At 34.6% G+C, this 72,089-nt stretch overlaps 1 protein-coding gene across 3 annotated transcripts; it reads right to left on the reverse strand.

The window, feature by feature from the left end:
• Positions 1–17,228: 17,228 nt before the first annotated feature.
• Positions 17,229–20,175, reverse strand: LOC149538980 (uncharacterized). 3 transcript variants are annotated; one of them, XM_089800369.1, is made up of 2 exons: positions 19,989–20,175; positions 17,229–19,870 (listed from the first exon to the last, which is right to left on the reverse strand). In XM_089800369.1, the coding sequence occupies exon 2, from the start codon at positions 19,463–19,465 to the stop codon at positions 17,780–17,782; it is 1,686 nt and encodes a 561-aa protein (XP_089656495.1). In that variant the 5' UTR covers positions 19,466–19,870; positions 19,989–20,175; the 3' UTR covers positions 17,229–17,779. The 3 variants fall into 3 exon arrangements, with proteins under 3 accessions (XP_089656495.1, XP_089656494.1, XP_089656493.1); XM_089800368.1 differs by having other exon boundaries at positions 20,014–20,174; XM_089800367.1 differs by having other exon boundaries at positions 17,229–19,913; positions 20,014–20,174.
• Positions 20,176–72,089: the final 51,914 nt, after the last annotated feature.

A 72,089-nucleotide genomic window follows, 5' to 3' on the forward strand; every position in this document is an offset into this window, starting at 1 on the left:
GCATACATGTGTGTGTGTGTGTGTGTGTGTGTGTGTGTGTGTGTGTGTGTGTGTGTGTGTGTGTGTGTGTGTGTGTGTGTGTGTGTGTGTGTGTGTGTGTGTGATTCTAGGCTTGTATGTAAGAGCAATAGATGCGATAGCCACATATTTAATAATAGGCTTTTTCTTTTTCTTTTCACTTCCCCTTTACAAATTATCTCCCTTTTCAAGCTTGGAAGATATGGAAGGCATGTGATAAGAATAATATTTTAGCACCTTGAAGGACAGTACTTTCAACTCTTTTTTTTTTTGCCCAAACACATAAATACCTAAAATGAGGTACAATTGTTAAAATAAAAATCATTATCAATTGGTGACAACACTCCCTTGATGAAAAAAAACATTATACTTATCATTGGAAAATAATTAAACCAAATAACAAAAATTATTGAAATGAAGTAATTTAATCATAAATTATCTCATTAGGTCCTTGCACACATATAAACAAAGTTGAATTGTGGTCTTTAAACCTAAATTAACTTGGAAATGGTGGTGCAACACACTATACAACTTAGAAAAAAGAATAAATGGACCTATAAGATACTTATAGAAAAAATCATATCATGAAAGAGTTACTCAATGTACATGGAAACAATGTTGTCAGCAACATGGCTTCATATACATAATTTGAAAATGTAGTTATAAAAAATTTAAATTTACATTCTATTTATCTTTTCCATTATACATTTGTAAGTATGGATCCACAAATTGAACTACTAATAACTATGGCATTGTCTCTAGGTTGAGGACTATGGTTTGTTTCAATATATTCACACTTATCATGCCAACCAAACATGGTATATTTCTTAAGCTTGACTCTTTCAAACTTTCTATCTAAGTGCATCAAGTGTGTAGACACAAGGATGGTAGTGGTGCTAACACAAGACAAAATAGATATGGTATAAATAGGGTGAGGGATGAGTGACACTAATAGGATTATTTAAGTGATAGTACTACTAGAAATGAAAGAGGAAGGGGCACTATTAATATGTTAAGATGATACATGACACTAGTAGCATGACATTAATGTGTGTCACTAGAACAATGAAATAAAGGTATAGAAAGGTGTGGCACTAATGGGATATGTTGTGTACAAGAGCCTATAAGGAGGACCTAATGGGATACATTGTGGACAAGAGCATGTTGGGACTCAAAATCACAACATTGATTTTGAGTACCATTTTGAAAACTTTTCTTAAAATGCCCCTATAAATGCTTTTTGTGACTAAATGTCAAGTTTTCAGTTTGAGTCTTTGGTTGTGTTTCAACTTCTTTTTGTCATTAATTTAGTATATTCATGATCATTCGGTGAGGTGTTGCTTTATTCGGTGAGGTGTTGCTTTAAGCACTTGTCAAATATGCATTATTGCTCAAGTGTCAAACAACGATCAAAAGGCCACTTTGCATAAGTATATCTCAGACCCTATTGAATTTCATGACTTATCCCTTTGTATATGTTTACACTAGTTATCAAATAGCCTATATTTCAAATTTCAAGTCTCCATGATGGGTTTTGATATGGTTTTCAATTTCTCAAAGTCTGGTGTTTCATGTTGGTATGTTGTTTACACCATGTCACAAATCTGAATAGCCCACTTTGAAGGTTAATATCTTGTTACCAATTGAGTCTATTGATTAAATTCCTTCAATGGTATGTTTTTGACATGAGAGACATTATTGGTATCTATTTTGAGCCCCTCATGAGTCTATTTGATAGGTTTCCTATGGCCATTTAAAATGAATTTTTTTTCTGATATAGCACGGCATATTTTGTAGAATTTTAAACACCCTCTTCATAAATTTTTATCTCACACATTATTGACACTAAAACCAATGATACTCCATGATTTTATACTATTGTATCTACCATTCATCCAATTTATAGCCCCTCATCTCTCCATTTGATAACCTTTTGAAGCTCATGCATTATGCATTTTTTAAAGGTTTCTAGAACCAATATTTTTAAATGTGCATAAATGGATAAATGGGAAACTCTGAAAGTGAATAACATTCCCCCTCCTCCCCCCACCCCCCAATGTCTAAATTAACATCTAGTTATTGGTGTGGATTCTCCATGTGAAAGACTATAAACTATCACCATGCAAAGCATTAGCTTCTAACAATGTAGTTTGGTCACTTTTTGAAGTCATTTCCAAAGACTACTTAACTATTTTAGCATTAATAAAAGTATTGTTCAAGGGATTTATCCCACATTCATAAAGTTGAATATTTTAGTGTTTATATGTGCAAGTGAACATGTCAAATGTCAAAGCTTAAGGGCTTTTTAGAATGAAGACATGTGCACATGAAGCCTAGTTGACTTGATGGATATGTAAAGAAATTACGACCTACCACAACCTAACACTTGGAAAATGACTGAAGGTGACTTGGCATGATGTGGACCAATCCCAATGTGCCATGTGGCATAGAAGAATGATGACATAGAACACCAAGTGCTCATTCCAAGTGGATATGGGGAGATGGGGAGAAGTGGAGATCAAAGTTAATCTCCTATCTCAGCAATTTGCATGTAGTTAGAGATAGAGGTGGAGACGTGGAGATTAGGAGAAGTGGAGATCAAGGCTAATCTCTTGATCTCCATAGTTTTCATGTAGTTAGAGATAGAGGTGGACAAGGAGACCGCAAGAAGTGGAGATCAAGGTTAATCTCTTGGTCTCCACAATTTGTAGGGAGCTAGTGATAAAGGTGGAGAAGAGTAGATGAATGGTAATCTCTTGGTCTCCATAGGATGTAGGCAGTTAGAAAAGGTGGAGAAGTGGAGATCAAGGCTAGTCTCCTAATTTCCACAGTTTGGAGAAATTAGTGGAAAAGTGGAGATGAAGGCAAGATTGAAGGGCCTATCAAATGACGACATCTAGTGCCTACAGGTTGGTCAACCCAATTTAACTTGAATTTGAAAATGGGGAAAAATCTCAAAGTGATAAAAATAATAATTTTTATTATTTTTTCCATTTTAAATGTGCATCAAGCTTTAAATAAAAATGGGTTATATTATAAAGTTATGACTATATAATAAAGTGAATTTTTTGGAAAATAAGGGCATGGTAATTAGTTTTAAGCTTGAAACTTCAAACACACACCCATGTCATCATTTTTATCATAATAGATGAGTATCATATATCATTGGAAATGGGAGAAGACAAGGAATCCATTTTTCCATCAATTTGTGAGAATCTACGACTAGGTAAAAGTTTTTAGCAGATTTGTAAAACTAGGACCTTCTTAACAGATAGTCTTGTATTCACCTTGAAGATTAATTTTTAGTTTCAGAGCAAATGGTTATTTGGGTTGTCTCTAAATTTGGCATGGGTGTTTCTAGTAGTCATACTTTTTCTTTGAAACCAATTGAATGATATTTTTGGCAACATTTTATCATCAAATTGATATTCTTTCCAAGGTGGTTTTCTATCATTCTGATGAGACATTTTGATCAATTTGTTGGGGGCAATGATCAGATTTGATTTTTAGTTGGAAGATGGAAGATAATAGATTTTTTGCAAGCAACAAGTGGAAGATTTTCAAGTGAACAAGTGGCAACTTCATATCAGATTTGGAAATTCTTACTCTTCTAGTTTTTCTCTTCTTTTCTCATTGTAAAGGGTTGGTTGGTTCTAGACTATTGAGCAGAGCTCTAGCCATGACTCCACCATTCTTCAATATTTCTCCATGTTTGAATAGAATTGTAGTTTCCTTTGAGCAAGTAGTTAATACACTCATCTTTAGTGTACTTTTTTGGGTTATTGCATGCACCTAATGTATTTATTTTAAATAAATTAATACAATAGATACTTGTTGAAAACTTTCATTCTAAATTTTATCTCCTTTCTATGGGTTTGTAATTTTTTTTGATGTATGGACAAAGAACATATAGTCCAATTGCAACTTGTTTTGAAGTTCTATGCCATTGTGTGTTTTGTTGTTGAGTCAAAGACTTAAGTAAATGCTTAATATACATTGACGTAATTGCAAGGTTTTTCAGAGGATTTGATAAGTATGAGATTCATTTTTAAGATTGACATCTAATTTAAAATATAAATGGATAGATCATAAGGACATGGGTGTATGTTCTGACTTGTATGATATTGAAGGGATAAGGGACTAATCAGCTAAGAGATTGCATGTTTCTTGTTGTTGCAAATGTGGGTTATGTTGATTTCAAATCAATTAATCAATATCCATTTTTCTTTCATGTTGTAGAGATGAAAAGGATACACACATAGCTTGTCAATTTCATAGATTATGTCTAGCTATTTGATACATTTGTCATTTGCATGAGCATATAAATATTTTTGGTTTTCATCTGCTTAATATAGATTTAGATTTATGGTTTTTTGCATTGGTCACATAATAGAATCTAAGGTCTGCATGCCTAGGTATTGTAGAGCCTAGGGAAAAAGGAGTTCAAGCCTTATAGTTAGCCTCAATCTCTAAATAGGTGTGTTGAATATGGTAATTAGCTACACACTAGATGTATTTGTTCTTATCATTCAGTTATTCAAAAATTTCTAAATCAAGAGCTAACAAAATGATGACTCTATTGAGGAGTATGTGAAAAAATTCATTGTTAAAAGTAATGGAATCTCTATTATAATTTGTGCATTTCAGTTGTGTTTTGCCCATCCGAGTCACCAACAAAATGACAACTCTGCTAAGGAGTTGCCTTATCCCTGATAGCAATAGCTTTGAAAGTTGGATGTAGATTGTGTACTAAAACCAAAGTAAGTTCATCACTAACCAGTTTAGCTATGTGCAATGTGTTGTTGTAGATCTAAGAGTCAAGGATTGTGATGTTTAAACCTTGCCAAGATTGTCAAATTCCAAGAATTTTATGAAATCAGATGTTCTTTACCTGATATAATTTTCATGCAACTTGTATCTTGTTTCAAGTTCTTCAAGTTTCATTCTCACTAAGTGTGAGCGGTGACTCTAATTGAATATCTCTATACCACTGCATGTTATTCATGCTTTTGTGAGAAATGAATAACATGAAGAAATCAGATTGGAGTTTGGTTGTTTTCTTGGCAAAGGGATGAAAAGATATTTTCAATGACTCATTGATTGTGTGATGTGCTATGTAAGAGTTACTAAATTTTGATAGGGATTTGAATCTGCAATTGTTTCAAACAGAGAAGTAGTTGTAACCATCACACATTTAGGTATTTTCACTTTCATGAGATATTTCTTTCTATGAAAGTAAGTTACACAAAGATGTTCTCCACCAAGTGATTTCTAGCAATAAGAAGCATAATTTTTTGATGTATTTTCACAAACTTCATTGGGATAAGTTTTAGGGAGTTTGTGAAAGTGTTGAAGTGTGTTTGAAGAGTAAATTGGTAGAGGAATGTATAGATGTGTTACAATATGTTCTAAATTTGAAAGTTGTCTTGGTGAGTGAGTTGTAAAGTTGTAAAGAATGTCAAATTCTATTTCACCAAGCATGCAACTCATTAATGGATTTTGTAGATCTATTTCTACCAATAGGTACTTGTCATTATGCTTTGATGGCATTCATGGTTTACCAAATTCTATTCCATGTGATATTAGAAAATATTTGCCTAAGTTTAGTGGGAACCATTTTGATTCAACCAATCATCACATTCAATTATTTAGTGACTTGATGGGTGGCTTTGAAATTCACTAGCGAGTTCTATTTCATCTTGGGGTGAGTTGCATTCAACCTTCATGGAGAAATTTGGAGAAAGGGTAAGCATATCTAATTATTTGGTAATTTTTTGAAGATTCATATTAGGAATGGTGAGCTTGTTCCAGAATTGAATATTTGATTTGTAAGAACTTTGAATGAAATCCTTGAGAATTGTAGATCCGATGATCAAGTGTGTTTAGTTGTTTGCTTTGACACATTTAATAGGAAAATGAGCTATCTATTGAGGCATAAAGAACCTAAAACATTATATCAGACATTTATGACTAAACTGGACATTAAAAATAATATGAAATATGGATTGACTAAAGGTCATTTTACGAGAGATATTTTCAAGTATGATGCATTTGAATGAAGGAGTGAATGTAGTTTTGACATCTCAACTTCAAGTCAATGTATCGGCACCTTTGATGTGATTTCTAATTGTCTTGAAAATCTAGATCAAAATGTATGTCTAGATAGGGTTTCATTATTGCATGATAAGGTTGATTCCATTGATAATGAAGATACATATGTTCATAGTGTTACAGCAGCACATGACTTTTTAGATTGTGTTAAATATGATTCACACAATGAGATGTTATTTGATGAAACAGTTGTTGCAAGAAGTTTCACTCATGATGTTTGTGTTGGTTATGACATTGATAGTAATGTTTCTAATTATGGAGTTGCAACACATATTTCATAGTCCAATGAAGTGAGTGTTGAAAGTGATTATTCAAGTGAGAGTGATGGAAACAATAGTGCTAATGTGTCTTCATATGAATTAGATGCAACATGGGAAGAATAAAGCAATGGTGAAAGTGAATGTTCAATTATAAGTGAAGGTATGAGCTCTTCTTCCAAGTCTAAAAATGAAAATGCATATCAATTTTTGCATTTTACAAATCAGTTTGATGGTGAAAATTTTGGAGTGATTTGTATCCAAAGTGTCAAGATAAAGAAATGATAAGTTAATGTGTTACCTATGAAGTTGGATGCAAAGATCAAAATGAAGGATTGTTGGATGGTTTCACATTGGAAGGTGAAGTTGCAGCGTATAGTGATAAGTTTAATGATAAATCATGGTCTTTGCATACTAGTCATCCTAAACAAGATTTTGAAAAGAATGTGGATATAGACACTATATGATTAATAGATGAAATAGAAAGCCATTCTTCATGTAGTTCTGATTTTTCTTCATATGCTGAGAGTTTTTGTAAAGATGAAATGGGTAGTGAGTTTAAAGTGTTTAATAACACTTTTTATGATGAAGATTTTGATAATGATCAACCCATTACTTGTCATAATGTTCATAAAGGAGTGTTACATGGAGTTATTAATCTGCTCTTTGAAGAGCAGATTGAAGTTTTAGATTTGGCTAATCTTGATTTTAATGGTCATACATTATCATGTTGCTATCAAAAATTAGATTGCTTCCCTTCTAGATGTGACATTGACTGTGATGATGACATTTCATTTTGTGAACTTGATAGTGTAATGTCTGATGAAGCTATTGTTGAAGATCAACCAGGACCTTGCAATATATTTAATGATGATTTCTCTTATATGATTGCTAATCAGTTGTTTGATGGTGAAGACACATTGGAGAACCTTGAAGTTTTTTTCAAAATTTGATGTGGATGAAATTTGTGAGTACAAGTCTGATTTCTCATTTGAGTGTCAGCCGGTTATACAAGAAGAAATTCAAGTTTATGGCATGTGTGACTTCCTTCAAGAAGCTAAGTATGAGACTTTTGTTTTTTAGTTTGATAGCATGTATAAGTCTCAGATCAAAGAAGGTTATCAATTAGTTCTAATTTTTATGAACATATTGATTTATATGTTCATAGTGAGCATTATGTTGAAATAATTTTTGATTGGTATTACACTATAAAAAAGAAGAGAATGATTTTGTTCTACCAAGTGATTTAATTGAGAGTGCTAATATTGTTGGTAAAACTAATAAGAGTGATACTTTCATCTTGCCTCAAGAAGAGAGAAATGATAATTAGGTTTATGATAGAGGTAAGAAGTTTGTTGAAGTTTTGATGGCTCGAGACCATTATTTGTACAATTAGAAGTTAGTTTTCTTTCTTTCAATAAAGTTGTTCAAGAGATTTTTGGAGTAGTCTGCTTCTTTCAAAGTTCTGAATTTTTGTCATGCTCGTAAGGAACATGCATCCCCACACAAAGCCACTATTGGGACTAGAACTTGCAACATTGATTTTAAGTACCATTTTGAAAACTTTGCTTAAAACGCCCCTATAAATGTTGTTTATGCCTAAATGTTGAGTTGTCATTTTGAGTCATGGGATGTGTTTCAAGTGCTTGTTGTCATTAATCTAGTATATTCATGCACCTCAGGTCATTAATTTGAAGTTTCAAATTAGTCGGTGATGGTGTTGTTTTAAGCACTTGTCAAATGTATTTATGTTGAAGTGTCAAACGTCGATCAAAAGGCCACTTTGCATAAGTATATCTCAGACCCTATTGAGTTCCATTACTTATCCCTTTTGAGATATTTACATTGGTTATCAAATAGCCTACATCTTAAATTTCAAGTCTCCATGATGAGTTTGATAGGTTTTTCAATTGCTCAAAATCTGGTGTTTCATGTTGGTATGTTGTTTGTACTATGTCACAAATTTGAATAAGCCCACTTTGAAGGTTAATATCTTGTGCCTAGTTGAGTCTATTGATAAAATTCCTTCAATGGTGTGTTGTAGACATGAGAAAATTCTTAGTATCCATTTTGAGCCCCTCATGAGTCTGTTTGATAGGTTTCCTATGGCCATTTAAAATGAAATTTATTCTAATATAGTGTTGGCATATTTTAAAGAATTTTAAACACCCTCTTCATAAATTTTTATCTCACACATTATTGACTTGCAACTAAAACCAATGACACTCCATGATTTTCTACTATTTTATCTCCTATTTGTCCAATTTATAGCCCCTCATCTCTCCATTTGATAACATTTTGAAGCTTATACATTATACACTTTTTTAAGGTTTCCAGAACCTATGTTTTTAAATATGTAGAAATGGCTAAATGGGTGACTTTGAAAGTGAATAATGTTCCCCCCAATATCCAAATGAGCATCTGGCTATTGATGTGGATTCTCCATGTGAAAGACTATCACCATGCAAAGCATTAGCTTCTAAGAATGCAATTTGGTCACCTATTGAAGTCATTTCCAGAGGCTACTTAACTATTTTAGCATTATAAAAATATTTTCAAGTTGAATTTTTTATTTGTGTTTATATGTGCAAGTGAAAACATATCAAATGTCAAAGCTTAAGAGCTATTGAGAGTGAAGACATGTCACATGAAGCCTAGTTGACTTGGTGGGATATGTAAAGAAATTTTGACCAACCACAACCTAACACTTGATAGATGACTGGAGGTGACTTGGCATGATGTGGACCAATCCCAATGTGCCACATTGAACTGACTAATGATGACAGGGAACACCAAATGCTCATTCCAAGTAGAGAAGTGGAGATGGGCACAAGTCGAGATCAAAGTTAATCTCTTGATCTCCACAGTTTGCATGTTGTTAGAGATAGAGGTTGAGAAGTGGAGAACGGGAGAAGTGAGGATCAAGGCTAATCTCCTTATCTCCATAGTTTGCATGCAATTAGAGATAGAGGTGGAGAAGTGGAGATCAAGGATAATCTCCTATCCTCCATAGTTTGCATGTAGTTAGAGATAGAGGTGGAGAAATGGAGATCAAGGCTAATCTCTTGGTCTCCACAGTTTGGAGAAGCTAGTGGAGAAGTGGAGATGAAGGAAAGATTCCCTATCAAATGACAACACATGGCGCCTAAAGGTTGGTCAACCCAATTTGACCTAGATTTGAAAATGAGAGAAAATCTCACAGTGATAAAAATAATAATTTTTATTATTTTTTCCATTTTAAATGTGCATCAAGCTTTAAATAAAACTATGCTATATTATAAAGGTCCAACTCTATAATAAAGTGATTTTTTTTTGCAAAATAAGGGAATGGTAATTAGTTTTAAGCTTGAAACTTCAAATGCACACCCATGTCATCATTTTTATCCTGATATATGAGTATCATATATTGTTGGAAAGGGGAGCAGACGAAGAATCCTTTTTTGCTATTAGTTTGTGAGCAACTCCAACAAGGTAAAAGTTATTAGTAGATTTGTAAAATTGGGGCCTTCCCAACAGACAGTCTTGTTTTTACCTTAGAGATCAATTCCCAATTTCACAGCAAACGGTTATTTGGGTTGTCTCCAAATTTGGCATGGGTGTTTCTAGCAATCATATGTTGCCTTTGAAACTAATTGAATGGGACTTTTGGCAACATTTTATCAAAAAAATGATATTCTTTCTAAGATGGTTTTTATATCATTCTAATGAGATATTTTGGTTAGTTTGGTTTTTATTAAGTAAAATAAGTTTTAACGGGTGCCTGAAACCCAACAGATTACAAAAGATATAGACATTAAATCCTAAACCGAAAGAAACCCAAAAAACAACAGGCCATATAAGGCAAGGAGAGCCTAACTAAAAGGAACAACCTCTAAAAGAGCAAGCGAGCACCAAGTTTTGAAAGGTCTTGAAACCTCAATCATTACAAACCATCAAGATTTACATTTTGGTCCCATCTTTTGAGATTGTAAAGACATATCAAACGAAGTTTTGGAGGGCTTAACTTTTTTTGGTCTTATTGATGTCCATCCATCCTCCACCTTCACAGCAGCCTTTTGTCAATCTCGGCAATCAGCCCCACAACCAACCCACAACCCCTCGCAATAGGAGATAAAACATCTAAAACAACACCAGCAATAGTTTTCTGGACAACATCAAAAGAAGGGACAACAACACCATGCTGAAACAGATCGGCCAAAGGGATAAACATCCAAACCAACATGTTCAACAACAGAAGATGGAACAACAACAACATTTTGAGTCATCACTATAGGGACAACAATTGAATCATCAAAGACAACAAAAAAAATCTTCCATAAAAAAAAAAATCTATTTGAGAAGAGCTTTCCAACCCATCTGCAAACGAGGATGCTTTTTGAACTATGCAGTGTTCATCTGAAACCCCCAACCACATCTTATAGCAAGATGGGCAGTCTTATGACATTTCCTACATCTGAAGGGAATTTTGTCATAATCAAGAAGTTGAAACCAAGAACCAGAAGGAGAGGCCAACATAATCATCTCAGGGAGCCCCTTGGAGACATCAATCTCCACAAGAATGTGAGCATATGTCATCCTATACACATTGGAAGACATTGAATTAACTAACAAAAAGTCACCAAGGGCCTCCCCCACAACCTCCAGGACTAAATCCAACCACAAGTGAAGGGGAAGATTTGGCAACCGAACACACAAAGGAATCTTATTAAAGGATTTAGTAGTTGGGTCAAAATCATTATATCAAGGTTTGGCCATCAAGGGGAACCTCTCCTCCCAAGAGAAACCATGACAAAGGATAGACTTTCTATCTTTAGAATTTACAAATTTCACAATAAAAAAAGTCCTTGCCACATGGTAAATTTGAACTAAATCTGAAATGATAGGTTCCCAATATTTGGAGATCCAAGCATGCAAATCCGAAAGAGAGGGCCAAAAACCCCTAAAACAAAAAATAGCAGTAGTAGAAAAGTAATCCACCTCATATGTCTTGATCTCATCAACAATATCAAAATCTAAGTGAAGCACAAGCAGGTTACTTATAGGCACAACCGGACGGGCACCCCCCTTCACTGCAAGACCACCAAATCCAGTCCCCCACCCTTACAGTAGGACCACCAATACCTACCTCATAAGAAGCAACATCCACATATGAGATAGTTGATCTCAGTAGCCTGAGACCCAGAAGCGGGGGCAATAGGAGCAGGAACAACAAGGATAATCTGAGATGCAGCAAGAGGATCATCGAGGAACCGCACACTGGGAATGAAGAACCTCCCTTGAAGTATTCAGCAAACTATGGGCAAGAGAAGTAGGAGCGGGGGTTTGAAACCCACCTTGAGTTGAAACCCTTCACAGGAGCTTTCATCATCAAATTTTTTTATTGGTGTTAATTTTTTATATTATTTTGGTCAGTTGGGACAATGATTAGATTTGATTTTCAATTGGAAGATGGAAGGGGATAGATGCTTTGCAAGCAGCAAGTGGAAGATTTTTAAGTGCACAAGTGGCAACTTCAAATCATATTTAGGAATTTTTTCTCTTCTACTCATTCTCTTCTTTTCTCATTGTAAAGGGTTGGTTGCTTCCAGTCTATTGAGATCAGAGCTCTAGCTATGATTCCATCATTCATCAGTATTTCTCCATGTTCAAACAACATTGTAGTTTTGTTTGAGCAACTAGTTAATACAATCATCTTTGGTGTATTATAATGGGTTATTGCATGCACCTAATCTATTTATTTCAAAGAAATTAATGCAACAAATTCTTGTTGAAAACTTTCATTTTGAATCTTGTCCCCTTTCTATGGGTTTGCAATTTTCTGTGATGTACGGACAAAGAACATATAATTCAATTGCAACTTGATTTGAAGTTGTATGTCATTGTGTGTTTTGTTGTTGAGTCGAAGACTTAAGTAAATACTTAATATGCATTGACAAAATTGGAGGGTTTGTAAGAGGATTTGATAAGCATGAGATTCATTTTAAAGATTGATGTCGAATTTACAAAGTAAGTAGATAGATCATAAGGACATGAGTGTATGTTTTGACTTGTATGATACCCAAGGGATAAGGGATTGATCAACTAGGAGATTGCATGTTTCTTGTCGTTGCAAATGTGGGTTATGTTGATTTCAAATCAATTAATCAATATCCATTTGCCTTTCATGTTGTAGAGCTAAAAAAGATAACCACACTTCGCTTGTCAATTTCATAGGTTATGTTACTAGCTATCATATACCTTAGTCATTTACATGAGCATAGAATGATTTTGAGTTTTCATTGGCTTAATATGGATTCAGATTTATGATTTTTCGCATTGGTCACATAATAGAATCTAAGGTCTATCTGCTTAGTTCTTGCAGAGCCTGAAGAAGAAGGAGTTCAGCCTTATAGTTGGCCTTGATGTCTGAATAGGTGTGCTGAATATGAGAGTTAGCTACACCTTAGATGTATTTGTTCTTATCATTGGGTTATTCAAAAACTGTTCAATCAGGAGCCAACAGAGAGTAGTATAAGAAATATCAAATGTATGAGGTGTTACAATGAAATGAGAGACTTGGGTGGGAAGAGGGGAACAATACCATGTAAAGGACTTGAAGAGCCAAAGTTAACACTAATGCCTTGAAGAATCTCTTACTTGTAAATCTTATTCATCAAAAATTGTACAAATATAAACCAAATATGTGGGAGAAAAAGAACTAGCTAAAGAGGCAAGTCCATGGGAAGACAATTTCACAGTAATAGAGACATATTGTCTACTGCTTTGTTCTATGTGTTCCTTACAATAAAGTTATCTTGTTCATTATGATGAATATTATCAATTAGCATCATAGACACCATTTTCAACTCAACTCCTAGTCATTATAAGGATAAGGTAAATTTCTTAGACTTCTTCTTAAACGGGGACTAAGATAGAAATGGAACTTTGACATAAACTTAGTCTACAAATCCAAAAGGATAAAAAATGATAAAAGAAGTGAAAATTTTACTAGAAGAATGAGAAAATTAGATTATTATATTTAGAAGCAAAATTAAAAAATTTGAAATAAAAATAGTGAGGACCTAAAAAGGTTTAAAGTTCACTAAATGAAACAAAATAAAACTACTTTTTAAGTACTCTAGGCTAATGCAAAGCAATAAATCAATGATAACTAAATTTATCCATATTAAAAAATAAAAATAGTAATTTACGTGTAATCATATGCCTAATAAAATGTCAAATGAAGAGACATAGCTTCATGTATGTCTTGGAGGTGGCTTGTGTTGTAAGTATGATTTCTAGTGCACAATAAACCTTTATAATCATATTTGAGATTAGTAATCATATTGTTTGTTTGAGGTTGGGTGTTTGCATTTTGAAATGATCTTCTTATGGAAATGAATCCTTCTAATGAAAACAACCCATCAGAACAATAGTTGCATTGTCATAGTTGTTTGGAATTTATTCACCTTATTTTTTAATATACGTCTACAAGTCAAGGTATTGTTGGCAAACATCATTAAAAGATTGCTAGAAAATGATCTTTTTCTTTGGTCAAACCCCTAAGATTTGATTTAGCAATTTTAGGATTAAAAAACCATAAGCAACCATGCAAAATCTCTTAATTTATTAATAAATTAATACACTAATATAAGTTGATGATGTGACAAAAACTCTATTTTGCTCCCTATATGATAAATCAAGTTGATAGAGAGCTATTGGATAGCCAAAAAGAAAAGGAATTGATTTTTATTTTTTCTACAACCACCTAACAAACTCAAGTTAACAAATAATAGCTAACAAGAGAAGAGTTTACTTGAGCCCAAGAGTTAACTAAATTTATAAATTTTCAAGTCATCTTGACACCACTAAATTTATTTCAAATAAAATAAATACATAAAATTAAGATAAAGGTTGGTCCCTAAAAATATAAATAAATGAAACACACTAAACTATTCGCCAAACATAATACAAAAATACATCAATAAAGACAAGCTAAGTAAATTAGAACCGTAGATTTTATAGGGGGTGGACCATTGAATTTTTTGAGTGGCCATTGTTTCCTTGACTACATCATCCAAGTTGCTTCATGTGATTCAATATTTATTTATTAAATGTGACACCTTTTTATACATAGACCAAACATGGGAGATTCTTATAGTTATAGGATTATCGTGACCATCGGTTATAAAAGAAGAAAAAGAAAAAGATGACTCCAATTTGGAGGATACGTTATTCTTCACGAGTCTTGGTCAAGAGTGAAAGCTACGCCATCTGTCCATCACTCACTAATTGTGTATTAAAAAAATACAAAGTACTCCATGCAACCCAAGAAAAAATCCAATGTACAGTAGCCAGTTATGCCTTCACCATTATCATTATCATTCCTCAATATCTTGACTTCAACATTATTCATCTTTGAACTTAAGTCACAACCCCAGATTCTAACTTGTTTGTAAAGGTAAATGCTTACCCACCAAGGACAGGAAGGTGACTCTTTTTCAGCATAAAACAGATTGATTTTTTTAATTTTTCAGTTTCTAATTATATAAAAACAAGTAGGTAGATTCCACATAAAGCAAGTGGAGCAATCACTTACCCATTCAACAGTTCTCACCATAATCAATGGGAAGGATTCTCTCTTAAGCAAATTAGCATTCATGGTGGAAAAATATCTACCCATGTTTCTTGGCCTGTGATCTATGCAGTCATGGTCATCTTGAACATATAAAACTTCTCCATAATGAGTGAAGACCTTATAATAAGGTGTTGACCATTTTATTTTTGGGGGCAAATGTGGACGAGCCACTATATAACATGTTGACCATAATTAAATAGTAATTATTTGGATAATCGCCTTCTTCAATCCATCCCCAACTTTTCTTGGAAGATTGATCAAAAGAATCTCAAATGTGAGATTGGAAGTAACAGAGGTTAAAGCTTTAAACAGCCAGCACACTGTTTGTTATTTTGGGAAGGTAAAAGTTAAACAGCCAGCACGCTGTTTGTTATTGTGGAAGGACAGAGCTTAAACAACCAGCTTGCTGTCTGTTATAGTGATAAGATAAATCTTAAAGAACCAGCAGACTGGTTGTTACTTTGGAAGGATACTGCTTGTTATTTTTTGGAAAGGTTAAACTTAAATGGCAAGCACATTATTTGTCTTTCGAAGGATAGAGCTCAAACAACCAGCACTCTAAAAAAGAACAAGAAGATTTCCACAATCCATATGAAACTATCAGATTTTATGCTCCTGGATTCAATTATGTGATTATTTGGCATCAAGATTTCGGATCACAGAGTGTGATCCATCATCAGGATAAGAGATTTCTGTAATACTGCAAACTATTGAACTTTCATCAACATAAATAGATGTTATGGCTTTAAATTTGGTTCCACCCAATGCAATTAGAACTCTGTCTCGCCAATGCCTATAAAGCACAAGCCCAGCAGGGTCAGAATTACATTTGAGAGCCAGACTTGTGATGGGAAGCCAAATGATCCATCTCTTGAATCAGGGATTAGCGCTTACACGAAACTTGTATAAGAGTTTTGTCAAAAACACTTAATGAGCTAAGCTTAGAAAGGGAAAAATGTCAGTAGTCCCTTGGTAATACAGGCATCTTTGTGTTCCTTATTGTTAAGGAAATGTCCCTGTCACTTATGTGTGTGATTTAAGTTTTCTCGCTTAGCTGATGACACTTCCCATCAGGTTAGACAAATTGATGAAAGCCTCTCCAGAAACTTAAATTTTGTTTATTTGTCAGTGCCCCTTGAAAGTTTCTTTGATTTGGTAATCCAGCAACTTTGTCTGGTAAACCTGTGTGTAATGTTGAATAGTCACTTTAACAAGACTTTCACTTTAGAATACTTGATGAATGCCATAAATCTATCGGGTACAAAAATTCTACAGTCATCCTATACGTACTTCAATCAAGAAGCTCTCAAAGTAAATGCAAAAATATTAAATATGTATCTGTAACCATAGATGTGAAGCTATTGTTTATATTCTACACTCCATGACTCCAAGGGAAGCCAAATCAGCCAAAGGCTGAATCTTATTTCATTGAAATGGTGCATATTGTATCTTCTTTGAATATGGTGTTAGGAACATGTTGTGAAGCTCCTTAGCAAATGCAACATCAGATAATGCTTCCAAAATCTTTCCAATCATGCTTGACAAACTCAAATCTCGCAGACTGAGCCATTATTGCTTAGGTTTTGAACTTCACATGAGAATATCTGCATCTAGTGATAAAAACTATATGTTGTGTGATCTATAATGAAGGAAAATGCCTCTCCAAAATGATCTAGTATCTGCTTGGAGGTTCAAATGCCTCTTTAGACATGACCAAAGAACTGATAATAATGCAAGGGAGAAGGAATCCTTCCACCTCCATTTCGGTTCCCTCCAATTCAATTTCTATAATTGTTCATGTCTTCATTTGTGGTTTAGTGTCTTTGATTCAGTTTGTGAATCTATATAGTTCATACTATCATGTGGGAAATTATGGAAGAAAGAAGAATCATTTTTGGTTGAAAGCGTCTCAAACTTTTTTGAAGTGCTAATATTAAGTTTGTATTACAACACCGTGATGGCAGATCATAAAACACTCAACATGTAGTCACATTCTTCCTTAATGCAAATTATGATGATTATATAGACTTCACAATTAACTTTTTCACCAGATTACTCGCTAACTTTTAAGCAAATCAGTGGACCTTCTCTACGAGCAGAAATCTGAAACTTTAAGAGAAAACAAGCAGACTCTTAAAAAACAGTTCACTGACTGTCAACTCAAAAGAATGAATCTTAAAACAACTACTACAGGCGAACATGGGCAAAAAGAGGAAGCAGCATAATGTCCAGAAACATAAAATGTACTTAACATTTTGAATCGAGATATGTCAGAAACAAAATTATAGAAGCCTGTTCTTGCAAAAAGAATAATGGTTTCACTTCATTCATTCAATTGGGGATTGATAGTAGAAGCCTTTCCTGTATAGCATTTCTAGTTCATCAGAAGTTCTTTTACTGATGAAGAAGAAGAAAACAATATATTTTTGGATTGAAACCGGATTATGATTTCAGTTCCTTGAACTCAATCTCATCAACATGTGTGGATAGCTGCCAAAGTGATATCTTAGTGAAGTACCTTTACAACGAGAGTACTGCCTGGAATGCATCAAAATTGCTTGATTGCTAGACAGCTAAGACACTCATCATTTACGTGCTCCTCCTGGTGCCTGACACTATCTTCATTGATTTAAAGAAGTAACCAAAAAAGTTGGGACAGAAGAAAATACCATTATTGGTACATACATACCTTGTAAGTTCCCCTTCCAGGCCTCAGCAGATGAAAAATTAAGCTGTAAATTTGTTCTTGGCAGAGTACTTTAGTAGCTACAATCAATCATTTTAGCGCTTTGAAAGAATCAACTGCATTATTGGCCACGGCTCCTCCTAGCATTTTCACTTTCTGGTTAACGCTCTCCGCACAAGCCGAGATCGCATCCAAGCCATAGGCAACTCGGATGTCATCCTCCTCCATAGGTGGTGGCTGATTGAGGTCCAGCAGATCGTCTCTTAGGTTCCAATCAGCTCGCTTTTCAGTTGAGATCACACTAGTTGCCGTCTCTGTAACTCTTTCACCAATCCAATGACATCTCTTATGCCCACCTAAAGCCTGTCCAGAGGAGAAAACCCTACGGCAGATGGAGCACTGATGAGTCTGGGGCTTTCCTACTTTGTGTGAGAAGGATTCTTGCTCTTCTTGTGTCAAATGGCTCATTGTCACAGCCCCTTCCTCCTCAAACTTAATTACATGAAGACCGGAAACCATGTTTCCATTAGCACCCTCAAGTTGCCGTTCAGGCTTAGGCTTAGGCTCAGGCTCGGCTTCTAGCATAAAACTATCTTCCCCTTCTCCCGCAACTTCTTCTTCTAGCCTTTCTCCATTCCCATCTACCGCAAAGCAGCCCTTGACTTTCCTGTGGCTCGCCCTGTGGCCGCCCAAAGCCTGGTGAGAATTAAAGACCTTCTTGCATGTGTTGCATTGATGTTGCTGTTGGTGTTGAGTGGACTCAGCAATGCCTCCCACATCCCCATCCACATCCGATTCGAATATCGAATTCCTCTTCTTCTTTCTCCTCCTCTTCTGGACTAATCTTGATTCCTCCCCACCAGACCCTCCCAAATCCTCTATGCTCCCTTGCGATTCAAGGTTCGAGACTATCCGAGGCTTGGAATCATACACCGACTCCTCGGTGGACTCCCTTTCCTCCTCCTCATTATTATTGTTACTCCTCGTCCTTCGGGCAAGCATGACGAGCAAATGCGCGGTGTCTCTCTCATCATGATCAGCTCCGACATCTTTGGGGCCACCCCGTCTCTTGGGCTCTGCCTCTGCCCTGTTGCAACTACTCCTACTACTTCTACTTCTAGTCATGGACCAGTTGGGGAGCAAAAGGCGCCTGTGCCTTAGCTGAGATCCAACATATTCGGAAGAGTAGGGAAGGGGAGGCAAAATACCTGAGACGGATTCCTGCCATTGCCAGCTGCTGGTTCGACCCTGAAGGTCATGAGTGAATTCGGGATCCATAAGAATGCTGCTGCGCTTCGGATTGTTCCTCAGAGTGTACAGCGACACCATCTTTGGGGAGCTCAACCCGCCCTCTGAAGACCCCGATGAATCCGCATCCGATGAATCTGATCCGTCAACTTCGGCCGCTCCTTCCATCGACAGTGAATTATGGGACTCCTCCTCCGCCCCTCCTCCTCCTCCTCCTCCTCCTCCTGCTTTGAAGGATGCTCCATGGATTCGAATGTGACCTCCCAGAGCACGCCCCGAGGTGAAAGACCTGTTGCAATGCTTGCAAACATGGTAACGGTTTCTGCTCTTACCCGCGTTTCTCTCCTCCGAATTAATCCTGCTCCTCTCATCTTCCTCTTCATTCCTCGCAGCTGCATGGAAGTCATTGATCTGGCTTCTGGTCACTTTGGATTTTTTCCTCCTAGAAACCAGGCCCACATCAGTAGTAGGATGAGATGGGGATGAGGAGAACGAATTCTTGCTTGGATTAGCCATACTGTGATCCATCAAGAACGACCGCCCACCAAAGCAAGACACCCAAAAGCTACTTGGATCTAGCTGAGGGCAATTAGAGACTGAGGAGCTCTGCCGCAATCAAGATCATCCCCAATAAAGAGAAGCATTACATCCATAGAAAAAGCGGCAGCTGCTTCGGTAACCATATTAAGTACAGAGCAGAGCAGAGCAGAGCAGAAGAGATGCCTTGCAATGTCTAAACACAGTACCAACAAGAAGAAGAAGAGTAACAAACAATTAATTAATCTCCCATTAACATTCATTCCATTTCTCCAGTCCCAAGAAACTCCAACTTCCTTACGAGTGCCTCATCAGAAGAGTACATTCATACATCTCAAGTGATGACACCTAGCATATCTCGCCTCCTTTGCCTCGCCTCCACCATTACCTAACTCTCTGCCGTGTAACAAACATTTTGTCAACACCGTGTCCTGCTCCACTGATGCTATATGACTCAGTCAGGAAAAAGCGAATTCAATGCAGAAGGGGAAAAACAGTCATGGATAGATCTAACCTTGTACGACTAACTCCTTGTTTACCTCGAATAAAATAGGAGAAACATGTATTTCGTGACGCCCTCCAGAGAGGTTGTTATCATCGAATGCAATGCGATGCGATGAGAGCAGTTACTCACATTTCTACGCAACAGAGTGTTTGCCTCGCATATGGCAGATAAGCCTTTCTTTTCTTTTCTTTCTACCTTTTCCCTTGTCTTTCTTTAACTATAACTAATATACCACCTTCCTCGTGCCTATCATCAATGTTGACCATCTCAACACATTGTAACTCCATGTTTTAGCATGGTAATTATTGGGAATAATGACCCATAACTGATTATGAGGGTGTCTCAATTGTTAGGATGGGGTATGGTATTGGGTTATTTATGTTTTAGGGAGGTTAAGTCTTTGGTGTCTCTTGTTTCTTTGTTTTAATGAATTGTATTGTTGATTTTTTGGTTGGGTTAGTCATAAAAGTTGATCTATGATATGATGGTCTCATTAATTTGCATAGGAAATTCAATTAATTGGAATGATGTGACAATGAATGGTTGTATAAGCCCATCTTTAGAAGATCATTATGTGTTGATAGAATTAAATGAAAGCATGTTCTTTTTCACCGATCTTAGATGGAATAGGTAGGTCAAAATAACCTTTGGGTTGAAAAAGAAGATATTATAGTGCTACTTTTGACAATTAAGGTAGTTTTGTAGGACTTTGTTTATTTGGTGGTCAACAGTTGCTTTGTAAGATTGGTCATAAAGATTGACTATTAATATGACAACCTCGTCAATTTGCATGTGAATTTTAGTTAATTGGAATGGATGAGATGGTGAATTGTTATATAAGTTTTTCCTAACATGATCAACATGTGTTGATAGAATTAAAGGAAAACATGCTCCCTCCCATTGATCCTAAATGGAATAAGGGGTTTGACATGGTCCTAGCCACCTTGGTTTTAAAAAGAAGTTAGAAAAGTGCTACTTTTGATTGTTTAGGTAGTTTAGTAGGATTTTTTTATTAGTGGAATTATGTCATCATTATAGTGGTTTGATTCCACCCGTCTCTCAAATGCCCATCACTAAGTGATAAAATTGAGGACGGAACCCCACTCACCCTACAACAAGGTTTATACATTATTTTATACAAATATATTATTCTCGTGCCTGAAAGTTTTCATTATTGGTGTACACAACTTAAAACATACACATTGGTCTAACATTTACTATTACATATATCCATTTTTCCATTAAATATATAACTTAGATAATCTATCTTATTAAACTCTTAATCTATTTTCCTTTCCTATATCACATAATTTAATAAATCTTATGTGTTAATTTTCTTATTTTACACTTAAAAATATAAAATAAATAAACATTTTAATTTAATTTCAACTCTTATTTGACAATTGCCTAACCAACTTGATCGTAATCATGGATATCTACATTGATCTAACCATTAGTTCATCCATTTGAATCTACTTGCCTTAAACCATTTTGAGTGAAATTAACTTAAATAATTCATTATCATGATGTTGTGGTAATGATATCATTCCTTAACCATTTTAACAAAAAAAGCTTTGAGCATAACTATTTTGGAGTTTAATAAGAACTCTATGGGTATGATGCATTTATTTGTCAACAATTTCTTGCTTTAAGTGAAGTATAGTTGAGTATGAAATAGGATTTTGATATTGTCTTTAAGCTCCATATATTTTCTTACATAGATTTAGCAAGCTCAATGAAACATGGTCTTTTTAAAACCCTTATTTTTGGAAGCTAACTTATTTGATTTAGCAAGTTTCTAGTCACTTTTGGAGGAATCTAAGGGTGAACTTTCACAAAGACCTTCCAAGAACAAAATGGACATTAAATTTCAAAAGTTGCAAAGGCCCACAAGATGAAGATTCGACCCATGCTGGTAAATTTTTTATATTTTTTTTCTAAGGCTTTTGTAATTCATATATTAAGAATTACTCTTTTTTGCAAAGTCATCTATGCCAAAATAGTTTCTCACCCATTTGTTTATTGTGGGTCAAAATTTCTTTTGTTCCACTTTGTAAACAAGATTTTGTTTGCTAGTCAATGTCAAAGTCTCTATTGTAAACACCCTTTTAATGCATGGTTATTACTCAAATCTTAAATTAGTTTGTATTATTAATATCACTATTCATATTGGTGAATAGGACTTACCACCCCCTTTGTCCCTCTAGTCCTTTCCCATCATCAAATCAATAACTAGTGGTTATTCCTAGCCCCAAAGTGCTAGAATTAATAATTAGACCTTAAGCTCTAATAAATGATTGAGAATTAATTGCTAGTATCAATTAGCAAAGCTATATATTAGTATTGATTGTCAAAACATAGTTACCTATGCAGTTAGACCCTAAGTACAAAACTTAGATCTCTTTCCTTTTAGGCATTAAACTAACACACTTTAATCAAATTTACATAAATATTCCCCCTCATATCTCAATGTTGTGTTCTTTTACATGCACTTGAAAGCTATCTCATTACATCTCGCTTAGTAGAAGTAGTTTTCAAATATTTTAGCTCAAAATTTAGGTATTATTATTGAAATTCTTTTTTTTTTAAATTTCTCAATCACACACAGCTATCAGATATAAAAGTTAGATTTGATACATTGTAGTAGCCTACATTTTGTGTGCAATAATATTTATTTCTATTTTTTAGAGGCTTAAATTTTATTTTCTAATATCTTTCTTATAAAAATAACTTGTCAAAACTCATATATCTGAAACTACTAGCATGTTTCTTATAGAACAACTATTAAATATTCTCTTTTAAGAACTAGTTTTGTCACACTTTTTTTGTATGAATTGATAGAAAATAAAACTTAGTTTCTATTTATGTGAGAAATTTTGAGCACTTATGAACTCAGAGGTTAGACTTGATTTCATGTTTTCTTTTGTTGTGTTAATATATGAAAAAAAATTGCACATGTTCTTCATTTTTACTACACGGTGATCTTGGGAACTAATTTAAACAATTGTCTTTCTTTCAAATTAATAGGCTTTCTTAAGGATCACAACACTTGAGGGAATTTCCTAAACCATGTGCTATGATATAGTATAGAATGAGGTAAGAGTAGAATTTATACCTTAAAGGAGTCACGTCGTTTTTGAAACAGGTTTTCAATACATGTTGAGGTGAATTAAAATTCATTTCCACTTAATTCACATTCTTTTACATGGGATACAGTTCAAAAATCTAGACCTTGTAAACTCTTGTAATATATAGATGATATTTTTAAATCCTAGAGAGGACCTATCAACCATCATTTATTTTGGTGGGCTGTAATAATATTCTTTAAGTTGTAGAAACAAATCCCTTTATGAGGAAGGTATTGTAAGGAAACTCAGGTGCGAAAACAGCTTCCTACACTAATCTCATAAGGAAAGTATGGTGCAAATCCTTTTTAAATTCTTCTACACTTACAGATTCAATATCATGTAAACAACATTATAGCAACCAGCCATGCATACAGAAAATAGATAGAGAAAGAAACACATAACACAAAGATTTGCCGGTGGGGAAAAACCTTTCGGTAAAACAACCCCACCCCTCCAGAACCTACACAATGTATTATCTTCAACACAAGATTACAATACACTTGCAATGCAAGTTCAACATCAATGATAGAAAATTCCAGCAGCACCTCAGTACCTGCAAACTTTCATCTATCACTCTACTGCATTACAACATGCAATGAACATCTTAAGACCCAATAAAATACGCACAAAGAAATTGGGCATTTTTCATGGCTCAACCACCAAGAAACATGCACAATGCCACATGTACATCCCATACCAAGAAAAGGGCGTCCATCCCTTGAATAGGCAATGACAACTTGTCATAGAATCCGCCAAAAATAGCGATCACAAGAGAAGTGTAAGGGAATCCGTCATACCAACCTATTTTTGGCATATTCTCTTACACACACCAACCACTCTTTCTTGGGTGCCCAAATAGGCCTCATGTCATAAGATGCTCTTACACCTGTCATAGCATATTCCTTAAATAGCTCTTACGCGTCATAGGAATCCGTCATAACCATTTCAGCCATGATCTCCTTCACACACTTCAAGATGCCGACACATGTAAGTGATCAACATGCCAACTAGACATGTACACTCACATTACATATTATTTGCAAAAATACATTTTACAAAACAAATAATAATAAGAATAGGAATTATACAAGGTTGAGACACCTTATTCCTAACATTCTCCCACTTGTCGAACACCTTGTAAGAGCAACAGGAACATAACATGAACTAACCGCTATAGGCCGAAAGGCCCATAGACTCCGAACACCATCTGAACTTCTCAGTGCCCACTGGTTTCGTTAATGCATCTGCAACATTCTTCACAGTATCTACCTTCTCCAAATTTACCTTTCCATCTTCGACCATATCTCTCACAAAGTGAAACTGCACATCAATGTGCTTCGTTCTGGCATGGAAAGTTGGATTCTTTGCAAGGCAAATAGCACTCTGACTGTCACACCAAATAGTAATCTGTTCTGCATCAACACCAACATCAGAACACAATCTCTTAAGCCAAATGGCTTCCTTACAAGCATGAGTAGCAGCCATGTACTCAGCTTTTGTAGTGGACAAAGCAACCACAGGTTGTCGCTTACTCATCCAACTGATGGCACCACCAAACATAGTGAACACATAACCACTGGTGGATCTCCTGCGATCAATATCACCTGCCCAATCTGAATCCACAAACCCATGAATACAAACTGAATGCAGAGATCTAGAAGAGTTACCATGATAACATATGGAGTAATCTGATGTACCCCTCAAATATCTGAATACTCGCTTAACTGCATCCCAATGTATCCGTCCAGGATTAGCCATAAATCGACTCAGGACTCCCACTACTTGGGCAATGTCTGGTCTAGTACAGACCATAGCATACATAAGACTGCCAACTGCACTAGCATAAGGTACTCTACTCATGTCCTCCACCTCACTAGGAGATTTTGGACAATCATCTACAGATAGCTTTGTTCCCACAGAAATAGGAACACATAGTGGTCTACAATCTGCCATGCTGAACCTGTCCAACACAGACTTCACATACTTACTCTGACTCAACCAAAGTTTTCTATTAGACCTGTCTCTACTGATTTCCATACCCAAGATATACCTCGCTGCCCCAAGATCTTTCATCTCAAACTATGCTGACAACTGAGATTTAAAATTAGAAATCATACCCTTACCCTTCCCAAATAGCAACATATCATCAACATATAATGCAACAATAAGAAGGCGATCATTTTCAACTCTGAAATAAACACAATGATCTGATTTCAATCTTACAAATCCAATTGACAACACAAAGGCATCAAACTTAAGGTACCACATCCTAGGAGATTGCTTCAAACCATATAGAGATTTCTTCAATCTGCAAACAAAGGATTCTTTACCTTTAACAATGTAGTGCTCAGGCTGTGACATATAAATCTCTTCCTCCAAATCACCATGAAGGAAAGCTATCTTCACATCCATCTGTTCTATCTCTAAATCATATGATGTAGCAAGAGATAACAGAAATCTAATGGATGTCAACTTTGAAACAGGAGAGAATATTTCACCATAATCTATTCCTTCTACCTGTGAATACCCCTTTGCAACCAATCTAGCTTTGTACCTTTCAACACTGTCATCTGCACAGAATTTCTTCTTGAACACCCATTTATAGCCAACAAGTTTTCTCCCTTTAGGCAAAGGTACAAGGTTCCATGTTTTTTTTTTCTCTAATGAAGCCATCTCATCATCCATAGCCTTAATCCAGGAACCTGGATCTTCCATGCCCAAAGCCTCTTTCACAGATCTAGGCTCATCAGTGTTAGTAATCAAAGTAAAAGCACAACTGGAATCTAACATAGAATAACCAAACCTTTCTGGTTGCTTTCTTTCTCTCATGGATCTCCTCAAGGGCTGAGGTTGAGGTTGTTCTTCCTCTTCTTCTGAACTATCAGAGCTGCTAGAGCTCTCCTCATCATTAGACCCAACATGGTCTCTTTGTTCAGTCTTCTCAGGGGTAGGAGGCAACTGAACAACATCTTTTTTCTTTTCTTTTTCATCTGGTTGTAGCATAATAGGAGAAGATGTTAGCTCTCTAAAAATAACATTTCTGCTATACAACACCTTGCTAGTCACAGGATCCCAAAGCTTGTATCCTTTCACACTAGTACTGTACCTGATGAAAATACATTTAACAGCTTTGATTTCCAACTTAGATCTTTTCTCCTTTGGAATGTATGCATAAGCTTCATAACCAAAAACATGAAGATGTCTGATTGAAGGCTTCTAACCAGACCACACCTCCATGGGTGTCTTACCAACAAGAGCTGATGTAGGAGATCTGTTAACCAGATAGCAAGCAGTGGCCACAGCTTCACCCCAAAACCTTTGTTCTAAACCAGCTCCACTAAGCATACTCCTAGCCTTCTCCATCAGTGTCCTGTTCATTCTCTTTGCAACTCCATTTTGCTTCGGGGTATAAGGAGTTGTCTTATACCTCTCGATACCTTGTTCTTTACAGAACTGTTCAAACTTTGCTGAGCAAAACTCACCACCATTGTTAGTTCTCACACACTTAATCTTCTTACTAGTCTGATTCTCTACAAGGGCTTTAAATTCCTTGAATCGACTAAAGACTTGTGTCTTACTTTTAAGGAAATAAATCCATGTCCTTCTACTATAATCATCTATGAAAGATACAAAAAATACAGACTTGGAGATCGAAGGAACTTTTACAGGATCAAATACATCAGAATGAATAAGATCCAAAACATTAGAAGATTTGTGAGAACTAGAGTAAAACTGAACATGATTTTGTTTACCATATACACAGTGTTCACAGAAGTCAAACTCGAGATTGCAATCATTTAACCCCTCAATGAGATTTTTGTTTTTCAGGGTTCTGAGACCCTTCTCACCAATGTGGCCAAGTCTCATATGCCACAACATTGTCTTTTCTGCAGGAAGCTTTCCTTCCAAAGTGTTTGCATTGCCATCGGAACCTATAACCACAGAATTCTTCACTGCTTGTTCAGATGGTGAGGATGAAGAACTGTTACATAGAGGAATACATGCATCTAGCTAAAACAAAGTACCTCTCCTAGTACCCTTAGCAAGCACCATCGATCCTCTAATCATCTTACATCCTTCTTTCGAAAAAACAACTTGCACACCTACATCGTTCAACATACTTACAGATAATAGGTTTCATGCTAGACCTAGAATGTGCATAACTCCATTGATTCCCTTTACTCGTCCATCAGGAAATTTGATAGTGACCCTTCCACGTCCAACTATCTTCAGGTGAGAATCATCACCCAAGTACACCTTTCCACCATCGAACTCTTCATATCTTGAGAACAAGTTTCGATGAGAGGTCATGTGAAAAGATGCACCCGAGTCAACCAACCACACATCATCAGATGCATGGGCTGCCAAAGCTACGATGAATGCATCGCCATCTTCTTGAGATTTTTCAGAACCAAAATTTGAGGCTTTCTTCTTCTTCTTAGGCTCTTTACAGTCTTTACGGAAGTGCCCAGTATTTTTACAGTTCCAACATTTTGCCTTGGACTTATTGGAGGTCTTTGACTTCCCACGGGATTTGGATCTACCCTTATTGTCAGACTTATTGTCATTTTTCTTTCCTCTTTCCGTGGATCTCCCACGAATAGCAAGGGCTTCTTTTTCTGAAACGGAAGCCTTTCTCTGCATCTCTTTTGATAGCAGCGAAGACACCACATCATCCATTTTGAAAGTGACTAATGTGCTTCTGAGAGCTATCACAAGATGGTCCCATGAATCCGGTAAAGAACACAAAAGTGTGTAGCAACGATCCTCCTCCTCTAACTTGACACCAACAGATGTCAACTATGCAGCCAGCAGATTAAATACATTTAAATGATCCGTTAAGGATCCACCTTCCTCCATTCGCAGAGAATACAACTTCTTCCTCAAGAACAACTTGTTCACCAGAGATTTGGCCTGATACACAGCCCCAAGTCTTTCCCACAAACTATATGCAGTTTTCTCATCTAGAACATTCAGAAGGACTACATCAGTTAAAAAGACTCTTATGAGACCCTTAGTTTTATGATCTTTGATATCCCAATCTGCTTGAGTTATAGTTGCTGGTCTTGTAGCAGTTGTAGTTGCTTCCCATAGGTCATGATCTATCAACATGTCTTCCATCTTGAGTTTCCACAACTCAAAATTAGTGCCATTAAATTTCTCCACCTCCATTCTTCCATATGATGAACTCGCCATCTCAATCTGCAAATAAGATTCAGGATGCTCTGCACAAGACTCCCACTCAACTTGAGATTAGCTCAAAAAACCCTACCCAACAACTAGGATCAAAAGTTGATCAAGCTCTGATACCACTTGTAAGGAAACTCAGGTGCGGAAACAACTTCCTACACTAATCTCATAAGGAAAGCATGGTGCAAATCCTTTTTAAATTCTTCTACACTTACAGATTCAATATCATGTAAACAACATTATAGCAACCAGCCATGCATACATAAAATAGATAGAGAAAGAAACACATAACACAAAGATTTTCCGGTGGGGAAAAACCTTTCGGTAAAACAACCCCACCCCTCCAGAACCTGCACAATGTATTATCTTCAACACAAGATTACAATACACTTGCAATGCAAGTTCAACATCAATGATAGAAAATTCCAGCAGCACCTCAGTACCTGCAAACTTTCATCTATCACTCTACTGCATTACAACATGCAATGAACATCTTAAGACCCAATAAAATACCCACAAAGAAATTGGGCATTTTTCATGGCTCAACCACCAAGAAACATGCACAATGCCACATGTACATCCCATACCAAGAAAAGGGCGTCCATCCCTTGAATAGGCAATGACAGCTTGTCATAGAATCTGCCAAAAAAAGCGATCACAAGAGAAGTGTAAGGGAATCCGTCATACCAACCTATTTTTGGCATATTCTCTTACACACACCAACCACTCTTTCTTGGGCGCCCAAATAGGCCTCATGTCATAAGATGCTCTTACACCTATCATAGCATATTCCTTAAATAGCTCGTACGCGTCATAGGAATCCATCATAACCATTTCAGCCATGATCTCCTTCACACACTTCAAGATGCCGACACATGTAAGTGATCAACATGCCAACTAGACATGTACACTCACATTACATATTATTTGCAAAAATACATTTTACAAAACAAATAATAATAAGAATAGGAATTATACAAGGTTGAGAAACCTTATTCCTAACAGGTCTAAGCCTCAATGATAAGGGGTATAAAGATAATAACGTGATATGTGCATTCTCTTTCTATCCACAAATTGGTTGGCATGATAATGTAATTCATTATGAAATCCCTAACAATATACACCCTCGAAGCCAAAAATGACTCTACTATTGTAAAAGGCATTGGTTGTTATTTTTCCATTGGATGACTTATTCTAGCCCTAATTTTGAAAGTTGAAAAAGCTTGTATAAAAATGCTTAGGGTTAGGGATTTCATAATGTATTATGATATTGTAGCTTCTTGCAACGGTATTGAGTTGTAAGGGATTGTAGATTGTAATCACTAGATAATAATAATATTGGACTTGATGTTGTGGGACATAACCCAGGGATTGGGTGAACCACATTAAATCCTTGTGTCTTGTGTTCTCTCCTATATGATTTATTATTTTTTGATATTAGTTATATACATGCATGTAATTTTTATTTATGCCTATGGTTAATCCTAACAAGTGGTATCCGAGTCAAATTGTTGGCATTTTATTTTTAGTCCTAACTGTAGTCTTTCTTTTTTTACTATCCTCTAGAGGAAGGTCTCACAGTTGAGTGGGAGTGATGATGGAGGAGGGTAAGCTGAAGGTTGAGAAGTTTAATGGGTAACGCTTTCAATTATGAAAAATACAAATGGAGGACTATCTTTATCAGAAGGATTTATAGTGGTTGTTGGAAGGAAAGGAATGTTGATAGATGAGGAGTGAAAATTTTTTGATAAAAAGGAACTTGGAAGTATTTGATTATGCCCGGCATAATTGATGATATTTAATATTACAAAAGAGAATTTGACAAAAGAGTTGATGCAAACCCTAGAAAAACTATATGAAAAGCCCTCTTCTTTAAACAAGGTATTTCTCATGAAGCATTTATTTGATATGAAGATGACAAAAGGTGGATCTGTTGCAGATCATTTAAATGAGTTTAATATAGTTACTACTCAATTATCTTATGTAAATGTTGATTCTGATGATGAAATTAGGGCTCTCTTAATTTTGTGTTCTTTTCCTAAAAGTTGGAATGGTTTGGTAATGGTTGTGAGTAATTATGTTTCTAGATCTAATACCCTAAAATTTGATGATGTGATTAGTGTTATTCGGAGTAAGGAAACTCATAGGAAAACCTCAGGTGGATCTACATTAGGAAGTGCTTTGAACACATAATGCAGAGGCATAACAAGTGAAAGAGGAAGTAATTGTGGAAATCATTGGAAATCAAGAGGAAAATCAAAGGGGAACCCACAAGGGACACTACCCCTAAATCATCATAGAAATAATCTAAGGGAAAACTATGTAGAATAAACTTCTAAGTCTTATTAGGCTCTACATCACAACAATATTAGTGAGTACACAATTAACGCTTCTACCTAACTAATAAAGAATGATAATGTGTTTGGAGTGCTTTCATATAAAATCTAATAGAAGAATTTGAATACATAAATTAAACTTGTGCAACATCAACCCTTTGAAATCAAAATTCATCTTTGAAAGTATCATAACCAAATACTCTTACAAAAGGATTATGATATCCCACATTCTTATCAATAAAGCATAATCTTATATACCATATGTATGCAAGAAAACCTAACTTATTGGGAGCAAGAGTAAATAAGCACACGTTAGTTGTATGGGTATATCAAATATTCAAAATCAAACAAAACACAACTAATACTATGCTTGAGTTTTCCAACTCAATGCAACCAAAAAGAAAAGTCCTCATGCAACCTCAAAGTAGTTCAACAAAGGCACCCATGAGAGGCCCTATTGGTGTGCTTTAGATTGGAGGAATATGGTGTGTTCTCCCAAAACACAACTATTTGAATCCCTTGATATGAAATAGAATGTGAAAATGATACTATGCTAAATGAGTGGAGAATGCTTCAAACAATGACTATGGAATCAACCATGCTTGAGAGCATTCAAAGGATATGAGTATGGAAATGCAAGAAACAAACTAAGCTAACAATGCAAATGAGATGAAAATCTAACAACTACCAAAGGTTAGTAACAAATGCAACTCTAGAAATCACTAAAAGCTCTAACAATAAACTAGCATGATAACAATGCAAATGAGGGAGATGGAAACCGCTTGAGATAAGGGCTCTATTTATAGGCTTGAGAGAGGCCTTGGTGAGGTGGCATCTATGTGGCATCCACATAGGTGCCACAAGGGAGACATGGAGACAAGTCATGCAAGCGTCAACATTCAAAGTTTGCTCACACATGTGAGAGAAAACTTGAAGGAAGGAGTGGGGGACAAAGGTGTAAGAAGTGTGGAAGGTGTGAGAGGTGTGAGAAGTGTGAGGGTTCCTCATACACGTGTGAGCACACACTTAGGAACTAAAAGGGGTTTAGTAAGGTGTTTAGGAAAATAAGTGGGATTAAGTAGTGGGTAGGTTTAGAAGGATGAAAGTGATGGGTGTAGACTAGGTTTTAGGATAGGTTTAAGATAAATTAAATAGGATTTAGTTTAATAATAGGTTTAGAGAATTTAATGGAAATGGAGGGAATTAAATAGATAAGATTTATATAATAGGGGATTTATGGAGCATCATGCATTAAATAAATTTAATACATTAGGAATGGAAGTATTTAAATTAAATTTAAATACATTAGGAAAGTGAACCTATTTAATCAAATAAATTTAATTAAATAAATAGAAGAATATGAAAAATATAATTAATTATTAAATAATTAACTATAATGTCAAATAAAATATTAAATGAATTAATATAGTGTTTAGGACAATTTTAAGTGTCTACACCATATTATGTGAAAGCCATTATTTTTTCAAATATAATATTTCTCCCTATGGGAAAACCGTGTTTAATATATATTTCCATATTCCAAGTTAATTCAATTTGATGTCAAGCTCTTAGTTCAATCACTGCTCTACAATCATAGATTTCTCAAGACAATATTTAGAGAGAGATGTGAGTACACACTTTTGTTCGAATATAAGAATCAATGAGGTAATGAATAAGGGGACTCGTCCCTAATGGAATTTGGATCTTTATGGAAATAACAACACAAAAACTTAAACATTGCCATGTTTCATGCCAATTTATTAAAACTATTTTAAAGTATAACAATCAAAGGTAATCCTTAGTCCAAATTTAATCCAATCTCAACTAGTTTCTCAGGAACTTATCCTTGATAAAGAATTCAAATCAAAACCATAAATTGAGTCAACTAAGATCTTGTCTAGTTTCACTTCCAAATATTTATATTTAAAACAAAAATTTGATCAAACCATTATGTGCTAATTAGAATCCATAAAATAAAATTAGAAACTAAAGGTTATTATCCATAAATCATCTACCCCCAATAATTTAACTTAAAAGTTAACCTCATTAACCTAAACTTAATTTCATGTCAATGCTAATTCTTTTCATCATCTAATCTAATTCTTGGTTAAATTCATCCCCCTATAATTCAAACCTTTTATGTAATTAAAATTAGTCGTGCATCAAAATTGATAATGCAATCAATTTTTTATCAACTCCTATCAACCTAGCTTAATTCTAATCCATTCTTCCCAACCCTCTATCAAAACCAAAATAAGCTAAGGAGTAATTGAAAGTAAGCTCATCTAAAAAAATTCCTATCAAAATCACAACCTTATCCATTAAAATTTGAATCTCAAACTCCCTCATTCTAATCATAATCTAAATCATAAAATCAAACTCCAATCATAATCACAATATTCCCCCCATGCAAGTGTTGAAGTTAATTGACATTTGCATGGAGTTGTATGTAGATCACTAGCTAAAGATTTGTCATTGATGTCAAAATTTCTAAGGTTATTTTTTATCGATATCTCTAAGGAAAAGCTACTATCAGAATAGAAGAGTTTTGATTAAGTAAAAACAAGTTTTAAAGGATGCGAAACCTTTGACATAGTAGTAAGAAAATAAAAGCTAAGAAATCTAGAAGAATTGTGCATCAACACCAAGAGCAGAACAAGCTAAAACAAGTAGCTAAAAATAACAAGCTAGAAAAGACAGCAAAAGGAAAGCAAAAAGACATCACAAAACTAACTATAGGGTCTTCAGTAGATCCACTGCCTAGTCTGCAAGGATATTCATGTTTTTTGTAGAAGCCTTAAAATCATCCATTTCTTTGGCTTTGACACCCTCTGTCATTTTCGAGTTGGCCCTGGTGTGCTTGATAGGTCCTTGATCATCTTTCACTTCCTTGGAACCTTGACCTTTCTTTTGTTCAAATTTATTCAGGAGAGTGTTGATGTTGTCTGCCATAGTCTTCAAAATAGAACAATTTTGATTTGTTAGTTTCTTAACCATCTTCTCCATATTAACCACTTTGTTATCCAGACCATCCAACTTTTTTTGGAAATATTTAATTAATTGATCTAGAGCTTTATTCTTGGCTTCGAGGGGTGGAACATGTTTCATAAGATTCTTAACCTCTTCAGCATTACCAATCACCTCAGAAAGTTTACAATATGTTGTCCTAGAGTTCTCTCACCTCTAGTAGTTTTGTTGAGTTGGTCAAATTCTCTTAAAATTTCTTGCATCTACTATTGCAAACTACTAATGTCCTTCTTCATAAGCCCCAGATCACCAAAGATCCCTTTCAAAAATTTCTATTAGAATAGAACAGTTTCTATCAAAGTTTATAAGATATTACTAGAGAAGATTATTAGAGGAGTATATGATTGATATTATTGGAATCTTGCAAGAGAAGTTTTGATAGTGGATTAACCCTAAGATTTATGGTTGGGATTATGTTGAGGGTTATCACACAAGAGATAATAAAAAGAGACTTAGATATAGAGGATAAAAGAAAGAAAAGAAAGAACACTGAACTAGGAGAACAATAGATAGTATCATAGTGAAAGGATAGAGGAACTAGTGGATCTAATAAGCTTAAGGGAGAAGCACTGAATAGGTCAAGTTATCTTGTACAAATACTTAATTAGTTTTATACAAGATTTGTAAAGTCTTTCAGAGGATAGTTAAGTTTGGGTATGAACTTTTTCCAAATCCTTTAACAAGATGAATGCCTAGACAGACATGATTAAATCTCATAACTGAGTAGTCTTAACAATCTAATGATACAATTAACACTATATCAATCACTTCTTATAGGGTGAGTTTCTTAGAAGGAAACACTATTGTATGGTTGATTGGAAAATATTTTTGATAGCAGTGAAACATTTGTTAGTTCCATCCTCACTGCAATTTTTCCCTCTAACCAAGGCTTTTCTGCGATACCAAATCTATGTGTTGTGTATGTGTGTGTTGATTTCTTTCATGAATTGTTATTCACTTTCATTCACCATATTTGTTAATGGTTGATGATTACGTTATTGGTTATATATATGAGTTATCAAACTAATGTTAGAATTGATTATTAGTTAAAACAAAGAGAAATGAAAAAGTTTCTTAAGTACTAATTCATCCGCCACCCCCTCAGTACTTACCTTTCCTACCTGTAATTAATAATTGATATCAGAGCTTAGATCTCTTGAAAGAAGTTTGATAACTTGAGTGTAAATCTTGAAAATAGAAAGGCACAAGAAGGAAAAAAAAAACTCGAAGAAGCCCTAAATGAAACCATAGCCCAAAATGATGAACTAAAGCATAAATTGAAGGTTTCATTCACAAAGAGGAAGGAACTATTAGAAAGATTGCAAATAAGTATTGAGGATCATGAAGAAGTTTCCAAAAATAGTACAAGTTGTGAAGAAATTGATGTTCTAGTAGCTAATCTATTAGATTGAAACACTATCTTGGAGGAGAATCTACAACAAGAAAAAAGGGAACTTGAAAGTCAAGCTTTAAGAATGATTGTACTGTTAGGAAAAATGAAGTCCATTGAAGATGAAAAAGGAAAACTAGAAGAAAATAAGAAAAATGTAAAAATAAAAGGAATTAAAGAGATGGACAATGTCATCCTACAACTACAACATGAAAACAATACACTAAATGGTTACATGAGTGATACAAATGAGGAAAACTAATAAATCCTTGCTAAAATGAGAAGTTAAGAAAGGAAGTAGAAGACCTAGAAAATGAACTAAAGATAGAACAAGAGGTTAATGAAAAACTTACCAAGTTTGATCTAAGTATGAAGAATTGGTGAACAATTAAAATGGCAAAGGACATTAGGAGATAACTAGACTTGGCTATATCGACAATAATCAATTTGAAATTGGTGAATCATCCTAATTAGTCACAAAAAAAGACATTTCAACCAATTAATAATTAATATAGGAAACCTACATTCTACAATTATGGAAAGCCCTGACATGAAAAAAATTTGTTAAGAAGTAGATCATCAAAAACATCCTTTAATGGTTTCTACTACAACTATTATAATTCAAACACAAAATTAGAGACTGTAAAATGAGAGCATCAAACACTTCAACTGAAAGAAGGTTTACAAGTCACTGTTACACTTGCAATACATTTAGACACAAAGTTGAACATTGCAAAAATGGAATGTCACCAACAAGAAAATGAAGAAATATACAATGTAATAATTGTGGAAAATGTGGACACATGGAAAGAGAATGTAGGTATACAAATGCAAAAACAAGCACATAATTAAATAGTATACCATATTATGTTTTTCATAAATATGGTCTACAATACAAGTATGTAGATACTGACAAACTATGGATAGGAAATCTATGGGTACTAGAACACTAAAGAACAATGTTAGACGCATGGATCAAAAAGGAAAACAAGAGTGTATTTGACAACAATTCACCAATATCAAGTCAAGGAGGATTGCCATCAAACTAAGACAGTAGGAGTATTACTCAAGGACAGTTAATAATGGTAAACTTTTATTGCATCCTTGACAAGGTAAAGAAGTGTGAAGGGTAAGAAGCATAATGCTATCAGTAAAGAAAAAGGAAAACTCCATTGGTTTGAAGACTATTGGAGAAAATTTATTGTTGTAAATGCATTAATTACATAATTAACCTTTTGCTTACTTTTTAGATTATAAGTACACACATAAGGTAACTCATTTGATACATTTCTTCTTAAAATTTACTGCATGTAAAAAGAACATTGAAGTGATTAAGTGTTAAAAGACAAGAGACTGCATAGAGTGAATCATGCCCTAACATTTCTAGTAGGAAAATTATTTTTTTCGTATACGTTAAGAAAGATTTTTTTTGAAGAAATGGTAGATGTGGTCAAGACACCATTTTTCATGAGCATCAATGAGAGACCAAAGACAAAATGTGGAGTTTATCTAGTGGATTCAAGCATATGAGATAATGTTGGAGCTCGATCATCTCTACCACTAAAAATAATACTAACTGAGGATATCACCAATTTCATCCATAACAAGATTATGGTATTGGGTAATGTAGGAATTGAAGAAATGTATAAGAAGGTATTGTGTGTAGATGGATAACAGAAAGATTATTACAAGAATCTAGAAGCACAAGGCCTTACACATATGGTGCACATGCAAAAAGTTTTTTCTAATGATGGATTCAATTTGTATTGAGCTGAGTGTGTGGCAAAGCACTTTGGCTAGATATGGAAAAACTAGTAAAGATTATGAAGGAAATCATCAGCAAAGTCATAGGCCTATCAATACAAGGAAAGGAGTGTTCATTAAGAGTAAGTAACATGAATGAGTTGAGGTAGATAAAAAAGATGGTAGACAAGGTAAAACATGAAGGAACAAGATTTTCTGCTATGATAGTTGGATATAAAATATATCAATTGAGCTGCCCCAATAGTTTGCCAGGAACAACCATCCAAGCAATACATTATATTGCCACATAGGGTAAAACATATGATTTATCAAGTAATATTGTTAATCGATTAAGTGTAAATATGGAATGATTGAAGAATGACCAACAACAAGATGCAAAATATGGAGCTCTACTTGTATGTATCTATTCTTATGTTAAGAAGTTTTTCCCTGAAATAGGAGTGTAGGATGGAATGAGAATAGAGCCATTATTTATCAACTTAGCATGTATGTTGAGAAGTTAGGAGAAGAGATCAAGAAAATTTTGTAGAGCTACTTCAAAGAATTTCAATTGAGAATGTAAGAGCATTATTAGATTTTGGGTGCCATAGTGGAAATGTATAAATACTCTTTATGTTTTTTTTGTTGACATTGAAAATTGCAAGATTCAACTAGTGGAGCCAAAAAATTCTTAGGTTCCTTATTTGGATAATGAGGTTTTAGAAAAGGATATGGTCAGCTATGTTAACTATATACTAAGCTTACCAAAGAATACCTCAATTGCATGGTTTGGGACTTATGAAGAGGTTTTCAATAGAAAAGCTTCAAAGGCCCTAGTAGTCAATAAAGAATAAAAGATGAGGAAGAAATATGATATAATATATGAGAGATCTAGCATCCTATTAGTACAAGAAGCCATAAAAGTGACGTCAACACTTCAGTTATCGACACTGATAAGGAAGGAAAAAGATATAGATAATCAACCTACTGAGAAGGATATTGTTACCATTTTTAAACATGAGGAAGAAGGTAGTGGAGAATAAATTAAGGTGATTACACCTAGTGAAGCCATTGAAGATAGAGTGATCAAAACTAACAAGGATAAAATATTCAAGAGAAGGAAGACCCAACCTATTGTTGCATATGGAAGGTTTACATGGAGTCAATTTGAACTCCACCCATATCGAAGAATTCACAAGTTGAATTATAGAAGGAAGTGAATTCATGGGGTAGGAAATCAAGTAAGATAATGTATGAGATACCTTCGAACCTTAGGAGTTAGCAAAGTATATTACTAACACAAGTTTAGTTGGGAATGGAACCTAACTCCTTTCTTGATCTAATTGAAGAAGACAAGAAAATGATTGATGATTTGATTATAAATAATTTCAAAGAAGCATGAAAATATCCTGGAGATGTGAAGGATGCACTACTGCACTTACTTACATGATGGTATTATGTGAATCAGAGAATAGAAGAGCTAAGAAAGCAAATACTTAAGGAACTACATCCTGATCTATTAGTTAATGATATAGAAGTTTGGATGGATAAATATCAAGGAATTTAGAATAAATATATTGATTGCTATGGTATTAGTAGATGAAGAACCTATTTGATTCAAAATATTAGAGAAGTATGGATTAAAGATCTGTGGAAGTAGAAAAATCAAGCCTATGAAGAGGAAGAACCATCAAATGTTAATGATGTATTCACTATTAGTAAGTTACATAAAACATACACCATAGAAACCAAGAATAAATTTGAGGAAAGATAGGATACCATTGAAGACATTTCCAACAAACAAGGAGGATATGATTCTAAGGGTGATACAAGCACAAAGACTACAACTAATATTACACAAAGTGGAGTGGATATATCTTTCAAGGCTATAGAAAGACATCATGAAATTGTGTCATTTAGTAGTTTAGGTCTATCATATCATGACCTAAATACTTAATCAATGATATCTATAAAGGAAGTATTGAGCGCTATGAGCAGGCAAGAAGAGAAGATTTAGACAACCGTTGAAAAGTAGCACTTGACACCAACACCAGAAGCACCAATATTTAGTAAAGGCAATATAAGTGAATAGAAATATAGTGGTGATGTAGGGAGTAAATCAAAGGACTTTGGATCTCAACAAACATAGGGGAAGAGTGAAAACACTCAAACCCAAGGATCTAGTGTATCTATTCCAACAACTATCAAAGAAGAGAGAACAACTGACAAAGGAAAAGATAATGATGATGATGATGATAAAGATAAAGATAAATTGAAAGAAAGGTTACAAAAAAGGAATGGAACAAAATGATACTAAAGGTAAGAGGAAGCAATAAGAAGGAGAGGAGGAAGGTAATGATCCACCTAGTGATGACCCCTAATTTGACATACCAAAGGAAAAAAGTGTTAACTTTGAAGAAATAAATATTAGAATTCAAGAAAGCCTTAGATCTAAATATTGATATAGATCAAAGGAGATCAAATAGAATAAAGAGATAGGTTTTGAACAAGACTAGACACAGATGTTTGAAAGACTTATGTCAGATCTTAATGTGGATAAAGAGAAACTAGTCCAAAGACAAGTGTAATTTTATCTAAACACTATGGAGCTAGCATGAACTAATCTAGAAGAACAATTAGCAAAGGAAGCTGTGAGAAAATTAGAAGAGAAAATGAAGCAAAATTAAATTAACCAGGCTTATAAATTTAAAAGGGAAATTGCAAGAAGATATTGTTGCAATACAAGTGATTGTAAACACAACATTAAGGGAATATACCACTTTGTGTAGTCATGATATATTTACCACAGAGTTAGACAATTGTCTTATCAAAAGACTGGACTCATCCGTGAATATTATAAAATATTCATTGAAACTTAAGGAGTTAGTTGAAAAAGAAACATATATCACAATGCAATAGGATAAGAGATTGCAAAAGTTTTGGAGCTGCAAGGAATGTTGAGCTTGCAAATTGATGTGATGAAGCAAAGTCTATTGGAATCATGAAATAGTGTATAGGTACCAAAATATAGTACATTGAATGGAATGCAGAATATGGCTACAGAGTTTCACATGCACATTCTCACTCTTCAAGCTTTAAAGAAAACATGAGAAATACTATTACAGCTTGTTGGTTCTAAATATGCAACTACTATAAGAAAATTGCAGATAATCATGAAAATTTCACTATGTAATTTTATTGTATTTGGTCATGTTTATTGGCATTAACTACCATAAAAAGGGGTAGAGATAAAGAAGAAGATGAAGATGAGAAATGATGAAGAGAAGATGAGGAATGGTGAAGATATTAGAACTAGATAAAGGCATAGGTAACAAGAGTACATAATAGAACAGAGGATATTAGTATATATTGGTATATACAACTATAATGAGTAACTTTAATTTGAGAGTACAATTTATAAGTTTTTTTTATTATCATCAATTCCAAAGGGGGAGATTGTTAGAGTTAGTTGGCTTTTACATGGATTTGTATGGAGATCGCTAGCTAAATATTTTCCATTAATGCCAAAATGTCTAAGGTTGCTTATTATCGGTATCACTAAGGAAAAGTTACTATTGGAATAAAAGGGTTGCTATCAAAGTGTATACGATACTATTGGAGAAGATTATTAGAGGCATGTATGATTGATATTATCAGAAGCTTGCAAGAGAAGTTTTGACATTGGATTAACCCTTAGATCTATGGTCAGGATTATGTTTAGGGTTATCACACAAGAGATAATAAAAAGGGACTGTTAGAGTAAAGGATTAATTTCATTTCATTTATTAAATTACCTTTACTCCCTACATAAGATTTCCATTTATGCACATGCATTCCCATTTTTACCTCTTTGGGTTTCCCTATAGGTTTTACAATCTCCTTCTATAAGGATTGATCAATTGTATATTTCATTCATTCTCTTAGTTTGATAATATATTCTTGCATATTTCCAAAGCCAAACCCTTGCGTTCTCTTGTCTTTTTTTTCTCTACGACATGTTCTTGCATGTAAGTATCCTACTAGATATGTAGATTTGTTCTCATCAAATCCTTCATGGTATCAAAGTAGGATCTAATGCAACTTTCTCAAGTTTATTGAAAAATTACAAGAATAAGGGTTTGTTGGATCAGATCTAGCATTTTTTTGGTTTTTTAAAATATCAAAATAGGGGGTTTTCTAAAATTCAGAGCACTTTGAGTCTAAATGGACACCACAGTTGGATTTAGAGCACATCGAAACCCATATTTCCATATAAGGCACTTTGATTTTGAACGCAGTTGATAGGAAAGGAAAAGTTTGTTTTTGCTTCTAGGCCCTATACAACCCTCTGTATGAATTATAGATGCAATTTTTAATTAATTAATTTTTAAAATGCATTTAAAAAAAAATTACACATAGTATTTAAAATACCATGTCACTAGTCCACCACTCAGTAGCCACCTTGCCATCGTGGGCATTCCCCTGCCCTTGCTTTGCTCAGTCTTGACCCACATGTTGCCCAAGCACCCCCTTTGCCAACCTCTACTACTCATGCACCACCACCGGGGCACCAACCCCAACCCCGCCTATTTGCAGTCACATGAGTGCATAAGGGGCTTGAATTTTGGGGCTTAAAGGGGTTTTTGATTTTTTTTGCCTTATAAACCTACCTTGGGGGTTTTTTTGCGATATCTTGAGCATATAGAGGCATTTTTTGGAAAATGAGATATTGTCAAAAAGATGATTCTGAGACTGAAACATTGGTCCAAGTTTTATTGGTGAATTTTTCTAGTATGGTACATGTTTTTGCATTCAAATCTAGATGATTATTCTTACATTCTGTGGAGCCTAGATTGCTCAATTTTTCTCTAGTTTTCAATTTGGAAGAAACATTAGAAAGATATCTTCAAGCTCTTTCCATATTCTCTATTATTTTTATTAGAATTTTTCAAAGGTACATGTGTTTCTTATTTGAATTTTTTTCTCTTCTCATTGTTTAAGTGTTCTTACTAGTTGTTGGGGTTTAATTTTTTTGCATTGTGGGGGGTGTTTTATATGCTTGTTTATGTCATTTACATCAATACACTAGAACTATTTTAGAAAAACACCTTCTTGAAAAAATTGCTGAGACCTCTTCTTCTCTAGCACTTCTGATCCCACATAACTATCACACATGGAAAACCCTAATGACACAACTTCTCAATTCGAACGTATTGTGGTCTTGTTTAGATGAGGTGCAACTAAATCTATAGAGAGCCTTTGAGGTCATGCAACATAAGAATGAGATAGATGAGGCCATGGGGTTTATTGCTTTGTAGGTATCTTATATTTTGGAATTTCATCTTGATTGGTGCACTACTCCTCAAGATATGTGGACTTAGTTGTTAGATGGCTTATTTGGTACAGTCAATGAGTTTGGGGAAATTAAATTAAGGAAGAGCTTGAATCACTTGTACCTGATTCTTGTCCCTCTATTAAAGACTTTTTGATGAAGTTTAAACAATAGATATCTTTGTTACACAATTGTGGGAATGTAAAGACTGATAAGGAGTGCATTTATTTGATTTTGTCAAAGCTCTGAGGAAATTTTTAGATTTTCTCTTTTACCTTCCAATCCACTATGGACGCTTTGGGTCCTAGATTTACCATGCCCACATTTGAGGTATTATGTGATTGGTTGACTAGAGAGAAGACCAAGCTTACACAGTTGGACTCTAATAGGATCAAAGAACTAGGCATTGGTTTCTCAAATATATATAGGGAAGCCAAAGTAGAAATTGAAGCCCAAAATAGATTCAGCTAGTAGTGAGAGTTCCTCCAAGCCATCTCCTAGATTAAATTCATCAAAATCCACTCTAAAGGGTAAATCTTCTAAATTTGGTGTGTCTTCCTTAAAGACTAAGAAGTTTACACGTGATCCTTGCAATTTTTGTGGCAAGGAAGGAAATCCAATTTTTAGGTGTTGGAAACATCTTGAGGCTTTAAAGGAGGCCATGTAGCAACACAATATTACTTCGCTGAAGCCACCACCTTCTCCTTTAGGAAAAGGGAATGCTCTTTCTACACAAGATTTTTCTTCTTCTGCTACTTGGATCATTTTTAAAGTGCTTCCCACCATATGAAACACTCACCTAATTTGGTTACCTCACTTTCACAGAGTGTTGCTACACAAATCACAGCTAGTGACTCCACACAACTTTCAGTTTTAGGTTTTGGCACCATACTTTTGGAGGATGGTTCCCTACATGATGTTCTATTGGTTCTAGCCATTTCTACAAATCACTTGTTTATCTATCAGATTTTTCATTCTAGCTTTGGTAAGACAATTGAGTTCTCACCACATGATGTGGTTATTTGAGACCTCCATGATTCTGATTTGGTTATTACTAATGGGAGTGTTGATTTACAGTCTCACCTATATTAGTTTGATGGCTTTGAGAGCTCCAATTCTATAGGTGTTTCTCTTATTTCTAATGCAGACACAATGAGAAAAATTTGGCACGACCATTTTAGCCATGTCAACTACAAATATCTATGATAAATGAGTACACAGGAGCTAGTGACTGGGCTTCCTTAGATCTCTTGTATTAACGATGTTTTTCAAGGTTATGCACTTAGAAAACATCACATAGATCCTTTTTTGATAAGTAGATCCACACCTGTTAAGGAAAAATTGGAGTTGACACACAGTGATCTTATGTCATTCCCCACTCCATCTTTTCCAAGTGTCATATATGTACTTACATTCATGGATGACTTCTCTAGATTCACATGGGTTTACTTTTTGGAGTACAAGTCTGATATCTTTGATTCATTTTGAATCTTTAAGACATTTATGGAAAAGTAGTCTAGTCTTTTTGTCAGGTGTATACACACTAAAAATGGAAGGGAATATGTGAATCAGTCTTTCAAATATTTTTGCACTAAGCATGGCTTACATCATTAGTTCATAGTTTCCCATACCCCTCAACAAAATGGGGATGCCAAGAGAAAGAACAAAGCATTACGAGAGATGGCCAATTGTATAATACAACCTCGAGATACGAGTCCTTCTTTTTGGGCTAAGGCTATCAATTGTGCCAACTATATTCATAATTGGATGCCTCATATGGCATTGTGATATTTAACTCCTAAGTAGGTGTAGACTCATGTCAAGCCTGATGTTTCTACATTTCATATTTTTAGTAGTGAGGCTTGGGCATTTATTTTAGATGCACAAAGAAAAGCCATGGAGAGGAAGAGATGACCACTCATATTTTTTGGCTACTATGAGGATGTGAAGGTGTATAGGTTGTTTGATCCTTATTCCAAAGAGGTCTTGTTTTGGTGAGATGTCCAATTTAATGAGTGTTATCCTTCGATGGAGCCTCCATCATCAGCTTCTCCCTTACTACCTAGTACTTCCTTTTCTTCTCTACAAGATTATTTATCTTTTGATGAAGATCTTGATGATGATCCACTTCCTCTGATCCCCCCCTTGGTGTTTCATGAGTACCCAAGTGGGCTCGTGATACTATTGATGCACCTAGACCTATAGCAAGAGATCCTTCAAATTCTAGTCACACCCATGCTTAGACATCTGGCACTGGACTTTTGAGTCATGCCATTTAGAATGCTCCACAAAGTTTTTCATAGGTGACAGGACACTCAAATTGGGACAAGGCTATGGATGAGGAATACTCTTTTGTGATAAAGAACCACACTTGAGATCTTTGTTCTCTTTCAAAAGGAAGAACATTGGTTTGGTGCTAGTGGGTGTAGCATACCAAATATGTTTGTAGACACCTAAAATTGTCCAAATCCCATTTCGTGACCAATTAAATAAATATTTATTATTTATTTAATTCCCCTACCTTTAATTAAATAAATTTTCATTTATTTAATTACATTTTCCTTACTTTGATTTAAATAAACTAAGGTTTATTTTAATCCTAACCTATTCCCACTTGCATCTAACCCCTTTCACTTTAATTAAGTATGTCATTTACTTAATTAATTCCCTACTAATCCCACTAGGAATTAAATATTGCATTTAATCCTATTTGAGCACATGGCTTCTACATTTAACCCTCACCTAACCTCACTATCATATCTAACCCACCTTTCTAAACCTACCCACTTCCTTAATCATGCTTGCTTTGCATAATCATCCTAGCTAATCACCTCTTAATCCTAAGTGTGTTCTCACACATGTGTGAGGAATCCTCACACATGTGTGAGAGATGTTCACACTTTCCTTATCCTCCATGTCTTGCATGTCTCTTGCACACTTTTCCTCTTCCATGAGAGTCAAGGTGTCTCTAACATGTGTGAGAAGCCATCCTTCTCACACCTCTTGCACACTTGTCCTCTTGCATGAGAATCAAGTTGTCTCACACATGTGTGAGAAGCCATGCTTCTCACACCTCATTGATCATGTCACCATCAAAGGTTGCTCACACATGTGTGAGCATATTGCCCCCTTTGAATGGTCAAAACCCTAATCCATGTGGAGTCTACTTGTCCTCCACCTCATTGACAGCTCATCAATCCTGAGGGATCCTAGCCCTCCATCTTTCATTCAATCTTAGCAATCTATTGCATCCATTTTCCTATAAAAGGAGAGCCCTCTCCTCATTTCCACATCTACTATCTACGTCATTGTTATGCTGTTGGATTTGTGAGAAACCACATCCCACAACAATGAAATCATCTACACTATGATTTCATGAGGTTTGCATTAGTAGTTTGAGTCATTGTAATTTCATGTTGTCTTTATGTTACATGTTTATCTTCCATAGTTTGAGGTTTGCATAATCATGTAGGAATAGATGTTAGTTGCTTAATTTTTATTCTCTTATTCCATAGTTATTACAAATATGATCCAAAGCAAAATAAAAAAGCCACAAAGGCTGAAAATCAAAAACGCAAAAAATTTGTGGATACCAAAGCTACTTAATGTAGCAATGAATCTCAAGGAAAGATTCCAAATCACATCCAATTTTGCAAATCCAAAGGCTTCCCTCATGCATAATCCATCCACGCTTCCACTTTCCAAATCCATTTTGGGTCCTTATATACCCAAATCCACCATTCCAAATCCATTGTCTCCTTCATCCATTTTGGGTCCCTATATCCCAAAATTCAAACTTTCTCCTACCTATTCCCCACAATTTCCTCCTTTCCATCACTCTTCAAGGTGTGTGCCAATGAAGATCTTTCCACTTCCTTCACAAGTCTTCCAACATAACATCCATCAACCATGTCTTTCTCCCACCCACTCCACCTCCTTAATCCGAACCCTTTCATAAGTTGTTTTCCTCCATTCCCCAATATGCTTCATCCTTCTTTTCCCTACCCTACCAACATCTATGAGAAAATAATCAAAATTCCTTGAAAATAAAAAAGAAAAAAGGAATAATAAAAATTCAAGGGATACCATCCATATATATAGATGCTTGAGTCCTCACTTCATTCTCCTATCATGTATCCATTTCCTTCCTCTTCCACTTATCCACCCATTCACTCTTCCTCTTCCATTGGCACTCTACACTGGAGGCAAGCTCCATCCATACCACTCTTCCTTGCATATCTTCCATGCTTCCCTCCACTGTTCATTATCATTTTCCATCTTTGATCTTGACTTTCACTTTCCATTCATCCATCCACATGCTTACTTTCCATATCCCTTTCTCGTTATCCATACATTTTCCTACATGCTTCCATCATCCTTTCATGCATTTGATCTTGACATGTTATCCATATCTCGCATTCCATAGTCCTTCTCATTTTCATCCATTTTCCATCCATTTTCCATCCATACTCCTACATACTTCCATCATTTTTTCATATGTCCTTGATCTTGGTCATCCCTTCCATCCCATCCCCTTCATATTGCACACTTCATCCATATCCTTCATGTCATTACCCATTCCTTTTTCATAAACTCCCTCCCATATCCCTTATCCATTCCCCTTTCATGCCCATGCTCGTGATCACTACTACAGGCAAAACAAAAAAAGATTTATACATGCTTTGGAAGAGCACGTCCTTCTCTTCCTCCACATGCTAGCTTTCATGCCATCTATCCATTTTCATGCATCCTTTCCCACCACATTTCCTTCCATTTTCCCATCCTTGGTATGGGGCATTTGGACTCCTTCGAAACATGATCCTTGGCCCCGCATTTTTTTTTGATACCATATCCTTTGGCCCTTCATATCCTTTCACTATTCCTGTCATCCACCACCTCACGTTGCTTTTCCTCCATTTCCCATACCTTGACCCTCCCTTGTCATTGGTTCCATTCAATTCTATCCCACCTTCATTCAATCTAATTCTTCCACTTCAATCACATTTAGTTATCCTCTAATTCAATCAATTTTCATTCTTCTAATTCTTTCACATCAATTTCTATTCTATTATCATCATTCTTCATCCTATCAACATCATTCTTCCAATCTCATCCACGTTCATTCTTCTATCCGCCATAAAATCAAAAAAAAAAAAAAAAAAAAAAAAAAACAAATCACCTATGCAATCAATACTAATTCAATCAATCTAATCTTGCAATCTTGAACATCAATCCTTAATCGATTCATCACTTTGACCCAATTAGCTTATAATCCATTTATTATATTCAAACATCATTATCATGGGATGAATCCTTCCCAATCCTTGGATGTGCATTACACTTAGCATTAGCTTTGCCATCCTTAATCAATCATTATCAATCAATCCATTCATGGGTTTTCAGCTTGACTACGGGCAAAATGGTTGTTTGCTTTTGGTCTTTTGTGCATGGTTGTTTGATTACTTGTATGCATTAGCATTTTTTGCATGTATCATGGTCTTTGCATCCTATTGTCCCAGGGATCATGGTCTTCCATATCATGGTTTCATAAGGCATATGGTTGTATTAGACCCCTATTTTCATGTACTTAACACATTGTCATCTTGGTAACTCATACCTTGGTGCATAGTGTTAAATACAATATAAAACTTAGGTTGTTCACACCATTGCAGCATAACTTCCTTCCATCTTCCTTGCATTTTGAGAGAACATCCATGTTCTCCTAACCCACATGTCCTCTCAAGGGGGCATACCCTTCCACTCTCGTCATCCTTCCTCATCCTTCCATGATTGGGGCATCACGCTACTAGTCTTATCCTCCTAACCACTATATTTTATTTTTCTTTGATATAACATTACTAATGCTATATCAAAGAGGGGCAAAATGTAGACACCTAAAATTGTCCAAAACCCATTTCGTGACCAATTAAATAAATATTTATTATTTATTTAATTCCCCTACCTTTAATTAAATAAATTTGCATTTATTTAATTACATTTTCCTTAACTTGATTTAAATAAACTAAGGTTTATTTAAATCCTAACCTATTCCCACTTGCATCTAACCCCTTTCACTTTAATTAAGTATGTCATTTACTTAATTAATTCCCTCCTAATCCCACTAGGAACTAAATATTGCATTTAATCCTATTTGAGCACATGGCTTCTACATTTAACCCTCACCTAAGCTCACTATCATATCTAACCCACCTTTCTAAACCTACACACTTTCTTAATCATGCTTGCTTTGCATAATCATCCTAGCTAATCACCTCTTAATCCTAAGTGTGTTCTCACACATGTGTGAGGAATCCTCACACATGTGTGAGAGATGTTCACACTTTCCTTATCCTCCATGTCTTGCATGTCTCTTGCACACTTGTCCTCTTGCATGAGAGTCAAGGTGTCTCTCACATGTGTGAGAAGCCATCCTTCTCACACCTCTTGCACACTTGTCCTCTTGCATGAGAATCAAGTTGTCTCACACATGTGTGAGAAGCCATGCTTCTCACACCTCATTGATCATGTCACCATCAAAGGTTTCTCACACATGTGTGAGCATATTGCCCCCTTTGAATGGTCAAAACCCTAATCCATGTGGAGTCTACTTGTCCTCCACCTCATTGACAACTCATCAATCCTGAGGGATCCTAGCCCTCCATCTTTCATTCAATCTTAGCCATCCGTTGCATCCTTTTTCCTATAAAAGGAGAGCGCTCTCCTCATTTCCACATCTACTATCTACCTCATTGTTATGCTGTTGAATTTGTGAGAAACCACATCCCACAACAATAAAATCATCTACACTTGATGATTTCATGAGGTTTGCATTAGTAGTTTGAGTCATTGTAATTTCATGTTGTCTTTATGTTACATGTTTATCTTCCATAGTTTGAGGTTTGCATAATCATGTAGGAATAGATGTTAGTTGCTTAATGTTTATTCTCTTATTACATTTTTATGCAACACAATGTTGAAAATGGTTATATTGATAGGTACAAGGAACATCTTATTGCGAAGAGATTTTCATAGGTGAATAGTATTGATTTCTTTGAGACCTTTTCTCCCATCACCAAGATGAATTCTATTCACCTTGTACTCTCTCTTGTAGCTTCTTAGGGATGGACACTATTTTAGATGGATGTGAAGAGTGCTTTTTTTGCATGGAGACCTACATGAGGAGATCTATATGAAGAAACCTCATGGTTTTGTGGAAGACTCTTCTATGGTGTGAGGACTTTGGAGGTCCTTATATGGTCTAAAACAAGTCCCTTAGGATTGTTATTAGAAGATGGGCTCCTTTTTACTTGCATCACACTTCACACACTGTCATTCTAATCCTAAAGTGTGCATTCAACATCATGGGGCTGACATATTGATACTTGTGCTATATGTTGATGATCTTATTATTATGAGTAGCTCACCCTCTATGATTTAGAGTTTTCAACAAGCTTTGAAAGAGTAGTTTGAGATGATAGACATTGGACTTCTACACTATTTTTTGTGCCTATAGGTTGTTCAATCTTTGGATGGGATAACCATACTCTAGTAGAAGTATTCTCTTCAGATACTTCATAGATTAAAAATTATTGATTGCAAGCCTTCTCCCACACCTTTTCAGTCATATGTTATTTTATCTACCGCTTGATCTAATCATATAGTGGACTCCACTTTATATAGACAACTTGTGGGTAGTTTGTTGTACCTAATGCACACACATCCTAATATTTCCTTTGTAGTTGACCTTGTATCTCAATTCTCCTATGATCCTCATGAGAGTCATTGAAAAGATACCATAAATATTTTGAGGTACGTCTAGGGTACTACATGCTATGGAATTCACTATACATGAGGGGATCCTCACATTGTTGGTTATACAAACTTAGATTGGGCTGGTGATATTGATGATCAAAAGTCTACTTTTGGCATGATTAAAAGTCTACTTCTGGCTTCTTCTTTTTTCTCTTGGCTCTGGTCCTATCACACGGTCTTTCAAGAAGGAGCATGTTCACACATTATCATCTATAGAGGCAGAATACAGGGTAATTTTGCTAGCTAGTCAAGAGGTTTTATGGCTTCAATAATTGATGATAGAGTTTGGATTTCCCTTATAATTCCACCTTTCTTTGATGTGATAATTAGAGTGTTGTACACATTTCCCCCAACCTAGTTGAGCATCAATGGACCAAGAACATTGAGATTCATATGAACTTCATTAGGAATTTGATTCAGGATGGCTCTCTTAGCTTGGAGTATATTCCCACTGCTAAGTAGGTTGCAGACATCTTCACTAAACCTTTGGCATCCCCATAGTATCTTTAGCTATATTCTATGATTGAGGTGAAGGAAGTTGTCCTTGGGGGTCTTAGTGGTGAGTCCTTCCTTCTTTTGTTTTTTTGCATTCTTCTATCTCTTTTTGAAGTAGGGTTTTTCCCACATGGTTTTTCCTATTTACTTATTTTTTAGAGTTTTGGTCATGTTGGATACCTCATTATGCCATATTGTTGGGGCCTATTTATGCTTTCAACATTGTAGTTTCCTTTCTTTTTCATACATTGCTTGTAGCTACATTGTTCCTCATCTTAAGGGGGGGTGATAGAGTAAAGGATTAATTTCATTTCATTTATAATTTCTATCATTTACCTCTTAGGGGTTCCCTTTTAGGTTTTACAATCTACTTCAACAAGGATTGATCAATTTTATATTTCATTCATTCTCTTAGTCTGATAATATATTCTTGCATATTTATAGAGCCAAACCCTTACCTTCTCCTGGCTTTTCCTTCTCTATGACATGTTCTTGCATGTAGGTATTCTACGAGATTTGTGGTTTTGTTCTCATCAAATTCTTTAGGGACTTAGATACAAAGAAGAAGAGAAAGAAAAGAAAGAACATCGAACAAGGAGAATAATGACAAGAGCATCACAGTGAAAGGACAAAGGAACAAGTGGATTTGATAATCTTAAAGGAGAAGCATTGAACATGTCAAGTTATTTTGTACAAATACTTAATCAGTTTTATACAAGATTTGTAAAGTTTTGCATAGGACAATTAAGTTTGAGTATGAACTTTTACCAAATTGTTTAACAAGGTGAATGCCTAGACATGCAAGATTAAATCTCTTAGCCAAGTAGTCTTAATAGGTTGATGATACAGTTAACAATGTATCAATAACTTCTTATAGGGTGTGTTTCTTAGAAGAAAATACTATTATATGCCTAACTTGCAATTTTTTTGACTACAGTGAAAAAGTTGTGGGCTCCATCCCCACTTTAGTTTTGCCTTTGACCAAGGGATTTTTTTGATACCAAATCTATGTGTTATGTGTGTTTTAATTTCTTTCATGAATTATTATCTACTTTCATGAATATGAACTATTAATGATTAATGATTATGCTATCAATTATATGTATGAGTTATTAGATTAATGGTGGAATTGACTATCAATTTAAACATAGAGAAATGAAAAAGTTTCTTAAGCTAATTAAACCAATTTCAATTCTAATCATAAAATTAGATCCTTGAGAGGATGAGAAAGGTGGATATGATTCCCTTTCCCCCCAACTGTAGGAACAAGAAAAAGAGGACATATTTGCTACTCACAAAGGGAACCAAGGGATAAGGTAACAATGTTCCATGGTGTAAATTAATATAATAGAGAATTATACACTATTTAGAGAAATATATGTGTTATGTGTGTGTTAATTTATTTCATGCATATGAACTATTAATGATTAATGATTATGCTATCGATTATATCTGTGAGTTATTAGATTAATGTTGGAATTGACTATCAATTAAAATAGAGACAAATGAAAAAGTTTCTTAAGTATTGATTCACCCCCCTCTCAGTACTTAACCTTTCCTACCTCTAATTACACCAAGTTCAATTCTAATCATAAAAGTAGATCCTTTAGAGAATGATAAAGGTGGATATGATTCCCTTTCCCCCCAAGTGTAGGAACAAGAAAAATAGGACCTATTTGTTACTCACAAAGAGGACCATGCATGACAATGAACCCCCAAGGGATAAGGTAACAATGTTCCATGGCATAAATTAATATAATAGGGAATTACACATTATTTAGAGAAATCAAGATATAAATATAATTCATTGTGAGAAGACATGTGAATAACCCCATCATCAACAAGTTTCTTAATGTTATAATACTAAGCTTAAAAATCATTATTAGAGCAATAATGATTGACGTGGTACATGCAAAATGGATGATTCATAAATTTTGATAATTTTACATTTAGTGCCCAGGTTTAGTAAGCACCTTAGCACGATAATGTTTAGGAAAAATTATTTCTTGATTACTAGGAGAAGATATGGTAGATGGTGGAGGAGAGGATGTAGAGAAAGAATGAGATTCAAAAATTTGTTGCACACATCTTAAATTACAATTGACAACAGTTGTAACACCCTACTAGGGAACCCAAAAGAAATTAACCTAAAGTTTCACTAAGTTTGCCAATCTTTTTTTTTTTTTTTTTAAAGATTATAACAACAAGAGATAATATAGTAGAAGCAATAACTCACATAAATACAAAAAATCCATATATAAATTACATCCCTTAAGGGTCCCATGATGTTGAATTACATATAAAGTTTTGGTTTTACTAAATTTGATACATAAGAAAATCCACATCAAAGAATAACCATAGGTACGAATCATACGAAATAATATACAATTACATAAGATGCCATATGGCATAACTAGAATGCATAATCATCCACTATACAAGTCATAGGGTATGAAAAGCTCAAAGGATATACATCATGAATAAATACACCATCTCAAAAGATCTTTAATAAATCAAGTATAATAAAACAAAATGTAACCAACTAAAACACAAGATCAAAATGAAAGGAACAACTACACAAGCACATCCAACAATGATATCTAGCTATCATATCTCACTGGTATAAGAAACACTACCAATTGACCCTGTGGAACCTAAATGGACCACTCCCACCATGATGAGGAGATAACCTCAAGCCCCATATGAATATCAATCCAAAAGTCATAACCAATATCTAGGTCAAGGAAAACTAGATAGAAATCTATCTCAAAGGTACTAAGGCACAAATAGCAACTAAACCAAGAGGAAACAAAGACACGTAGGAAATCTGCTATGAAAGTTGGCAAGTGTTATTATATAAGACAACTATAAGGTTACCCTGGAAGCCTATCTAGACTCTAGCACCCTAGTGTCTCTATGCGACATCAATATCCTTTTGTATAGACAAGGCATACTAACAAGGCAAGGTCACAACCAAGCATCCTATGTACTCCCATCCTATCTTGTACTAGCACCCAAGGCATAGGTGAGGAAAAAAATTGACTCTTGTTAATTCATTTTAAACTCATTTAATGAAATGTTATCACTTATTAAAAAAACCTATAATGGTTACTGTTGTGGTCTCACAATGCACACCCTATTTCTCCTAGAAATGGGGACCTCCTAGTAAATACTTGTCTACTAGAATCCTAGTTCAAAGTCTAGGTTTGGACTCCTCCAGGAGTCTAGGTCAAAGCCCTAGTATCTCACTAGGGAAGTCTTGAGAATCATAGTCTAGAGAAAAGATGAGTTTTTGAACTTACATGTGCTTAAGTGCACACTAGGACACTTGTGCACATATGCACAGTGTGCAAGCGTGCACTGCATCTTCTTCTAGAGATGTGCAGATGTGTAGATGTGCATGTGCACACCTTTAGAGGGTGTATACCTATGAAGGTGTGCACCTCTAGATGGTGCACACCCACAGAGAGGCACACTGGGCCCGAGGTCTATATAAGACCTTGGACCCCCTAGATCTTTTCACTTTTCTCCTACCTCCTACAAAGTATGGAAATTTGAACCTTCAACAAGTATGCTCCCTACTTGATCTCCTCTTGAACTCAACACACAAATAAGGTTATCCCTCAATGAAGGTGCATACATGTGCACCTCCAAACACCAAAACCATAAAACTTAAAACACTAAAGAAATAGTGTGCACCTTCCCTCACATAATGCAAAAAACATAAATATGAAAAATTACTAAAGGTATTAGAGGTGTGCACATGCACACCACTATAAGGTGTGCATGTGTGCATGCCTATGTTCAATTTTTTTAAAAGAACTAAGTCTTCCTCCAAAGTGCTATGTAGTTTTGTGTGCAACTATGCATAAATGACCAATTAGGGGCTAAACCAGTGCACCTACACACCTATAAGGGTGCAGTGAAGTGCACAACAAAGCATTTTGCGGGGATTTGAGTATTTTGATCTTATTTTTCTTGATTTTGACCTAGTGTTGGAGTAAATTTGGGTTTGTCTTAGGTCAAATTTAAAAGTTCTGACTAATATTTTCTTTTCTTGTGCATTTATGATGGTAGCATCATCCTCTTCAATGGTAGAAAAGATAGATCCAAAACCAGTAGCACTCAAGTACCAAGGGGAACCTAGAAAGTTAAGATTTCAAGATGGATACGATGAGATCAAAGATACAAAACTTGGGCATATAGACTAGAATGCATTCCTCACAATTTGCAACATGCCTAAAGAAAAGTATGCTATGGTATAAGTGCTTATGCACTCAAGCCTTGTGAACATAGAATCTCACCCTACATCAATCCAATCCTCAAAACTCATAATGACCCGTGTAAGACACTATGTATCTAAAGAAAAGGTAGTCAAGAGTGTCACATGTTGATAGTCTTGGACCTCTGACTTCAGAACATTGAGAAAGTATTCCATCTCCCAAGGGTGGCACAATATTTAAAGATAACATTTGATAGAGTAGAATGATGGTACAAGGAAAATCTCAAAGAAGCATAAGAAATAGTACAATCTTCCTTGTTGATTGATAGAACAATAGTGGGTCGCTAAGTAGGAAAAGTTAATATGACAAGGGGGTATATGAAGGAAGAAATTAGATATGCAATTGTGCTTTTGAGCAGAGCCATGGGACTTCCTATGATAGGACACCTTCAAACATGGATGGTCCACTTTATAGAAACCATTAGAATGATAAAGATGTTGATTGATTGGGCTACCATATGAAGTGATAACTTGGATGAGAAACTTGTAGCTATCAAAGATGAACCACATTTCTACATGACATCATACATGATGTACTTATTAGCAGCTTGAACCACAAATTACTTAGGACTTTACAAAAAAGAAAGTGTGCAAGATGCTAATGCTTGGCCCTATGTGGTATATCCATAATTGGTGAAGAAGAAGATCCCATTGCAAAGTGTGAAATAGAGGGTTGTGAATAATCAATTCATCTTCACAATCATCACATTTATAGAGGGTGATTATGCTAAAAGAATGTTGGTAGAAGCAACAACTAGGATCACACAAATCGATGCTTACTACATTCAGTTTAAAACATTCACCTATTTTAGAGTAGTCGGTACTCTAGAAAACCCAAAAAAGCTCCCAAGATATCCATCTGATAGGTTAATCCTACTAGTGATTGCATACCAACTCACTTCTTCATATGACAGAGTGAGAAGACAACATAAGAAGACATGGTTCTGGCCCATCACAATTGGTGCTTTTTAGGTGAAACAAAAGAAAGATTTTATCACCTTTGATTCTAAGTGGGATCAATATCCCTTGGAAGAGTACAACTCCCCTCACCCCTACTTTGACAACATTAGGATGGTACAACACTTGGCAAGGAAAGAGTTTGTACATGAGGATACATTAGAAGACCACTAGATGAATGATGTAGATGACTATGATATCTAGATAAGGGACTATTGTAGGATGACTCTATATCTAGTAGAAAATGTGTTGAAGATGAAGATTCCTCTTAAAGCCATGGAAAAGGATATCAAAGATACCATGGTTCCTTTATATAATAGGGAAAAGATCTATGATTGGTCAATAATGAATGCAAAAATAGAGAGAGATGAGAATGTAGATATAAATCATTAGGCCAGGCATATAGTCAAATTGGAAAAGGAATGGATTAGGAAACCTTTTAGAATGGATCCAATTCCTTAGGCTATTCCCCTACAAGCCATGACAAGACTAATCAAAGGAAAATGTGTCTTAATCATAGTTCCAACCTTCCCTACTAAATCCCCCAATAAAGTCAGAAATCGTGCACCTGTATGAGAGGGAGGTTGAGTACTTTGGAGCTGATAGGAGCACAAAATGGAAAAGAGTACCTTTTAAGGCTAAGAAAGAAACTAAAGTCTAAGTGCCTCAACAAGAACATATACAACCTAAACAAGATGAGCCTCAAGCTAAGCCTAAAGCTCAAGAGCCTGCACAAGAGCCACAAGCACTGTCATAGCTGAAACAGGTAGAGGAAGAGCAGCTAGAGGAGTAGAGGATATCACCAGTGGCAACAAAAGAATAAGAAGCCCCCACTTGGCTCCCAAAATGGAAAGGGTTGAATCAACTATGGAAGGAACATGGATGATGAGATTAAAGAAGAAAAACACTGCAAGTGCCTAAGACAATCTCAAAAGTGGAGGCAAAAGAAAAAGAAGGGGAGAAAAATGAATTTAAGAACCTGCTAGGATAGGGCCATAGAGGAAGAGAGGAGAATAAGCTCCACAGTGAAACCTCCATCTGCTCCAAGGGAGCCTATCTAGGTATCGATCTTAGAAGATGAGCAATAATAATGGATAGATGATATGGAAGGATAAGAAACTAATTTCTTTGACCTCTTTGACTTTGACTTCATTTCAGTGGACATTAAGATGATGGGAGAGAAAATGAGAGATACTCCCATGAGTGAACCCTTAAGAGACGAATAGAATCAAATGTCACCTCTACCTTAAGGACCTCTGGGAATTCTACCACCACCATCTAAGGAGTTGACATTTTTGGATAAGGGATCATTGACTCCACTTCCTTAGGCTACATAACAAGAAGAACAAGTGATAGAGGAAGGGGAGCCCCAACAGATGCATGTCGATGAAGTATCTAAGGAAAGGAAAATACTTGAAGAGCCTTTAAAAAATCCTTAGAATACAAAGGTTAGGACCTCATTAGAACCAAATATACAGACTAAAACTATAGATCTTTCTCAACGAGAAAAGACTCCAGAGAGGACAGATAAGGGGAAGGGTTCTATAGTAGAAATAACCTCTTCAACAAAATACAAGTCTCCCATGGGCAACACATCATAATAGCTAAAGAGGGAGGTCATGTTTATCTAGGAAAGGCAGTTGGACCTTACTGTTGAGGAGGGAATGAAGGAATTAGTGAAAGCAATCAGGAAATCTGAGCCACCTATGAGTGATGCATGAACATTAGCCTTCATAATGAAGAACTAAGATCAAGACTTTCTTGCACATATAGCCATTCCTCCTCCACACACTGAAACCCAACAAATGAATCCTAAAAACTACCAAATCAAGGAGGTCATGTTGGGAAGACCCATAATAGACACAACCAAAGTGATGATCACTATGAGTATGAAAGAGGTTTTTAGGCATATGGACCATGATGAGTCCAAGTTGATAGCACTGCAAAATAAAATTGAGATATTGAGAGGCTATTTGCATGAAGTTTTTGGCCCAATTGACTTAGAGAATCCATAGATCACTCTTGCGGCAACACTGGAGGAAAGAAGAACATGGGTGATACAATTAGATCCATTTTTGGAAGCATGTTAGCAATGGCATTACAATTGTGAAGAAAAACGTGTGTAGATCATACATGGAAATTTAGGTATGTTACACCACATCCATTTGAGTGCTAACAAGTTGGTATCCATAGTGAACCAAGTTTTTGGGTTAATGGATGAAGCTCATACCTAGGCAAATGACCTACAGGATTTGAAATCAATTATAGGTCAAAGGCATAGAATGTTAATGTAGGTATATGCAACTAAGGAGATTGATTAGGTAGATTATTAGATAGAGAAAATATTGACATGCAATAAGGTTATGGAATAATTGCACATAGAAATCCAACAGATTAAAGACAAGGCTCAAGAGAAATTTTTGGAAGTAGAGAGGTACTACAATTCCATTAGCCTTGATATTTTTGAGGATGAGTCAAAGACCAATGTTTTTATGGTGTAATTAGTTGTTCAATAGTTTAGAGGTACATTTGAAGAAGCTTCATTAGAAGATGACATCAAACAAGCCTTCAAGACCAAAAAAACACTGTTGGAACTCAACACCAAGCTTGAGGATTTCATGAAAACAAGGATTGAAGTGTGTAATTACTAGCAAGTAGTGAAGAATAAGTATGAGGGTTTGAATCTTCTAGAGGCAACCCAAGTGGTGGAAATAATAGATAAGTTTAAGAGAAAGTATCTAGACATCATTTTGGTCTAAAGGGGAAGAAAACCTAGATGCTAGAAATTTAGATTTTACATTTAGAAGAATTTTGGATTTTTGGAACTTGTCATTGAGGTGCATAGGAGTGTTTTTCACAAAGGTACGTTGGAATTGTTGAGTAAGAAGTAGTGCAACAATAATTAACTACCAATTCCTAATTTAGAGCATTCCATGCACTAAAAATGCATTTTGACGATAATTCAATTCCCAAAAAAGCCAAGAGAAGGTCAACCTTCCCTTTTTAGAGCTTCTAGAGACTCTTAGATCATGTCTCCACTATTCTTTTTATCTTCTCATTCTTTTATTCTTTTGTGTCATGTAAAGGCTCATGCACCCATTAATGAATATAAGTAGGGGTGGAGACCTACTTAGCACCATTTAGAGAGTTACTTTGTATATAATAAGATTTTTTTTATTAGATTTTAGTATGTGTTTGAATTTTAAGTAATCTCACTCTTAACACAAAGGGAGGAGATTTTTTCTTATAAATACATGGATGTAATATGTAATCCATGCCATTATTTTGATGCAATAATATATGCTATTGGTGCTCTCATTCTGAGTGTAGTTATTCTTGTCAAAGTGTATTGTTTTTGTGAATGTATGTTCATGAATAATAATGGAGCCAATGGTTTTATTGTGTTTTTATGATTGTGTGACCTTTTAATTTTGGGTGTTTTCCTCATGTTAATAAATTCCCCTAATGTAATGAATTGGAGAAAGGATCGCCTATTGTTCTTGCATACTATCTTGTCTCACATGAGCACACTTTCTGTAGTCTTGTGATTTGATGAAACATGAAACATCTTTCAATTAGTATTGAGTTCCCATCAACAATTGCATCAGTGGAGTTAAGGAAGAATTGCTCCTAATTTCATTGGTTTCCTACCCAATCTTTTTGATGATTTAATTTGCACACATGTTGTTATCGTGGTTTATGTCTATTAGGAATTTCCCTTTGAATTTATTTTCCTTAATCTGTCATTACTTTATCTTTAAGAATTCATATAGTTGCATCGATAAATTGCATTCATCATAAAATAGAAAATACCAAAAAAATATCTCTTTCATGGTTACTTTTTCAAAAAATAATAGATCAAACAGATTATCTAAAATTCTTCTAAACCAAAAAAGGCCTCCTTGTGAACATACACATTTATCTTCAATTGAGTAGATTTTAGTAGGTTGCAATATCACCCGAAACCTTGGAGTTGATCCTCGATTAACATTCCAAGAGAGGATTTTGAAAGGATTCATGTCACTCAACATCATGCAAAATAATAACTCAATAGAAGCAGTACTAGAAGGAGGGTCTGTAAACCATTTGGATAAGAAAAACAACTTCTTGTTTTGAAATTTTGTAGTTTTTGGAAGTTTAGAAAATTTTCTATTTGACACTATTAGAAGGTGCATAGGTGCACTATTTTGAAAGAGTGCACTTCTATAGAGGTTTACTTTTCTAGAATTGACACAAACTAGAAGATCCTTATCCACCATCTTTCTTTATTTTAGCTTTAAGATCTTTAAACAGTGAACCCAAGTTCTTAGAACTCAGTCATTTTCACAAGCCTCACAGTGACAAAGGACTACCAAGAATTTTACCACTTGCATTCCAAATATCATCATTTCTAGTTCCACCTATGAACCTACCACCACCCATCATTCCACCAAATCCTCCACCAATGACCTTTTTCACAAATGTTGTAGATTTACAAATTAACTTGCAAGGTGCACTTAATGACCTTCCCAAGAATCCTAAAAAATTATGCCCAAGGTTCATCTATGGAGAAACATGAACAAAGAAGGACCATATCAATTTTTTTAAAGAAATATGCAATTGAAAACAAGTTCAACAAGAGAATGTGGTCCTCCATTTATTCATATACTCATTGGGAGAAGTTTCCTTTAATTGGTAGGTGAATTTGCCACCAAGATGTATCTAGAACTGGACCACCTTTGAAAAGTTATTTCTTGAGAAATTTAAAACATTCTTCAACCTGACTGTGATACATCACTAATTCATATCAATCAAAAGGGATCAAGTGAAGACCATTTCATGTTTCAATCATCGCTTTCACATGGCACACCACAAGTTGGAAACACCTTATACTATATTAGTTGAGGTTGCAATTCAGATTTATCTTAATGCTATGGACCATCTTATGGCTATATTCCTGTAAAGACTACCTATTGCAAACATTGACACAATGGAAAAGGTCATCAAGGAAGAAATTACCTTTACTAAAAAGCTAATCCTAATGGATAAGGATTGATGGTTTTAGATCAAAATGCTACAATAATACCAACATATCCTACTAGAGCACAAGTGATGCATAGTCAATTCAATCCAATGAATCTAGTACCATTGCAATAGGCACCAATTATACCAGTTCCAAGCATAACTTACCCATGATATGAACCTCCAAAATTTACCTTCTTCAAGCAAAAGGTAGCAACATCCTCTAAAGCAAAAAATAACGTCGCATCTGAGATTGGCCAAATGAAGAAGACCATGTCTCAAATTACCAATGAATTAACCCATTTCAGGTTGTCATAAGGGCAAAACAAAAACACTCAAAGAATGAATGTAGGACCTTATAACAAAAATTGTGTTCAAAATTACAATAAGAATTTTAGTAGAAATAACAATGTAGGGAACAATTTCAATCCTTTAGATTGCAACAATGATTTCTAAAGATAGAATTGACAATGACACACCTATCCAAACAATGGAAGCATCCCTCTAGATAAAAAAAATAATTCTTAGTTTGTAGACACCAATCAAAATGACAGTAATCAAAATGTACCCAATGATGAAGGTTCACACTTCAACGAAGATCAAGAAGTGAACGAAAATTCACAAGGCAATAATAATGAGCCCCCCATGCAGTTCAATACTATGCTATTGGAATCTTATTATTCTCCACAGAATTTAGGAATGAAAGAATTGTTGACATTAATGTCAATTTGTCTACTAATGACTCAACACTTAGTCAATTGGTTACATTGCCATTGAGTTCTATGGTTTCTACCAAGCTATCATTCAATTTGCAATGTTAACCAAGTAGTTTAGTTGTTTGTGATAAGTAGTTAGTTTGTAATGTCTACTAAGCTACACAGTGTTTACCAAGTTTTGGAGACAAAGTTTAGTGCAAACTAAGCATAGTAGAGGCTACTGAGCTAGTCAGTGGAAGTGAAGAAGATCATAGTGTTAACTAAGCTCTGCAGTGTTAACCAAGTCTAATAGAATCTACCAAGATCACAAGGTTAACAAAGTGGTCTAGTGTTGACTGAGTGATCCAGTTGCTATTGAGTTTCTTAGAGTTCACTGAGTCACACAGTGCTGATCGAGTTCAAGCTACTTGGAAGTGATTAGTATGGATTGAGCTTCAAGCTCAAGCTAGTGCCAAAGATTTTTGAGCATTGACAATGTTTTTCGTGCATCAAAAACCTCACCAATTTTGTCTTTAGAAGCTGAGTTACATTAATTGGGCCAAGTTTGTGGATTATGATGTAATTGGTATTGTAGCCGACTCTAGTAAGTTGTAAATTGGATTGGTATATATGTAATGTTTTGTATCATATCCAAATATATATGTGAAGATTATGATGTGCAAATGTGTGAATTGAAGAAAGCTACAAGCAACATAAGGGACAACAAAACATCATCTATCATAGTCAAGTGATCATTGTAATTCAAGGAATCTCAACCAATAAATCAAAGTTGTAGATCAGAGATTAGCCACTAGTTCATCCTAATAGGTGCATTAGCTAAATAATTTAATAGGGTAGACTTAATTGTCTTTTCTAAATAAGCATAACTTTAGTGGCTAATATTTTCCAATTAGCAAATCTCACTCATTAGGGAACCCAAATTTGGCTATTTTTTTACACTTTTGGGGTGGCAATGTTACCTTCACTTTATAAAAATTATGTCCCATGCTTAGGTTGATCACCAATAATAATACAAAAAATATTTATTTTATACTTATTACTTCACCAATGGAATCTAATTTTTTCACATGGTCAATTAAATATTTTCACCTACAATTTCCAAGGCTTGTCTTAATCAATGGTCATATTCACCAATATTTGGTATGAATTTAAGTTAGTTTTGTTGGATATAATTGATTAATTGTGTATTGTCTTTGATGTTACAAAAATGTCATATCATTATCAGTTTGTATATGCCAAGCTCACTTGGGCAGTGAAGACAATTTTCTATGTCTACTGAGTGTTCTTGTGTAGCTGAAAAGAGATGCTTGATTAGGAAGGATCAAGTACAAGCTAGAATATCCTTGTGAAGCTAAAAAGAGACATTCAATCAGGAAGGATCAAGTACAAGCTACAACTGAGATCTATAATCAGCAATTTAGTTGCATTAGAAATTAGGTCATCTCATTGTTACTCTCTAACCATTGTAGCAGTGATCTAAATCTCTTAATAGAGCTAGCTTAACAACTATTTCTAAGACCTCTAAGAAAGTGGCATAACTATTGAATTGTCTAAAGACTTCTAACAAGGCCACTCCTAATAGGGTGATAAAATACTTTAATAGGGTTACACCTAACATTGTGTTTTGTAACCTTTAACAAGGTTCGCTCCTAATAGGGCTCACTTCAGAAGAGTGAAAATAGTAACTAGTTGCAATTGGTAATTTTTCCGAATTGGGTTTTCACGTTAAATCGTGGTGTCAAATGTGTTCATGCTATTTTATTTTATGTGTTTGCATCTAAATTAAATTAATGATAATCATAGATAACATCTAAGATTTTCATGTTAATTACTTACCAAGTAGATTCAGTATTTACTGAGTTACAACATTTTATGTGTATTTGCTGAGCATCAGTAGTATTTAGTTTTCAGAGTTTATTTTGTACTAACATGTAAAGGGATTTGGGATTTATTTTTGTGGTAACTAATTCATCCCTCCCCTCTCAGTTACTCCTCTTATATTTCCAACAATTGGTATCAAATATTTTGGTGCTTGTAGAGAAGGTTTTAAGAACCTAAGCTAAAGATTAGGATGTCTTACATAAGAGAAATTCCCAAGTTGAATAGAGACAATTTTGTAGCATGGAAAGGACTTATGAGGTTACATTTGGCTACCATCGGTGATTTAGGTTGTAAATATCTTGATGCTGAATATAAGACTCCCACTATAACATTATCAGTTGAAGATATTGCTAAAAAGAAGAATCACAACATCATGATGATTGATATTGCATCTGCTCTTAGTTATGTTGAATTTAATGAAGTAAAAGATTGTAAAAATGCTCATGAAATGTGGACCAAACTAAAATACATTTATGGAGGAGATGACAATGTAAGAATATCTAAGGCTAAAAGTCTGAGAGGTCATTTTGATTAGATGAAAATGAGAGAAGATGAGAACATTACAAAATATGTGGAAATGATCGAAGCAAGTGTGAGCGCAATCCAAGCATTTGGAGGAGACATTCAAGAAAAAATAGTTGTAAGCTAGGTACTTAGAACTTCTCTTCCTATTTATGAAATTAGAGTATCTACTATTCAAGAGATGAGATGTGATCCAAATAATAAAATATCTTTGGATTCTCTAGTTGGAAGATTGAGAACTTTTGAGTTAGATAACTTTGATAACTATGTTTGTAGTTCAAAAGTTATTGAGTTTGCATTTGAAGCTAAACTCTCACTCAAGAAAAAGAGTAAGAAATCAAAGTCTAGTCAATTAGGAAGTGAAGAAGAAAAATTAGAAGAAAGCTCAAACAATGATCTTGAAGTTTTTGAAGCCCTACTTACAAGAAAGTATTCCAAAGGTAGAGGAAAGTACAAAGGTAAAGTTCCTCTAATATGCTTTTCTTATGAAGAAGTAGGTCACATTGCTGCAAGGTGTCAACATAGAGAATACAAAGATGAAAAGATAATAAATAAGTACAAAGACAAGAAGGATTCCAAGAACTATAAGAACTACAAGGAAAAAAGTAAGAAATCTTATTTTATGGCTAAAGATTCTAATAACAATGAAGATGAAATGGTATATATTATAGTAAAAGATGAATTTGATGATGAAGGAGATAAAATGGAACTTATCTTTAATGTTAACAAAAATGATACATAGATTATTGATAATGGATGTTCACATCATATGACTGGAGACAAAACAAAATTTAAGCACATGGAATATTATAATGGAGATAGTGTAATATTTGGAAACAATGAACCTTGTAACATAAAAGGAAAAGGATGTATTTTTTTCAAAAAGGAACTTGTACATGACAATGCTTATTGGGTTGAAGAATTAAAGCATAATCTACTAAGTATGACATAGTTGAATTAAATTGGATTCAAGGTAGAATTCATGGATGGACAGGCCAAACTAATAGATGGAAAATGAAGACTAGTTGTATCTGGCAAGCAAAAAAAAGGTAATTTATTTTATCTTGATCTAAATGAAAGTTCACATTTTATTGCTTAAGTAGAAGAAATTTGGTCATGGCACAAAAGATTATGTTATGTAAAATTTGATAATCTAGTTAAGATAAAGCAAACATAAAAGAGTAAGAGGTATTCCTAGTTTGAAGAAGCTTGATATGGGGCTATGCAAAAATTGTCAAATTGGTAAGATGGGAAAGACTAGTTTTAAAAGCAAGAACTATCAGTCAGGAGAAGTCTTAGAATGTGTGCATATAGACTTATGTGGACCTATTGGAATAAAGTGTTATAGTGGAGAAAATTTTTCATTCTTTTTGTTGATGATTATTCTAGAATGATGATTGTAATGTGTCTAAAAGAAAAATCCAAAGTTTTCTAAAAATTCAAGTGGTATCTGGTAAGAGTAGAAAAAGAAATTGGAAAGAGATTGAAATGTTTAAGATCAGATAGAGGTGGTGAATTCATCTCCAATGAATTCAATAATTTCTATATTGAAAGAGGGATCAAAAGACAAGTGTCAGCCCCTAGTAGTACACAATAGAATGGTATAGCTAAAAGAAGAAATAGATCCATCATGGATTGTGCAAGAACACTGATGATTGAAAAGAATGTTGCAATCAAATACTGGAAGCTATCAGCACTACAATTCATACCTTGAATAGAGTATAGTTGAAGAAAGATTCAAATCAAACTCTTTATCAACTATGGTATGACTACAAACCAAATGTAAGTTACTAGAAAGTATTTGGTAGAAAATGTTATATCTTGAAAGAATCTAAAAAAGGAAAAATTTGATGGCAAGGGTGATGAAGGCATATTTTTAGGATACTCCTATAGAAGTAAAGCATACACATGTTTCAATTTGTCTACTCATAAAATCATAGAAAGTGCACATGTGAGAATTGATCGGTTTGTAGAAAAGAGTGAAGAAGAAAGTAGTAAAGAGCTCAAGGATTATATAAGATTTGTTTACTATGAACCTGATACCCTGCTAAATCTATCTGAGAGAAAGGAAGCTTCACCCCCTAAGTCTCCAAAATATTCAATAGTTATCGAGAACCCGAGTCATAGTCTAAAGGACCTGAGTCACAGTCAGAAGCTACTAAGCTAGTTCAAACTGAGTTTGATGGACACAAGTTGTAGACAGTGGAACCCAAACTAGATACTGAAGTTCATGATGAAATTAGTGGAACTCATTCCAAATCCAAAGAACCTTTGTTAGCAAAATATGTTAGAAGGCATCATGCACCTAATCAGATCATTAGAGAAAAATCTAATGGAATAATGACAAGAAGAAAATTAAAAGGTACATGTTTACTTGCTGAATTTGAACCTAGAAATGTTAAGGATGCTCTGAATATTAAAATTTTGGTTGAAGAAATGAATGAAGAAATACAAAAAAAAGAGAAAAACAAAGCCTGGACCTTCATTCCTAGAACCAAGGATAAAAATGTAATTGGCACAAAATGGGTGTTTAGAAACAAGCTAAACAAAGACGGAAAAGTTTCTAGTAACAAAGAAAGATTGGTGTACAAAGGCTATTTTCAAGAGAAGGTATTAATTATGGTGAAACTTTTACTCCTATTGCAAGATTAGAAGGTGTTAGAACTCTACTAGCATATGCAACATACAAAATTTTTTAAGTGTATCAAATGGATGTTAAATCTACATTCTTAAATGAAATTCTTGATGAGGAGGTCTACATTTAATAACCAATAGGTTTTGTAGATCCTAACAAAAGAGATGTGGTCTACAAATTACACAAAGTATTATATGGTCATAAGAAAGCTCCTAGAGCTTGGTATGAAAGACTTCATAATTATTTGATATAGATTGGCTTTCAAAGAACAAATGATAATAGTAGTCTATATATCAAAGAAGGATAAAACAAAAAGATTGTGTTGGTAGGAATATTTGTTGATGATACCTTATTCATAGGAAATGATGACTTACGGAAAGCATTTATAGAAGAAATTAGTAAAGAATTTGAAATGTCCATGTTTTGTGAGATAAAATTCTTTGTTGGATTGCAGATTCAACAAAACAAAAATGCTATCTACATCACTCAATCTAAGTATATCAAAGAGATACTAAAGAAATTTGGAATGGAAGATTCAAGACAATTGGAACCCCTATGTCTATTGGACATAAGCTTTCCAAAAATGATGATTCAAAGGAAGTAGATTAGACCACATACAGATCAATGATTGGAAAATTGTAATATGTAGTGCATACAAGGCCTGATATTGCATTAACAGTTGGTATGGTGGCAAGATTCTTAGCAAATCCTAGAGAAAATCACATGATGGAAATCAAGAGAATCATGAGATATCTAAAAGGTATTGAAGACTATAGCTTATGGTATGAACATGGAGGCAATTCGGACTTAAATTTTTTCACTGATGCTAACTGGGTAGGAAGTATTGATGATAGGACGAGCACTAGTGGTGGAGCATTCTTTCTTGATAAAAGACTAGTGTCTTGGACAAGCAAGAAAAAAAATTGCATCTTTCAATCCACAATAGAGGCAAAATACATGGTAGGAGAAGTTAATTATTCTAACATTGTTTGGTTCAAACAACTATCAGAAGAAATTGAGATAGAGATCAAAGATCCATTAGTCATATATTGTGTTAACACTAGTGCAATCAATATATCAAAGAATCAACAATGCATACAAAAAAAGAGTATATTGCTATAAAATATCACTTCTTAAGAGAATTGGTGCAAGATAAAGAAGTCAGATTGGAATATGTAAATACAATAGAAAAAATTGTAGACATATTCACCAAGCCATTACCTAAGGATTCATTTTTGTATCTAAGAGGTAAGCTACGGGTCATTCCCCTATCTAAAGCTCACTAAATGAAGTTTAGTGATGCATCAACCAGAACCTATTGAAGATCAATCATTTGGTATAGTATTGAAAAGGGTATATTGCAAATGAATTAATACTTAAGGTACATTGATATTAATAGAGTTTTTGTCTTTGGCATGTATTGTCAAAGAGGGGGAAGTTTTCTATCATATCTCATAAGAAATTTTAATTAGAAGGAGAAGTTTGTTGTAAGAGGGAGAAGTATGCTATCATAGAGGTGCCTATGAGGGAGAATGAACTTGGCAGATGTTATTGTAGACAGAAGTTTTTTGATAGAGGAAGAAACTAAAGATAGAAAGAGTTCATAGTGATAGAGAAAGTTCTCATAGATGTGAATCAAAATGAAAACTAAGGATATGTTCCTTACTTTATTCTTGTTCCAAAAAATTTATTGTGTTATGACATGTGTTTCCATCAATGCCAAAGAGGGAGATTGTTGGATACAATTGATTAATTGTCTATTGTCTTTGATGTTACACAAATGTCACATCATTATCAGTCACTACATGCCAAGCTCACTTGGGTAGTGAAGACAATTTTTTGTGTCTATTGAGCATTCTTGTGCTTGCCTAGTTCAAAAGGTAGTATCTACCGAGTTAACTCAGACATCAAAGGAAAGTCTAGAAAAGATGAGCATTAACCAAGCTCATTTGGCTAATAAATGAAATGTTGGATGAAACCAGTGTTAACCAAGCTCACTTAGTTACCAAAGGATCTTCATGACTATGCAGTTTTAATTGAGTTCACTTGGTTAATACATGAAAATCATTTCTAAGATAGTATCTACTGAGCAGGGTCGACTAGCAAATGATTTTCTTGTTTTGATATATTGAGTTTAACTGATTTATCTATTCATTCTAGCCAATTGAGGAGATGAATATTAGTTATTCTAAGTTGTATATGAGCTGACTTGACAATTTGAATGATATAAGTATAAGGTCAAGTTGATAATTTGAAAGTGTGTAAGAATGTGAATGCATGGAAGATTTTGAAGATCTAATGGTGCAGCAAGGAAGAAAATTAGAAGGATAAGCAGAATATCCTTGTGAAGCTAAAAAGAGATATTCAATCAAGAAGGATCAAGTACAAGCCATAACACAGATTTGTAATTAGCAATTTAGTTGCATCAAAAATTAGGTCATCTCATTGTTACTCTCTCACCATTGTAGCAGTGATCTAAATCTCTTAATAGAGTTGGCTTAATAGCTATTTGTAAAACTTAGAACAAGGTGACATTTCTATTGAATTGTCTAAAGACCTCTAACAAGGCCACTCCTAATAGGGTGATAAAATCCTTTAATAGGGTTACACCTAAGAGTGTGTTTTGTAACCATTAACAGGGTGGCTCCTAACATGGCTCACTTCATAAGAGTGAAAACAATAACTAGTTGTAATTGGTGGTTTACCCAAATTGGGTTTCCACATTAAATTTTGGTGTCAAATGTGTTCATGGTATTTTCTTTTATGTGTTTGCATCTAAGTTAAATTAATGGTAATCACAAATAACATCTAATATTTTCATGTTAAGTACTTATCGAGCATATTCAATATTTATCAAGTTACAACATTTTATGTGTGTTTGCTGAGCATTAGTAGTATTTAGTTTTCAAAGTTTGTTTTGTACTGACATCTAAAGGGATCTAGGATTTATTTTTGTGGCAACTAATTCACCCCTCCCCTCTTAGTTTCTCCTCTAATATTTCCAACAAGGTTATAGGTTAATTAGTATATTTGACATGTGTCTCTATCCCAAAAATGTTTCCTAAAACTTTTTATCCTTTCTCACTTTCGCCCAAAATAGATTTTATTGGAGACATGTGTCTTTATTTTAGGGACTTCATTTAAAACTTGGTTTGGGGTGTCACCTATCCTCACTATAGGGCATGTCAACTGCTCTTTGTATCTTCATTAGGTAAGGGGCCCCTTGAGGAACCCCTTCCCTACGTCATCTCCATTATGATGCCCCTATCAAGGGAGAGGAGGGAGAGTCCTTTGTAGCATGACAATTTTTTGGCATATACCGCTGCAACTAGATCTCAATCTTTTTAGGAGGTATTACTGACTATAGATAGAAGCTATCCAATTTTTATAGTTATGGACCTATGGTTTTTTTCTTGGGATCAATATCAGCAATGCAGTATACAATGATAAACTTTATTATAAACTAAATCATGGAGCTATTTATGACAATCAAACCCAAATGAACAAAATGTTGAATTGAATCATACTCTCCTCTTTTAAAATTTTGGCACAAAATAGGATACAGGCCATTGATTTAGGATCATCCAATAATTACAAATAAAAGGGGAGCTTCCCCCTAACCACTATTCAATAATTTGGAGGAAATTTGTAATGATAAAAATGGGTAAAATTTAACCTTCAACTTTTATAATTCATTTGGCTCTATATAAAAATTTTAAGAAAATCATGGTTTATAGTATATCCATGATTTTCTTAAATAATATAAGATTTGCTAGGATTTTATAGAATTTGTATAGAATTGAAAAAAATTTCCAATAAAATTTAAAAAATTCCTACTTTACAGAAAAAATTCACCAAGAGAAACTAATTTTTTCCCCCTCAACTATTTTTTGATTCACCAAAATTTTATACTTTTTCCCAAAGTGGGGTTTCTTAAAGTTATCCCTGTTGCTAAATCTCTTAACTGAGTGCATACTTCATTGATGTTTGTAAATCATTTTATAAGGTAGACATTAAAGTCTTTATTGCTCCTAATAGGGAATATCACCAGAAGTGGTCAATTGTAAGCCTTAATAGGTTAAGTTTATACTGTAGTACTAAATATTGTGGGTATCATGCCCAACCCAATTTTACTTTCTAGAAGGTTTTTGGGTCACCATATCTTGTGTCAAATTTCTATGAATGTTTATTTTGTTTCATTCTTTCATACATACAATTAGATAAAAATATTATATGAAGGATTAATTAGTGAAGTAAGATAAAGTTTTATTGGTTCTTGATTCACCTCTCCCCTCTAAGTAACCTTTCCTATCTTATATTTCCAACAATTGGTATCAGATATTTTTAGGTTCTCATATCAAAATTTTAATTAACTTGAGAAAATATTAGAGGCAATGGATTCATATAGGCTAGATAAGGCCATTGACAATGAATAGTTGGATCTTGAATTGGTCATTGGGCAACTGAAGAAAGCAAAGGATAAACTCTCCCAAACATTGAAAAGAAGGAAAGATCTTGCAATAAAAATGAATGACAATCTCTACACTAAAAAAAGAATTGAAGGTATATATCCTAAAAGAGATTCAAATGAAGCTAATGAAGCAATCAAAGACCTATTAGAAAAGAATTCTATTCTTCAAGAAGAAGTCAAAAAGCTAAAAAGAGAACAAGAAATTCAATATGTAAGATTATGTGAAGTCACGAAAGAAAAAGACAAAGCCAAAGAAGAAATAGAAGAAAAGAATAATGAAATTCAACATCTATCCATTCAAAAAGAAGATTTCATTGATCAAATCACCAATGCAAATGAAGAGCTTATGAATCTAAAATTACAGAATGAAAGACTATAGAATGATGTCAACACTAAAAATAAAACCTGTGAAAAAATGATGAAGTTTTAAGAAAGCATGAATAAATTGAATGAACAAATTGAGTACAAACACAAAGGTAAAGCTAGAATAGGATACATAGAAGAAGGTGAATCATCTCAGCAAGAAGCCCAAAAAAATCAAAGACTTACTTGTAGTTATTGTGGTAAAATAGGTCATACATCAAACAAATGTTGGAGTAATGGTAAAGAAAAATTCAACAGAAAGTGTTACAATTGTGATAAGCATGGTCATAGAGAAAGTGAATGTAAAGAGAAACCTAAGTTTGAAGGTAAATTTCACAATTGGAAGAAACAAGGACACAAATCTTTAGAATACAAAACCAAGCATTGGAATCCAACATAACAAATTGTGAAAGCAATATTTGGACGGGATTACAATACATGGTGCAAATGTCACTACTATGGTGAATTTAGGCACATTGGAGAAAACTGTGTAAAATATCATATGAGGAAAAGAGACACTACAAAAATATTTTTTATCTGTATAGAACTTGGACATATTTCCAAGAACTATATGAACACATGTAGAATTAAAGATGAAAAGAAAGCCAAAGCTAACAATATCAGAAAGAAAATGAGGCATCAATGGATACCAAAATCTCCAGAGAATGTAAACCAAGACCATGAAGTGAATGACACCCAAGTTAGTGAATTGGGTGGTTCAAACACTTCAACATAGTTCCCTATGGAGATCATTGGAGCTATGATTTAGAACAAGAAATATAATAATAGTTCTAGCTAGCAAGCAAAATGATCCAATCATAATTCAAGATGCACTAGGACCACCGACCAT

The sequence above is a fragment of the Cupressus sempervirens genome, chromosome 9, assembly GCF_028749045.1.
Source record: "Cupressus sempervirens isolate cs-2001-9-10 chromosome 9, ASM2874904v1, whole genome shotgun sequence".
In the NCBI taxonomy this organism is placed as follows: domain Eukaryota; kingdom Viridiplantae; phylum Streptophyta; class Pinopsida; order Cupressales; family Cupressaceae; genus Cupressus; species Cupressus sempervirens.

Coding starts and splice junctions, on each gene's coding strand:
- LOC149538980 (XM_089800369.1), bottom strand. CDS start 19,465: ATGGATCACAGTATGGCTAATCCAAGCAAGAATTCGTTCTCCTCATCC.